Source organism: Clytia hemisphaerica, unplaced genomic scaffold (assembly GCF_902728285.1).
Source record: "Clytia hemisphaerica strain Z4C2 unplaced genomic scaffold, Clytia hemisphaerica genome assembly, whole genome shotgun sequence".
In the NCBI taxonomy this organism is placed as follows: domain Eukaryota; kingdom Metazoa; phylum Cnidaria; class Hydrozoa; order Leptothecata; family Clytiidae; genus Clytia; species Clytia hemisphaerica.
Genome location: NW_027103890.1, coordinates 1,862,168 through 1,930,919, shown reverse-complemented (window position 1 = coordinate 1,930,919; position 68,752 = coordinate 1,862,168). Strand labels below are relative to the sequence as shown.

The following is a 68,752-nucleotide window of genomic DNA, read 5'->3' as shown; positions in this document are numbered from 1 at the left end:
TTCTTTTCTTCAAAGATATGATTGCGATGTTTTTAAGGTCTTCACTTTTTTGATGAAATTGTCTTTTATTTGACTGAAATTCATCATGATCGAATTTCGTGTCAAATAAAGTAAAAGGTATAGAGTCGTACGGCAGGTATGCTAAAAATCAAGGGAAAATCCCATTTTTCTCTTTTGCTAAATCCTTAAACTTTAGCTGCCGCAGTTTTTAAATGTCGCGCATCCTAGCTTTGTTTTGAAAAATAAATAAACATTGCTACTGCCTGAAGAAAATTCTTTCTTGACACCATTTCCTGCACTCCCCACGAGCAATGAAGTCCATGTTGAGATGACATATCATCCCGATGATTAAGGATCTATCGAAAATTGCACCTCTGTCTCAATAACTGGGTTAAAGATTTTTAAAGGGCGAAATTATATGCAAAATCTACTGTTTCTACTTTAAAAGTAGAGATGGAGATTCATCCCCAAAAGTTTAGTTTTTCCTTCTGGAGATAAATCTCATGAACTACTTCATTGGAATTTCAGCATATCTTTCTTAGCGGGGACGATTTTACGGCAACTATTTTCAATGAGTAGGGTGGTCCCACCAGATCGTGACTCAGGGATGTACCTCTCTCTCTCTCATGAAAGATTTATATCTCGTTTTATTCAGTGCAGTGACAATTCATATTACCTCATCGGTCCTTTTTACGCCACTGCCCATTTTTGGGCCTACGCCAATAAGGGCAGCAAATAACACCAAAACCTGCAAAAACTGCTATTTAATTTAGGCTTCAAAACAGAAAATTATGACAGAATATTTAATCAAAATGCCATCTGTGAGTAGGAAAATGCGTAAAATTTTTATCGTCGAAATTCACTTATTTACATTAAGTTTTGGATGGCAAGAATTTCGGTAATTTCCACCTTGAATTTGTTCAGAAAGCCACTTCGATTGCGAAAAAATGGTTCAAAAAAAAAGAAACACCGCTTTTAGGTTTAAAATGTATAATTTTGGCTCTTTTTACGTCGGCCTTTTTAACGCCGGTCCGTTAGGCCACGAGCTCTAAAATAACGCCAATAAGAGCCGGCGTAAAAAGGGTCGATAGTTTGAACATCAACTTCCCCATCCCTTGATTCAGTGGCAGAGATCTCTGACCTAGAACCAGTCTTTCATTGAGGGGAAGAACAGGAAACGGGAGGTTTTATTAGGCTGCTATTAAAAGTAGTGCACTGATTACTCTAGGAATTTTTCCTGAATAGAGAATACCGAACGTTGGTCCCGTGTAGAATAATAAAGGAGACCAAGTGAGGTAATAACTAAAGGCTTGCTATTATAAACATTATCTACAAAATCAATTTTGTTTTCTGGTGATTCTTTCTCACTTTTTCAATATTCCTGGATTAATTACGACGTCTTATCGAGCTGATAAAAAAAGAAGAAATGTTTAAAGACGTTTATCAACCTTGATTCAACCTCAAGAGTGAAGAAAGCGATTGAGATCTGTTTTACTCAAAGAACCAGGTCCCCTCATATTGCAATACGAGATAGGTATATCAATATAATCCATAAGATAAAAAACTAGGCTTCAACCACTATCAAGAAAAAATATACAAGATTAAATGCGATATTGGTCTAAAACGACTGCTCGTTTGTTCTCATCTACAAATCCTACGCAGACTATAGATTAGTAATATATACGACAGTCAAAAGCAGCCGACGAGGCGATCTTTTTTAGGAGGTGTTCTGAACACATGTAGGAGCTAGAAAACTTGATGTGTTCTGAGATGCAATGAGACAGGGGTATCGAAAAATTATGAAAAATTGGTGTGTTCTTGTTGCCTGGTAACCCTAGAAAGCTATAGAAAGCTAAAGAAAGCTTCACACATCTTTCAAGGAAATAATTAGACATTTATAGGCAAAAGGTTTCTCCTTAATTTCAGAACACATCCTCCATAGAATAATGATAAATTTTGGGAGACATAGCTACAGGTTTCCTAGACTGCTTCTAGACAGTCCTGGCAGTGACACGATCACTATACGCTCATATCATAACTCCACATAAAGATCTTGAAGATCTTTTTAAGTATTTGTTCCTCGTGTCAAAGTTTGTTTGTTCATTCGCTAACTGAAGATGATCCAGCAAAGTAATTTTTATTTTCTTTGGAGCTAACGTAAAATAATTCCCATGGATTAAGTGTCGTCGACGGAAAACATGTTTCTGGTCTTTTTCAAAAAAGGAAAATCAGTATGGAAAAGTTTGCAAAATTTCATCCATTTAACCCTGTCCAGTCTACAGGCTGCCCACGCAAAGCCTCGTTTTCACAAGAAACTCGTCTCCGACTCTCTGGACACCCAAATATAAATATTTTTAAAAAACTGGATGTTTAGATTTTCGGATATTCACTAACGCAGCAAATATGCGAAATTTCAGTCAAATCAGAACATTTTCGAAGTCTACGTGTGCCCTAAAGTTTCAGCCTCGTTTTGACGAAAAAATCGTTCCCAGACCCTAAAAACCTAAAATTTAAAAAAATAAAAACTTAAATCTGCAGATATTCACCCAAGAGCCAAGTGTGCAAAGTTTCAGCAAAATCTGACCATTGTTGAAGTCTACAGGGCGCCCCAAAGTTTCAGCCTCGTTTTGACGGAAAACTCGTCCCCAGACCCCAAAAATCAAAATTTCCAAAAAAATGAAAACTTAAATCTGCAGATATTCACCCAAGGGCCAAGTGTGCAAAATTTCAGCCAAATCAGACAATTTTTGAAGTCTACAGACTCATTCGGAGGTTTTCAGTTGACATTGGAGGTTTTCAGTTGACATTCGATGTTTTATCGATGATTTTATCGATTTTAGCCGTTTTTCCTACATTTTCATCGCTTGAATTAATTGTTAGTGTAATATTTTGATGACTATTAGTATTTACAAGCAAAATACGTCATAGAAGTGAAAACTCATGACCTAGAAGCTGTTAAGTTCATGAAAATCGATTAAAATCGATTAACTCGATAAAAGTCAACTTTTAAGTCGATTTTCTCGACACTTGCACTAGAAAATCGCGGAAACTTTTCGATTTTGTAATCTACACATACTAATTCGCGAGTTTCCACCTAAAAAAGTGGAATCTAAGAGGTGTATCACCAGCTCGCTGGTATCACGAAAATCATTTTCTAGCCACTTTTTTCAACCTCAGCCGCGCGACTATTATCAAAATAGCGAGTATTAACTGTATTTCGGTCCGATACCCTCGAGTGGCTTCTTAATCATCAATTAAAACCTTTTATAAAGTGAACACTTTTTATAGGATCATCAATTAAAACCTTTTATAAAGTGAACACTTTTTATAGGAACATTTTCTTACAACTTTTTGACGTGATGTGCTAATGTTTAACTGTTTCTAAATATTAACGCAATTTTAACAAGTTTTACTTTTTCAGATTCGTATTTTCACGAGGACACGATATGGTTTAAAAAACGCAACTTAAAAAATCTTCTGGAATTTTAAAATTCAAAAAAACAAAAGTAGTCCAACGGATTAGAATAGGTGGATTAACTTCTCTCGTTGCTCCCAAGAGAGATCCATTGTCTTCTCATTGTTACAAGAAAAATCTGTAAATGACTCTGCGCACTCCTCGTTTAGTTTTTTCATTGTTTTTATAGAACACAATTTTCCAATTTATACAGTTTCGAAAACGAATTTGTCCTATGATTTGATCAATTTTGATGATTTTGCAAATATTTTAAATCCTGCACTTAAGTTTTAGCATCAACAAACGCTAGACCAGTTTTAATGTAAATTTTTAATCTTTTGTCAATGGCAATCTTCAGATAAGTGAAAATTAACGTATGGTCTATAACTAAGAAACTATCGATGGGTCACGAATGGGTTGCATACTGGTGAAAGAAGACTGTATTTAGAATTAGGAAAATAAATTTCAAATTATTTGGCTAATTTCTGCATTTACTCTAGGGGCCGAGTTAGGTCCCGTATGCGCATCGGCGTATAGTCATTTTTTCTTTTGATCATGAAAGTATAGTCCTTGAAGAGTCAGAAAACGTGTGTGGCGTTATTTGGATCAGGCTCAAATTTCCATAATGGCGGATTTTAGATTTCAACCCTTTTTAGCCCTCTTGCTTGAAAAATAAATTTTTTTTTGAGTTTAAACATAGACATATTGTATACCAATCCATCACAAATTTTATGCTGATTAAGAAAAAGGTCAGAATCATGGTCTGAAAATTTCTTTATCTAGAGATATGAAGCACTTTCGATTTCGATTTTTTGAAATGACTACTTTTGGTTCCAGATTTGCGTGGCTGTAACATTTGATTGACTTACTTAATTTACTTGAAATTTTCGGAGGGTCTTGCCTACCGTTCAAATAATAGAATTCAGGAAAAGTTTTTTTTCTACATGAATTTCGAAATCCATCATGGCGGATTCAAAAATTTTCTTTCGTCACATGGGCTCTTAGGCTCTGCTAGGAAAAGAAAAATATTTTTTGAGCTTAAAACCCTGCATATTATACACCAATCGATCAGAAATTTTATACTGATTAAGAAAAAGGTCAGAATCATGGTCTGAAAATTTCGTTATTAAGAGATACGAAGTACTTACGTTTTCTAAGTTTTGAAAACGAAAGTACTTCATAGCTCGAGATAGAAAAATTTTCAGACCATGATTCTGACCTTTTTCTTAATCAGCATAAAATTTCTGATCGATTGGTATATGATATGCAGGGTTTTAAGCTCAAAAAATATTTTTCTTAGGCAAGCAGAGCCTAAGAGCCCATGTGACGAAAGAAAATTTTGAATCCGCCATTATGGATTTCGAAATTCATGTAGAAAAAAAACTTTTCCTGAATTTTATTATTTGAACGGTAGGCAAGACCCTCCGAAAATTTCAAGTAAATTAAGTAAGTCAATCAAATGTTACAGCCACGCAAATCTGGAACCAAAAGTAGTCATTTCAAAAAATCGAAATCGAAAGTGCTTCATATCTCCAGATAACGAAATTTTCAGACCATGATTCTGACCTTTTTCTTAATCAGCATAAAATTTGTGATCGATTGGTATACAATATGTCTATGTTTAAACTCAAAAAAAAATTTATTTTTCAAGCAAGAGGGCTAAAAAAGGGTTGAAATCTAAAATCTGCCATTATGGAAATTTGAGCCTGATCCAAATAACGCCACACACGTTTTCTGACTCTTCAAGGACTATACTTTCATGATCAAAAGAAAAAATGACTATACACCGATGCGCATACGGGACCTAACTCAGCCCCTAGAGTAATTGGATAGAAAGGGCTAAAAAAGTGCATTTTCTTATTTAAAATGTACCACGTGATACGTAATGATCAATGAAAATGTTGAAAGTAATGATTTTTTACAACTTTTTTACAACTTATCAAGTTTTAATTGCTAGCAAACTCGTAAAAAAGTTTGATAACCTAACGAGGAGTGTTTTCTATGAGTTCTTAATCCACCTATTCTAATCCGTTGAGTAGTCAAACCGGTTTTTCTTTTGATATCTCGAGTTAATTGATCGTTAAGACATTAAGAACATATCTCAATAACTGAAAATCTTGAATGCTCAGCGTAAATATATTTTGTTTAAAAGTAAATGTTATATTTTCGGAAAGAAAAATTAAAATCCTCTGATAAAAGCACTTTCTCGACGGATTTGTGCAATTTTTTAAATGTCATCTTGGGTATTTTACAGACCAGAATGAAAACGCCCTAAAAATAGCTCATTCGTCAATATCTACTCGAAAAATTAATTGTTTTCACCGAAATTTTGACTGAACATAGGCTAGGGTAATAGGTATCTTTCCCATCCATCAAAAACTTGTTTCCATGATAAGTGTGTATTTTACAGTCTATTTTAAGGTTTCTGGTCTGTAAAATGTCTCAGAATAATTATTCGGACTCAATTTTTTGGATATAGCTTTTATATACTTACTAAAGTCTATTTACTGGTAAAATTTGAAGTCGGTCGGGCAATTGGTTCATGATTTATCCCGTTTTTTGTAATTTACAGACCAGAAATTTGAGAATTTGATTGTTCTCAGATCTTGTTTAGTCTATCTATCTTAAACCCGGGTGGGCACTCGATTTCGAAACGACGGTATGTGCCGCGCAAAATCTGCCTTTCAAAATCGCACCCTTTCAGTGCAGTTCAATATGGCTGAAAAGGTACCCTTTCAGTGCAGCATTTTCTCTTGATTTCCCCAGCCCTTATAGTGCACTATAATAGCTTGGAAAATTTTCTATTTCAAAGAAAACTGAGAGAATTATTTTTGTCAGCTGTAATTATCAGACAAATGTAAAAACCTTTTCTTTCATCAATTATTTTGAATTTGTTTTAAAATTCGACCCTTTTAGTGCAATCTCACAGAAACACACCCTTACAGTCTATTTTGGGATGCTGAAAACCCCACCCTTAAGCGCGGCACATGAATCCCCCCCCGGATCTTAAATTGACCCAGGAATGGCTTTAGTAGGTTGCTGAGGCATTTATTTGACTGATCAGTGACATTTGCTTTGAATAACCAAAAAGATTAGGTAGTCATTTTAATAGAGTTTTATTTTGGTTATTTTACAGACCAGAATGAAAACGCCCTAAAAATCACTTATTTTCCAATATCTGCTCGAAAAATTGATATTTTTCATTGAAATTTGGACTGGATATAGCTCTCATCCATAACTGTCTTTTAAGTATTTCAAACAAAAAAATAACCCAAAAGTGGTTATTTTACAGACCAAGTTTTCCGGTTCGTAAATTATCTCAAATATGTTTTATCCCTCGATTTTTCATCTTCATGTTTCGCTCTCCAGCGCTCTCTAGATTCTATGTACTTCTAAAATTTAAAGTCAGCCGGGCAACTGGTTCATTAGTTTTCTCTGTTTTGTAATTTACAGACCACAATTTTGATGGGTGACTCTAGAGTGGTAGAAGATGCTTACTCAATATACAAGACCTGATCTAAGACTTCATCTTCTTTTTTTTGTTTCTTGTGTTATTAGTCGTTATACCTCTAAATGTTTTGATCGTTTCTTTTAATTTTTATTCCTCCCGGGGGGGGGGCACTCGATCTGAAAACGACCATACGTTCGGCCCAAAATTTGGCTTCTAAAATCGGACCCTTACAGTGCAGTGAATTTCCATGAAAAATGATACCCTTACAGTGCACTTTTTCAAAATTTCTCGCCCGAAAGGGCGAAAATTTTTGCAATTTTCCAAGAAATGTGGAATTTTTCCTCCAAAATTGACCAATTTTGTGCCAATTTTGCCAAAAAATTGGCCTTTTATCACAATTTCCTACCCTTACAGTGCAGTTCAGTGCAGTTTTGTAATTTCCTACCCTTACAGTGCACTAGCTGAACTATGAAAAACCTACCCTTAAGGGCTGAACGTCTGGTAGGTCATTTACCTTGAGTGCCCCCCCCCCGGGTTATTCCTGTATTGTTCTTTTCTCTATGTGAAATTGGTTTCGTATTACAAATTGTGGTAGTGTTGCTAGTACGGAACGAAAATTTTTCAACTACGATTTCTTTACGTGAAGCTAAGAGGCCCCCCCCTCGTGCCGGGGGGCAATTCGATTTTTTTGCACTCTCCATCTCAAAATTCACGCGCTAGAATGACTCTAAATGAAAGAGGAAGTTTGTGACTTTTTATAGAGCTCTAGATCATTCTGAGTGACTGAAAATAAAGCCTTACTGGGACTTTTCTTTCAGAAATCTTCTCCTTTGAAATCTAATATATCGTTATCCGATCCTGAACTAAAATTTCTCAATTTTTCCCAGAAGCCTTTCTTTGTTTCGTGCTATGACCCGGCCAGGGATCGAACCCATGACCTTGCGCACCGTAGCCGAATACTCTACCTTTACACTACGGTTTGCTTAAACTTAGATTAAATAGTATTTAATGATGAGCCCTTCTTAAAAACCTATCGGTCCAGATATGCCGGATCGGCCATATTTGGGGAAATGAATCCATATTTGGGGAAATGAATACTGTTCAAGATTTTGTACTCTTTTTTGTGTGATCACCATCACCATCGCTGACTAAACTCTGTAAACTCTGCTGTTTTTCAGTATTTTCATTCATTCTGACGATTCCAGTTATCCTTATTGGTGTAAACAAATTGAATTGCAAAGAGCCGACGGCCGTCATTTACGGATGGGGCCCAAATTACCAAGCCTTGATACGGTAAGGTTTATGCTCACTAGAGCTACTAATTATTATGAATTTAAAAGCCAGTATATCCTGGTATATCTATCCATGAGTCTGTTTGCTTATTCTGCAAAAAACATTGCACAGCTCCATTAAAAACACAGACAATTTATTCCAGTTCTTTTTCGATATCTTGTCAAAACGTTGTAAACTCTATGGTTTTGTGAGCAACTTTTAGACGTCAGAAGTTCCAGGGACCCGTTTGGAGATCTTACAGCGCCCCAAGTGGAACTTATTTGGCGTGCATCTCTGTTTAAACAAAAAATGAGTCGCATCGGCGTGGCATTTGCATCGTTTCCAGACTGGTGTCACTAAAATGTTATATTAATATGAAGACATTGAAGTGCTCAATCGAACAATTGAGTTACGTCACGCACTATCGTTTGTTTTGATGATTATGGTTGAACAAATGCAATCTTTATGCAAGCTCAGCGTTTTTGAAGCAGTGATTCAGACCTCGAAAAAACATAATAATGTCAATCTGGCTCAAAGAGAATTTAAAACAGCCTTTTGTTCATCTATAGTTGTCAATTCGGGATGATTAGCTAAAATTTCGCACCAATTTGGCATCTCGAATGTTATAGAGTTTAGTTTTTGATAACCAAAGCTTTCCCACTCAGGCTTTTGGACCCAAAAATTGAACCCAAATAGGAAGCTTATGTTGATTTTTATCTTTTTTACCGCATAGGATGATTTGGAAACGCAGTTCCACAATAACCAACCTTCCTTCATGTTTCTCGCTGAAACTTCGTCGCAAAGTTCAGATTCAGTTTCCTGGTGTAGGATTTGCCTTTGGTAGGAAACATTCTTATTTACTTGCTTTCCTGTTAAGCTTTACCTTCATGTGATTTCACCAGAACGGTGGATTTGTTTACTTTTTAGTTTGAACTGTTGTTATAATTATTAAGCCTGACTATTTTTGAAGTAAATTTCCAACTTGCTACCTATTTATGTCGACAAACCACTCAGGGGCGGATCCAGGATAAAAATGCACTAGACTATGTATATCTAAGACAAATCACTATCTAAGAAATAAGCCCCCAACCAAAGCCGAAATAATTACTAACAGGTTTTGCTTCCGAAGCGAGTTTACAGCCGGTAGAGTTTGACGGTCTTGGACTATACGAATTCGGCGCGCAGTCAAACAGCGGTCAAAGCAGTTTTTTATGTGAGACGGAAAATAATTTTTAATAGAGATATTTTTGTATGTGATACCTGCAGGCCCCACCATGGTTGGGGCCAGGGCCAGAAAATTTTCAGATTTTTAACCCCTTAGATTGGCTAGAAAGGCACTAAACTTTTTTAATTAAGACAACTCAAAATGTTCTTAAAATGCCGATCATACAGTGAAAATACCGTTGATATATCAAAAAACGTTGAAAAATAAACATAGACCTGCCATAAACACAGTTTTAATACGATATATCTTTCTGATAGAATTATTCTTATTTATTGGCCCTGTTTTACTTTATTCTGTCTTCAAGTGAATCGATTTGAAGTTTAACCACTGGACACCTTTCCATCAGTTCAGTCAGGTCCGCGCAGCTTTAATTCCCCTAACGTACCCCCCGCCTTGGCCGCCGCCCACCACGCCCTTCCTAAATCGGGCGGCGCCGAAGGCGCCCAAAAGAATGGGGAGACTAAGCTATCCAACGAGCTATATACGAGCTTCTAATTCATTCTAGATCAGGAGATATAAGCCCTTAAAGTTTGAACTAGCGATTTTTAAAAAAAAACTTAGAAAAAGAGGACCCTGGCACTCAAAGGGTTAAGAATATCTACCTTCAAAACTTCCAGCAGATTTTCTTTTTTAAAGCCATTGTATCTATTCATGAGTCTGTTTGCTTATAGCCAAGGTTCTAAGCTGAAAGTATAAAGTTTAACGACATATACTATCAGCTTAGTTGCAAACAAACTCGGTAAAAACATGCTCGTCTTTGCCGAATACTTTTCGTATTCCCAAGGCAATAAAAATGTTCTGTTATCAAAGTCCAAAATAATTACATCTACGTTATTCCCAAGAGCAATAAAAATGACAAACTTCAAATCTAAAGGCCCAGGCCCCCGCAAAAAGTACCACACCCTCTGGCACGCAGATAAAGAAAGAAACAGTAAAATACTTAAAAATGACAAATTTTCTCTCTTTGTTTGAAACGCGTTATTTTATCAAAACAATCAGAAACGTAGACTGGAGTCGTTTATAATGCGTGTAATATACTAATAATAGTAATAATAATAATAACAACACGGGATTTTTTTGTATAATTTTTTTATCGGTGGGTCATTAGCCGTTTTACTCGTTCTGGTGTTACCGAGATGGTTTTTTAAATATAAACCTTATTGGAAGAAGTGGTGCGCTTTAAATCAGGACTTTGCCGAAGACTTTTCTTATTCCCAAGGTAAGAAAAATGTTCTGTTATCAAAAAGTGCAAAATAATTCCATCTACGTTATTCCCAAGAGCAATAAAAATGACAAATTTTTTGTGTATGTTTAAAACGTGTTATTTTATCAAAATAATCAGAAACGACAAATTGTCGTTTTGATTGACAGGAAAATACTAGAACCTGATTGGATGCGGTAAAACGAGCCGCAAGTAGATTTGTTTGCAATCAGGCGTTATGTAGTGTAGTGAAAACTCCATCCAAATTTATGAAAGAGTCTATCATCATACTGTTTGAAAAAAGTTCCCTTTATTTCCCCTGATAAGTTCAAAAATCAAAAATTACCATTGTGAGGTCGAGCAAACCAGAGCAAACACTGTAGAAAAAATCAAACCACTGTAATATTCATCTAGGTATATTAAAATTATATCCTTAAGTTTAAATTTTTCTAACCTGAAAGTTTTTGAGACTTTGAAAAGAGATGAACAATCAAATTTCCATTGTAAGACATTTCTGGAAATTATGCTAATGGTGAAAATGCCAATTGATTCAAAACCCTCTAAAAATCCAAGGAAAAAATGGTGTAAAAACCTGAGCTGATGAATAAAGAATAAAAGTTAAAAGGGTAATTTTTCAAAAACATTCCCTAAAAAAATCTATATCCACACATCTATGATCATTTAATATTTAATTATTTGTTATCAAAAGTTTCATCTCCAACAAACAATCCAATTAAAGTTATATACAATAAAATATAATTCCAAGTTGTCGTTATTTAACTTTTCCAGGATATATAATAATGTAAAAAATTCCAAGTCTTAATCTCAAATTTTTCCAGCACACGTAGTGTAAAATAATCTCAAATCTGTCCAGGATGTTGTGTAAAATATTCCACTCATAATCTCAAATCTTTCCAGGATGTTGTGTAAAATATTTCAGGTCATAATCTCAAATCTTTCCAGAACGTAGTGTAAAATATCCCAAGTCATATAATCTCAAATGTTTCCAGTATGTTGTGTAAATATTCCACTCATAATGTCAAATCTTTCCAGAATGTTGTGTAAAATATTTCAGGTCATAAGCTCAAATCTTTCCAGAACGTAGTGTAAAATATTCCAAGTCATTATAATCTCAAATCTTTCCAGGACGTCGTGTAAAATATTCCACGATAATCTCAAATCTTTTCAGAGCGTAGTGTAAAATATTCCAAGTCACATAATCTCAAATGTTTCCAGAACATTGTATAAAATATTCCAGACTGTCTGAACTTCAACTTGAAAGAAATTTCTGTAGAACTTTATTCAAAACACACGATTTTTCATTACCTAAGTCTAAAGGTTTTCCAAAATGCATGTACCTCGCCAAAGCAAAATGAACGCACAATCTTTTCGAATTCGCTTGATGATCCCTGAAAAACTTTTGCCCGCCTGGGTACTCAGATTTCGACCTCATAAACCTGCAATGTTGACTATCTTTGTGTTTAACGTGTAACGGAAATTATTTTCACCTAAGAGATTGACATCTTTTTCCGCGGCGTATAATTCATAGAATTCGTTAAGGTTTAGGTAATGATGAGGCCTCAAAATTCTCAGAAAAGCAAACTTTGGGCCTCAAGAGATAAGTCGAAAAAATCGTAGCACGCCCGCCCTTTCTTCTAAAGGGCGTAATAAGACACCCGTGCGTGTGGAAAAATTGAAATACGGCGCGGTTCCTTCTTACCATGTTACCACGGCCACCACGGAAGTTGGATTTCGACAATCAGGGAATAGCGACCGATAAATTTATAAGGGAATATTTTAGAGCTTTCTTTTCATATTATCTACTATACATCAAACCCTGAATACACATTAATTTAGAATCTCGTGATTTTTCAAGGTTCGCAGATGAGAACCTTGAGAAACTCCAGAGCCGCCTCTGCCACTCTTGACGAAAATGATTGTTGTTAGTTGTGGTTTGTACCCAAAAATATATTAGTGCGATCGAAGTTTCCTCTCAGAATTTTATCCACTCTACGCTCTACAACAAACATATTATTAGTAGCAAAATGAAAAATAGCTGGTCATCCTTTTAACCATTCTCCTGATCATTTACAGTAGTGGCGATGAGAAATTGATAGCACCGTGCAAATGTGCTGGATCGTCACGTTACGTGCACGCTTCATGTCTGGTCACGTGGTTCAAGACGAGTGTCAAACATCAATGTGAACTATGCATGTCAGATGTCAAAATACGGAAAATCAACCGTCCGATACTACTAGTAAGAGAGTGTTATTTTTAAATATTTCCTCTTCAGAGAAATATTTGTTAAAACGGGCATTTTTCTTTTCCAAGTTCAAAATGGTCAATTTCGTGACTTTTGTACATGAACCGTGTGTGTTTCTATGGAAACATGAGTAGACACTTTGAGACATGGCTATGACATTATCATTATTATGTTATATTTATTGAATAAAAGAACTCTCATGTCAAATGTCGTTTAAGAATATAAAAATAAAAAGAAACATTTTATTTCTCTTATTCTTTTTATATGCATTAAACAAACAAAACTTTATAAAAATATACTGAATAACTTTTCTATATAATAATAATTAGATGTATTGATACGCATGCGTACTACAAAAATCATTATTTTAGAGTCAAAATTGGATTTTGAAACGTCGGTCTTGAAAGTTTACAAAGGAAATCGATGACGCTCTATCAAATGCGACTAAAATCAAAGTATAGTCGATATTTCAACTGAAGTAGCCAAGTAAAAATGTCCGATTTAAGCGTTATTTTTTTGAGTTTACAAAGAGGATGTCCCCCCCCCCAGTTCAACGTTAGTTAGGTGTTAGGCGTCTATTGCTTAAAGGCATAATAACATTATATTTTTCGAGGTCTGAATCGCCGTTCAAAAAATGCTGACGTTGTAATTATAATGCATCTTTTCAAACCAATCATCAAAACAAAGAAGCGCGCGTTACGTCATTTAATTGTTCGATTTGATATCAGAATGAGTGTTTTTTTATATTAGATTTTAACGACCCGAAAGTTTGCAATGTTTTGACTTCAAAAATGTTAAATGAGAATTGGAATAAATTGTCTGTGTTTTAATGCGTTTTTGCAGTGTAAGCAAACAGAGTGGTGAATAGACAAACTGCCTTTAATTCTAGCTAACGTTTTCAAGATTTATGAAGACTTTTCATTTTTAAGTTTGAGCTAATTAGCCAGTTCTGCTCGATATGGCTGTATCGAGAGGGGAGCTGCGCTGGTCAAACAAAGAGATTTATGATTGATGAATACACTGGTTTATTACAGTTCTTTGTAATCTATATATAATCTATATAAGACGCTAATTGATTTTGCTTAAGGCTTCTCATTGGTTGATTTTTTATTAACATTTTCTACTTTGCCTGTAATTGGTTGAAATTGATATTCATACATCATTTGAAATCCGTAAACATATTTGTTGTAATGGTTGTACTCAATAACTGAATTCGTTTTACCATGGATTTAATATAGAGACCCTCTATATTAAATCCATGGTTTTACACATCAACATTCTCAGCTATTTTCTCTTCTGAATTATCAAACAATAATAGACACATAGTTGCATAGTTTATTGGATAGATCTTGCAGTGAACACGCCTTTAGTAATAAAATATATATTAGAAATACATTAAATATTACAGTGATCATTTGTGTATATTTTGACATCACGCTAGATGAAAATGAACAAGAAAGCCTGGAAGCATAGAATTATTTAATCTTTTAATAATTCTATGCTGGAAGGCGTGAAGGCCCAGCAAACGTATAAGGCTGTATAGAGGTTGTTCATAGAATTATCAACTTCGTTAATAACTTTTTTTTGCATATTTTAACTCGTAATGTTTAGACATGGTTGCCAACTTGGTGAATATTTCGCCATTTTCGGTTAAAACTTTCGGCTTTTTTGTGAGATCTTAACCCTATTCAAGCTAGGCTTTTAGGGGCGGTTCAGACCTAGGGGGGGGGGCTTTTCCTGTACCACCCCTTAACTTTTGATGTAGTTGGTCTTTTTGGATGAAATTTGGCACACACGATCCTTGTCACATAAGGTAACTTTTTACAAAAAAAATGTTTGATGACGTCACTCATCATGCCCAAAGTGAGCAAAATCCGAGCAAAATCCGAAAATTTCCTTTGTTCTTATAAATAGCTATTGTATTCTAACAAAGGCTTTATAAAAAAGTTGCCTGAGTTTAAAAAGCTTTTAATTTATCCTAAATATTCAATAAATTACGGTTTAAAAGATATACTTGACATCAAAAATAAATTTGTATTGGAAAAGTGTCAATTTTTGTGACACCGTACTGACAGAAATGTCACCATGCTCAAGGTGTGAAAATTTTTAGGTGTCAATTTTTTTTATTTTGTAGCTAAATAAAAGTTAGGAATTTCCAGAAATTTTCATGGCAAAAGCTCAATTATTTCAGGAGCTACTAACAATAGTTTGACCTTCGAACAGAAAGACCTCCCCCCCCCCCTAGGCGTAAAGATAAAAAAAACGAATCTTTTGCCGATCAAGAAGCCTAACGGCATAAAGCCCAGCAAAAGTAACCGAAAATGAAAATAAGTGAGAGAGGTGGACGGAAACGCAGTCATGTGACAATTATGATATATTAAAGACTTTTTTAGTTTGAATGATCAGGGGCATCAGGGAAATCAAGTTATGAAGTTAAGCATGAAGTTCTAAATTTTATTGGTTGGTATCTTATTATAACAGTCAAAGAAGTATTGAACCTTTAACTATTTAAAAAATGTATAATAAACGTAAAAAACAAAACAATACCAACAAAGAAGATACTATTTTAAAGTAGTATAATAAAAATATCAAAAATACATTTTTGCTATACATCAATATAATTGAAATTCAGAGTTATGGTTTTTTTTTCAAGGGCTGGTCCTGATTTTTTATATATTCATTTATTTATTCATTTCAATTTTTGTTTTCCTTTTTTGATATTTTTCATTTTTCTAAATTCTATTTTATTTAATTTTTTATCCACACTTTAATTTTTTTGTCATGTTCCTAGCCTTTTTGTTCCCGGTCGGGACGACCTCCTCTTCGAGTGTGTTCTTTTGATAGGAAAAAAAAAAGAAATTCAGAGTATATAATAACAATAGTAAAAAATATAAAAAGTTATAGATCTATAATTATTATGCGATAATTGCTGAGTGAAGTTTATTGACAGTATTCATACACAAAACTCATGATCAGAGGTTCTCATTCAAGCCACCCAAGCAGTGGCAATTAACTGAAAATGAGACTATTACTAGCTTTGCCAATTGGCAGTCAAACATTATGTACCACCTTTCTTCGAACAATGATTTCGGTCAGTTCTTGGAATTGAATTGGTCCAAGAAATCAACACCAAACCGTGGTTTGTAACCAGTTGGAGATAAAACACCTCTCCAAAGGAACATTATCTTAGAGCGTATGCTTGCACTTATCGCGCAATTCGTCCCTTCACTTCTCAGGAATGACATCACCAAAAAGAGCACTAGTCTCACTTGGATATGGCAGCGCATCCGAAAACATTTATTATTCTTTCGCCCAGTCCGAGGTTAACTTTCTTAAACTCTCGAACATCAAGCGTGAAAGTGATGAACGCTACGAGACATTCTTTCAAAGAATTATCGCTCACTTGGAAGATAATCTGCTCACCGTTGAGTCAGGCTTAATTCACGATGGGGCAGCACCAATATCTAACGAGGAGATGTCCCCGACATTGGAACGTTTGGCCGTATACATGTGGTTAACGCTTATTGACGAACTCTACCAGCACACATTTCAAGAGTCTACGCCCACGACCTACAATCAAAAACCCTCAAGGAGATACAACCCCAGCTAGCTGAAGCTATGGACTGCCTTCTCTCCGAATTATCCGTCCAAGATGAGATCGCTATTAACTATGCAAATTCCCGGCGTCCAAGGCAACAAAATCAACAGTTTAAACGTCGCGAACAACGTAACTTTAATCCAAAAACTTTCAACACCAACAAATCATGTATTCTCTGTAAGTCTGCTGGAAGGAACCATCAAGGTCACGACATCGCCGGATGCTATTTCTTATCTCGATTCGACAAATTGAAAATTGCCGATGCTCTAGCCGTAGACGTCTCAGATGATGCACCACCAGAAGGATTTGAAACAGAACATTTTGAAAGTGATCAATTTCGGGTCACTTGGAAGTTCAAAAGGTTCAATGCGATTCTTCACCTTACTTCCACGCATTCTATCAGCACCATCCAGCTCACATCGTGATCGATACCGGTGCAACGTCATCACTCATCTCCAGGTCTTTCGTCAAACGCTCTGGTATTGTTATTGAACCAACTAGACACTCAGCACGTTCTGTGGATAAGAGTACCCTTAAGATTCACGGAGAAGTCAAAATACAACTGAGTTTTGGAGACATCCCGTTGCCAGTTACTGCATTAGTAGTTGACACCATTGACTGTGACATACTGACTGGCGTACCATTCTGTAAGGAGAATGACATTCAAGTTCATTTAAAGAAGGAAACGATCTCAATCGGAACTTCCAATTTCGCTTACTGTACTAAACCAAATAGACAATCAGACATATTTCGTGCTGAATCGTTCATTCTTCGCAGTGACAATAGCCATGTTATTCTTCCCGGAGATTACCTCGAGTTTAGTAGTGCACCGCTCAAATCATACGAGGGCGAAATCTCAATTAAACCCCATCGCTCATCACCACTAAACGGATCGTGGCCAGAACCCGACATCTCTAGAGTCATTGACGGCAGTATCCGTATCCCCAATTCTGGGGAAGCAATCTCGATTTTCAAGTCACAACACTTCGCAATGATCCGGAGGGTAATCACGCCACCAGTTCTCCCCAAACTGTCTCAGCACCATCAACTGACCACTTCAGAACGACCTACCAGTAGCCAACCCACTCCTACGTCACTCTTCTCTGACGCTGTTTTACTCGACCCAGACAACACCAGCTCAACACCAAACAACGTCAATCGTTCCAAAGCCTCCATCAGACCTACGACTCTGTATTTAATCCTGAATTTGGTGCGTACAACGACTACAGTGGGACCATCCGCGCTAAAGTCAACATTGGCAATGTCCAACCACCACCACAAAGAGGCAAGCTCCCCTTTTACAAACAATCCAACCTACAGATTTTGCAAGACGAGGCTGACAAACTCGAACAATTGGGTGTCCTAGCCAAACCAGAAGATGTCAACGTTGACGTCGAATATGTATCACCAAGCTTTCTGACCGAAAAGCCTTCCGGAGGCTATAGACTTGTTACAGCATTTAATAATCTCGGACAGTACACAAAGATACTCCCAACTGTTTCCAATACATGCAACGACGTTTTACGAAAACTATCCAAATGGAAATACCTGATTAAAGCAGACTTAACAAAAAGTTTCTTCCAGATTCCAGTCGCTAAGTCATCAATGAAGTATCTCGGAACAGTAACACCATTCAAGGGTCTCCGAGTGTACACCCGATCTGCTATGGATATGCCCGGCTCTTCAGAACATTTACTAGAACTAATGTGTCGCATTTTTGGTGATTTGATCCAGCAAGGCATAGTTATCATACTTGCTGACGACGTCCATGTTGTTGGTAATACCATCGAGGAACTTTTAGAGAATTGGGGGAAGGTGCTTCAACGTCTCTCCCAAAACAATCTCTGCTTTTCAGCTGCAAAAACAGTGATCTGCCCAGTTGAGACAACAATCCTCGGTTGGAAATGGAAGAATGGTACACTCTCACCTTGCGCCCATAAAACTTCACCGCTAGCTTCCGTTAAACCACCACCAACGTGTACAGCAATGAGATCATTCATTGGTGCATTCAAAGCCCTTGCCCGCTGTATACCTCGCTACTCCTCGCTGGTTGCCCCACTCGAAGATTCCATCAAAGGCTTGCAGGGACAACATAAGATCGATTGGACAGACGAGCTCAAAACCCAATTTCTCCGGTGTCAAGAGGCAGTCAAATCACCTACCACCATAACTATTCCTCGAACCGACGACAAGCTTACACTAACCACAGATGCTTCTCCAGTAAACCAGGGTTTAGCTGCAACACTCTACCTGGACCGAGAGGGTAAGCGCCATATCGGTGGATTTTTCAGCTTTAAACTCAAGTCCCACCAAGTCGGTTGGTAGCCATGCGAGCATGAAGCCCTGGCAATATCTTTTCGTTTTTATTTGACGTCAACTAGATCAGACGCTTTTGCAACGCTCTTCGAAAAAATGGCTGAAAACAAATAAAAACATCAAAATTCATGAAAACAACATCAAAATGGATAAAGATCAGCCTTTCGAAGCAGCCTCACCACCTCAAGCTTGCACGCCGTCAAGATGTACTGAAGACGAAGACCTGGATCGCTTAACATGCAAAAAATGTAAAAGATCAGTTCATTATGAGTGCACACAGTTACCCCTGTATCAACTACAAATATTCGTGACATCCTACAACGATCATTACTTATGTTCAAACTGCGTACGAATAACGAAAAACCTAAGAAATAAAGTAGGGAAAAACACTCAACATATGATGCAAAATGAACTTCAAAAGAAAGACGACGTCATACAAAAACTGAACAATGAGGTCAACACCAACACAAAAACCCGTGATTCCATCAAAAATGACCTCAAAACCTTTCTGGCAGGAAAACTACAAGAGATGGAGGAAAAGACAAGAAGCATGATAAAGGAGGAAATAAAGCACACAGCAGAAATAATAAAGGAAACATCAAAGAAAACATACGCCGAGATTACCAAGAAGCAAAAAGAAGATATAAAATCTGCCGAAGAACAAAAACGGAAGGAAGAAAGTGAAAGGAGAGACATATAATCTAGAAAACTGAATATGATCGTTCACGGGTTTCTCGAATATTCAGGCCCAGATAAGGAAAAAGAAGAAAATGGGAAAAAATATGACATATTTCGGTTCCGAGAACTCCTAGATGACATCAATGTTCCAGAAATCAATGTTACTCACCACAGATTAGGAGACAGAAAAACTAAGAATGGCCGTCCTCTGAAAGTCACCCTGCAAAGTCAACATGACAAAGATCTTATCATGAAGAATTTACACACGCTAAAAGAAACTTGCTTCTTTCAGGTAAGTATAACGGAAGATTTCACAATCAACGAACGGAAAAAGATCAAGGAGATGCACGAACAAGCAAAGAAACTCAACAAAAGCAATAACCATAAAGGATTCAACTGGCGCGTAAGAGGAAGCCCAAGAACAAAACTACGCCTCGTTAAAAAATTACAAAACCAAACAAAAATATTTTCAAATTACAAACCAAAATGCTCTACAGAAGAAATCGTCAGCGATTGGGCATTAACAGATGATGATGAATGATTCATTTTGTAAAATAGGCAGTCGAACTCTATTAGCTTTAAAGCTAGTACAGATTTGTACACATTTTACGACTTTAAAGAATATATACATTAACATTACATTAACATTAACTGCTGTTCATTACTTCGCACCATACATAAGATACTCCTACCATTCCACCCAAGTGTTAACCGATAACGAACCATGTGTTGATGCTGATCGCCGGCTGCGTCAAGGAAAGTTTTCCACTTCAAGCCGAGTATCCACGTTCCTTGCCACACTTAGTGAATTCAACTTAGAAGTTTGCCATATTAGCGGTTCGTCTAACCCTTCAAGCGATTTCGGTTCTCGAAACCCAACCGAATGCCAAGACAAGTCGTGCCAGATCTGCAAGTTTGTACAAGAGACAGTAGATTCCGTTGTGCGAAATTTATCAGTTGACGATATTCTATCCGGCTCCGCCCGAATGCCATTTTCGAATTACAACGCTTGGCATGCCGCCCAACAAGAATGTCCTTCCCTACGACGTACCTTTGCCCGACGTACCTTGCAACATGGAACACGTCCAGCAAGGAAGACCAGACACATTCAAGATGTTCGAAAGTACCTACGTATCGCCACTATTTCCGATAACAATTTACTTGTTGTCAAGAAGAATGATCCATATGTTCGCCAAAGACAGCTAATCATCGTACCTTCTGCAATTCTTCCAGGGCTCGTCACCGCTCTCCACATTCAACTGAATCATCCGACGCGCACACAACTTCAAAAAGTCTTCGATCGACATTTCTATGCAATCGACAGCACCTCGACAATCGAGCAGATTGCGCACAATTGCCATACTTGCCAATCTTTGATGAAAATACCCAATGAAGTCTTCGAGCAGAACTCTACATCTCTGCCACAGCACCCCGGAAAGATGTTTTCTACCGATGTCCTACGACGCACAAATCAAAAGTTGCTAGTTTCCCGTGACGTTTTCTCAAGCTACACCACCGCCGTATTCATCCCAGACGAAAAGACCGACAGTCTTCGTTCAGGACTCATTTCTACGACGAACCACCTCCGAACGCCTTCTGCTATCGTTCGTGTCGACGCCGCTCCCGGCTTCCAAAGCCTCAAAGAAGACAAAATCTTATCATCACACGGCATTGTTCTTGACTACGGTCGGATCAAGAATAAGAACAGTAACGCAACGATCGATAAGGGCATTCAAGAGCTTGAAAAAGAACTGATTCGTATCGAACGAGAGGGGAAGCCATTAACCCTACCCGTTCTTGAGCAAGCCCTTCAAACTCTCAACACTCGTATTCGTTCCCGTGGCCTGTCAGCAAAAGAAATCATTCTCCGACGAGATCAATCCACTGGCAATGAGATCAACGTGAAAGACGACACACTCCTTCATCAACACACGAGCATCCGCCAACGGAACCACCAACCTAGTGCCCTATCCAAGGGCAGAGGAGGAGATATCGCCCAGGACGCTAAAGTCCAAGTCGGTGACTTAGTATTTGTCAAGAACGAAGGCTCCAAACATAAGCCAAGAGAGCAATACATCATCACAAACACTACTGGCCGCATGGCCACACTACAGAAATTCGACAATTCACGCTTCATGTCACGTAAATAACGAAATACCGTTGACGCGTATATACCCCGCAACCTCCCAATCAAGACCACACTTCCACGATTGAGATGACCATTCCACTGATCTGCCTTCATCTGACGATGAGCCAGCTCCTAACACTGACGACACTGCACCTACCAGCGATGCCGAACCTGACGAAGGTACAAATAATCGTGCAAGACGCAATGTGAGGCGCCCACGTTATCTTGAAGATTACGTTGTAAATATTGATGGGTGATGTGCTAGTAACCTCTCCCCTTATTTGTGTTAGTATTATTTGTTCAAAATGGAGGACAGAAAGTAATTGCGTAATTGCGCCATTTGGTTTACTTATGTAATGAAAGAGTGTAATGAAAAAACAAAAGGAATAAAATATCATTATTTGTCCGGTGGGACCTCTTTGAAATTTTTCAAAAGAAGAAAAAAGAAAAATTTCAAAGAGGTCCCACCGGACAAATAATGAAATTTTATTCCTTTTGTTTTTTCATTACACTCGATAATTAGTCTTTTACCACACGCGATAATTTTAATAGGCACGCATCATTTTATCATTTTTGACACTTTTATCAATTTTTTCTAATTTTTAATTTCTGTAGATAAAAAAGAGTATGTTTTTTAATTTTCATTTACGTCTGATGATTGTTGTGTAAGCAGCATGAAACTATTAGTAATGTAGCCTGGATATCCAAGCTCAAAATTTTAGAAAAAATAAGTTTTACCTCAGCCAGACAAAGTTCTAAAATTTAGAGCTTGGTTCACCTAGAAATCAAGTGAACCCCTGTTGACAGATTTTCCTGCATGAAACCCAGGGCTGCAAATAAATGTATGCACATAGCTTCAAGATGGTACCCCAGAAATGGCAGTCTTGACCATAAATATAGACAGTGTGGTGGAAAGTCTTAGACAGAAAATTTGCAAAGTGAATTTTGGAAACAAAAATAAATTCAAAATCCAAGATTTTTAAAACAAAACTTCCAAGCCAAAACAGCAATATAAAATTGGGAAAAAGAAAAGAAGAAGAATTGAAGCAAAATAAAAATATACCTTTAGTTCTGCATGCCATTAAGAAAATTAAAACTAAGCAAGCATTGAAAAGAAAACAACCAGAACATCATAAAAAATTTCCATGTTTTGATATTCCCACTTCTTCTGTACCATTATTGTTATATCTTTATTTGGATGCGTGGTCAAACACCCAAGGGAGATAATTAGCGATTCTATTGTTATTTGTTTCGAAGAAGAAAAGTCAGGGAGATTCGTAAAGCAGCGTACGCCCGTACGCCTCGCTGATCGCCCGCGGAAAACTTGCATAAATTAATTTTACGCGCTCCACCATTCAGATCTGATTCGCTTGGAGTCAACCAATCAGAATATCCGAATAATCATCCTCAGATCAGAATGCAGCAGATCTAGGTAAACCAGGCCGTAAACATAAGAAATATCAAAATAAAAAAAAAAGTTTACGGGCTGGATATCCAGGCTAGTAGTAATGTAAAGAAATTTTTAACTTGTCAAAGAAATATATTTGATTTATCGTTCATACTATATCTATATTCTATTGTTTCATTTAGAGTTTACATGACAGAGGTTTAAAATATAATATAACATTTGTATCACAATCCTGAAGTCCCTGTTGAATTCTGGCGGTATAAAAATCGCAATGTAAAAATTTTTACCTGAGTTTTAAAAAATCTAAAACTAAAATTATAAAAGTTGTCAAACCGGTTTTCTTTTGATAAGTCAAATTAATTGATCGTTAAGTTGTTAAGAACATATTATTTGTTAAAAACTTGATTTTTAAGTTTCAGAAATCTTTTTTAAGTAAAATTTTTTAAAGGGGAAGATTTCCTTTCTAACGGTATAAAATTTATGAAAAATTAATTTTTCTATCAAAGGCTATACCACTTCAAAGACGGAATGCTAATTTCCTATGGACGCACTGTAATATAAAAAAACACTCATTCTGATATCAAATCGAACAATTAAACGGCGTAACGGGCGCTTCTTTGTTTTGAATGATTGGTTTGAAAAGATGCATTATAATTAAAACGTCAGCATTTTTGTACGGCGATTCAGACCTTGAAAAAAGTAATGTTTAAAATCACGACAAGGAACGGAAATTTAACAGGCTATAGTGAGTTTCAACCAATCAACCATTTCGTATCTTTACTAGCCTATTACATTTTTTGTCCGTCGTCGTGATTATCCTGGCTGGTATGCTTAACCTCAGTAATATCTCAATCTAAATGACACAAATTCATGTTATTCTATCTACCCAAGGTGTAGGAAGTGCTTGGCCTTGGACCTTACATTCAAATTTCTCAATTTTTCACAGCTTAGTCTTTCCCGGAGGAGTTGTTTACCCTAGGAAGGGGAATCATTACGCTTTCAGACATTGTTAATTCTGTGTTCGCGACACACTTGAGCCGTTGGGTGTATTAACGATACTGAATGGAATAAGTACCCTGTAATAATTCAGAGACCGAATTTAGACCTAACTAAATGATTTGGGCCCGGGACCCACTCAAATTTCCCCTTTTTTACCCAATTTTTGAGCCAATTTATGATGACGTCATCAGGAAAATTTTGGCTTAGAGGTCATCCCAGAAAATGTGGTCATATTATATACCGTTGAATCGGAAATTCAACAGAGATTCCAATAAAAAGGATTATCTCATACCATGAAAATCAAGCCAATAAAAGTTATTCATTCCCAAAGTGAGTGATGACGTCATCAACTTTTTTGGCTTAGAGGACATCTCTGCAAATGTAGTCATATTGTATACTGTTGGATCGGAAATTTAACGTAGATTCCAAAAAAGGATTATCTCATACCATGAAAATCAAGCCAATAAAAGTTATTCATTCCCAAAGTGAGTGATGACGTCAACAACTTTTTTGGCTTTGAGAACATCTCTGCAAATATAGTCATATTGTATACTGTTGGATCGGAAATTCAACGTAGATTCTAAAAAGGATTATCTCATACCATGAAAATCAAGCCAATAAAAGTTTTTTATTCCCAAAGTGAGTGATGGTCATCAACTGTTTTGGCTTAGAGGACATCTCTGCAAATATAGTCATATTGTATACTGTTGGATCGGAAATTCAACGTAGATTCTAAAAAGGATTATCTCATACCATGAAAATCAAGCAAATAAAAGTTTTTCATTCCCAAAGTGAGTGATGGTCATCAACTTTTTTGGCTTAGAGGACATCTCTGCAAATATAGTCATATTGTATACTGTTGGATCGGAAATTCAACGTAGATTCTAAAAGGATTATCCTCATACCATGAAAATCAAGCAAATAAAAGTTTTTCATTCCCAAAGTGAGTGATGGTCATCAACTTTTTTGGCTTAGAGGACATCTCTGCAAATATAGTCATATTGTATACTGTTGGATCGGAAATTCAACGTAGATTCTAAAAAGGATTATCTCATACCATGAAAATCAAGCAAATAAAAGTTTTTCATTCCCAAAGTGAGTGATGGTCATCAACTTTTTTGGCTTAGAGGACATCTCTGCAAAATATAGTCATATGTATACTGTTGGATCGGAAATTCAACGTAGATTCCAAAAAAGGAACATCTCATACCATGAAAATCAAGCCAATAAAAGTTATTCATTCCCAAAGTGAGTGATGACGTCATCAACTTTTTTGGCTTAGAGGACATCTCTGCAAATATAGTCATATTGTATACTGTTGGATCGGAAATTCAACGTAGATTCCAAAAAAGGAACATCTCATACCATGAAAATCAAGCCAATAAAAGTTATTCATTCCCAAAGTGAGTGATGACGTCATCAACTTTTTTGGCTTAGAGGACATCTCTGCAAATATAGTCATATTGTATACTGTTGGATCGGAAATTCAACGTAGATTCCAAAAAAGGAACATCTCATACCATGAAAATCAAGCCAATAAAAGTTATTCATTCCCAAAGTGAGTGATGACGTCATCAACTTTTTTGGCTTAGAGGACATCTATATACATACCTTCTTAATTGCGGAGACTTTTGAAAATACGTAGAAAGTATTTAGAAAAGAGCAACAAGCCTAGTAAAGTTAACAAAATATAAATCTAGATATTTGTTGAGTTCATCACGTTCACATTCTCCTTTGCATTTGCAAAGCTGGGTACATAAGAACCCTGAACTGACACACTTGCAACGTCCTTTACAGCCTTTCTGAGGATCGCGTCCACATTTAATCAACTGTCTTAAAGCCAAGGTGGCATCTGGAAGGTCAGACCATTTAGGTGCGTAGCAACTATTTGCCATTTTGAAGCATTGTTCTGGATCAGGAAGACTTGGGTTGGTGACAATCGCTTGATCCCAATTATAACCGGAAATGTACGAGGAACGAAAGGCATGTTGCAAACAAAGCTCCACTTGTTGGTGGAATGGAATCAATTGATCGGCCTTTGCAGAATAATTCTTTTCGGCATTCGTTGGTTGATAGACTGTAGTGCTGTATAGAAGCACTGTGAAACGTTCCAGTATGGGCAACGCTTCTTCAACATCACGATAGGTTGGTTTATGACTAAGCTTCTCAAAAATTGGGGTTATTTCATCCAATGAGTCCCAGATCTTCCAAGCAGAACTTTTAGAGACTTGCGATATGTAAGACACCTGATCACATCCTGTGAAGGCATGAAAAAACGGAATTCCTAAAGCTTTTTGATTGTCCGAGATCTCTCACAATCAAATGGATCGGGAGAAACTGTCGATGTTTGCCAGTACCAAAATCGATCCACAATTCTTCTAGTTGACCATGCAAACGAGCAAATATGGATATAGCTATAACTAAGACGTCGGTGTCCACGGTGCGAATGGTTATCCTTGACATGTCGTTGACGTGCAAAAACACTCTTGTGTCTGCCTCTTCGTGGTTGCATGGTGAAATAAATGATGCTGCCATCTGACCACTACTGGTGACGCAAGTCGTAGCATAGGCACACGTAAGCACTGTTTCATCGTCGGTACACGACATTAGCTCTTTGGAAAGATAGGCAAACAGCTCGGTTTTATTTTGGTTAAGTAAGACGAAGGAATCCATCCCAGTTTGTTGGTGCGATGGAATCATCTAGAACCTTCCGACGAATTCCTTTTCCTCGTTTCGGTCGTGTTGCTGCTTTAAGACTAAGACTCTGATACGTGTCAAAAACGACATCCACACGTTGAGACTTGTATTCATTTTGAAGCTTCTTGACCTGAGGATAGAAGGATTGTCTGCAATAATCTTGAAATCTTTGATTCTTCTTTGGTTTAATCATATTGACGATGACTGATCCTTCAAGCACTGATCCATCAACTTCAGGAGGAGAGCGCGGAGGAGAGGATACAACTTCTGCTGGTTGAACACAGGTCAGGTCAGCTTTATTTCCCGAACGCATTTCTCCACCTTTTGATAATGCTGGCGGATAGGGAAGGGTCTCGTGTCGAATCCTCTGATTTGTGTAGCGTAGGAATTAGATTGTCCTTTATGGTCAAGCAAAAAAAAATTCAAAAGTGAGTCTTTCCAGTGAGACTTTAAGCAAAAAAGTCAAAAAAATGCAAAAAATTGACAAAAATTCACTTTTTTGAGATTTTGACCGTTTTTTGACTATTTTTGGTCAACGAGTGACCCAAGAGCCTCCAAATTTGGCCCTGTTTTACTTTATTCTGTCTTCTAGTGAATTGATTTGAAGTTTTACCACTGGGCACCTTTCCATCAGTTCAGTCAGGTCCGCGCAGCTTTAATTCCCTAACCTACCCCCCCCCCCGCCTTGGCCGCCGCCCACCACGCCCTTCCTAAATCGGGCGGCGCCGAAGGCGCCCAAAAGAAAGAGGAGACTTTAAGCTATCCAACGAGCTATATACGAGCTTCTATCTAATTCCTTCTAGATCAGGAGATATAAGCCCTCAAAAATTGAACTAGCGATTTAAAAAAAAAACTTAGAAAAAAGGACCCTGGCACTCAAAGGGTTAAGGACTGTAGTATCCTCAAATTCTGGGACTGCTCGAGCCTCAATACACTTGATTTTAGTGATATAGGATTATCCTTTTTTCCAATCTAGATCGAATTTCTGATCCAAAGGTATATAATATGATACATCGTATATCGTAATATGATATATTTTCACCAAAAGACACCTCTAACCCAAAAAAAAAGTCGATGACGTCTTCACTCACTTTGGGGATGAATAACTTTCACTGGCTTGGTTTTCATGGGACAACCTAATCTTTTTTTTTGAAATCTACGCTGAATTTCCAATCCAACGGTATATAATATCACCACATTTTTGGGATGACCTCAGCCAAAATTTTCCTGATGACCTCATCATAAATTGGCCCATAATTGGGTAAAAAAGGGGAAATCCGAGTGGGTCCCGGGCTAAAATCGTTTAGTAAGGTCCAAACTCGGTCTGTGCCAAACTTCATGCTTTTAGCTAAATGTGCACAATTCCATCAAAATTATGCACCATTGGTGTTTACTATGGCCTACGCGTTATAAATAGATATTCATCCAAATTAAATTTTCTCGTTTTCATTTAACAGTGGCGGAGACCGGAAGACGGGCCTGTTCCGATCCTATTGTTAATCGTCAACTTAATGATTCTATCCCTAATGATTGTGGCAATTTCCGGGTACGCTAGTGACGGTTGTGAATCAACATGGTGTCTAGTTTTTTACGTTATCGGTGGGTCATTAGCCGTTTTACTCGTTCTGGTGTTACCGAGATGGTTTTTTAAATATAAACCTTATTGGAAGAAGTGGCGCGCTTTAAATCAGGACTGGTTTATCGATGGCGAAGAGGCTGAGAGATATCCCGTTTGAATTGACGTCATAATTCACCAGTCTAAACGTTCCAGTAACAGTGTGATAGTGCTCATTGAAGGTTTCAGCAATATCTAAATCCCGAAATAAAATGTTGTCACCATCAATCAGTAGAATTCTTTCCCCAGCACAATTGACCTTATTCGAGAAAAGAGGTTTTGATTCCATCGTTTTTACATTTTGCTGACTCTGATTCCCCGTAATTTTCTTGTTCTGGTTTTTGTTTTGTTTTTGGACCTACCCCGGTGGAGGTCCTATAAATTAACCTTTGTCCGTTCGTCCGTTCGTCCGTTCGTTCGTTAGTTATTAGCTTTCCTCATGATTGGCTCGTTAGTTTTTTCTGATTTTTTGCACAAAGATGCATAACTATAAACCCTCGAATGTGACGGAGCCCGATTTTCAAAAAAAAAATTTTTTGGGCAAATTTGGGCCAAAAAACGGCTAAAAAACGGGTTTTTTGGACTTTGTGAAAAATTAGGTCATTAATTTTTTCTGATTTTTTGCATGAAAGTAGGGTACCATCGTAGGTAAAAATTGGCTTAAGCAGATTTTTGCAAAAAAATTTTGTTGGCTCAAAAAACGCATGTTTATCTATAAGAATCACTATTAATAAGCATACATCGATGTTCTTAGTCAAATAACTCAATTTTTTTATGAGATAGATGTGTTTTTTTTCTCAGGAGGGCTTACTTTTAAAGAATATGTGTGTTTCGACATGAAATTTTGGTTGCTTGGCGTGTTTTTATAGAAAAACTGGCCAAATTCGATATTTTATTATAAGCACATTATCAATTACTTAGGTATTAGCTTTTCTCGAGATTGGCTCTTTCATTCTTTACGATTTTTTGCACAAAGATGCATAACTATAAACCCTCGAATGTGACGGAGCCCGATTTTTGGAAAATAATTTTTGGGCAAATTTGGGCCAAAAAACGGCTAAAAAAAGTGTTTTTGGACTTTGTGAAAAATTGGATCATTAATTTTTTCTGATTTTTTGCAGGAAAGTAAGGTACCATCATAGGTAAAAGATGGTTCAAACAGATTTTTGCAAAAAAAATTTGTTGGCTCAAAAAACGCATGTTTATCTATAAGAATCACTATTAATAAGCATACATCAATGTTCTTAAAATTACTGAATTTTTTGATGAGATATGTTTTTTTGCTCTCGAACTCTTGAATATGAAAGAATATTTCAAGAGCATGAAATTTTGGTTTCTAAACGTGTTTTTTATAAGAAACAAACAACTAATTTTAATAGATCGTCACTATTTGTGTTCTGAATGATTGTTTAATGGTCACGCTTATGTAGATATCAATTATATATGTGTTAAATGCATAACCAGGTAGGTCCATAAAAGTATCACTTGTTTTGTTTTTTTTTTCGAGTTGCTTGGCGATTCCCTCGCTGATGATCTCAGCCGGCCTCTTATTTTGACACTTTGATGATTCCCATGCTAGACTGTTATCTCACTCTCTTTATCTCCTTACCGTTTGGGCGGCCTTACAGTCTTATAGTAAACATAGTATATATTTTGTTCCGAAAACAGAAAAAAACTTTTTTTAAATGTACATAAAAGGAAAGAGCTTTATACTTAGTTTTAGTTATTTATATACCACTAGCCGTCCCGGCGTCGTCCGAGACGACTTCTTACTCCTTTTAATACGCTCGCTTCGCTCGCTTTTCTATTTTTCAGAAACTTGTAGGGATTTGTATACAAATGTACTTATTTTGCGAGAAGAAATGTTCTTAAATTTAGGCCTTTTTCGTAAAAATTGATGTTTAAAATTTTTAAGGGGACACTAAAATTAATGCACATTAAAAAATATGGTGAAAGTATTTTTAGTTGAATTTTGATTTTTCTTCTCCTTATTAAATTGTATAAATTTGTCATAATTTCTTTTGTTGAAAACCTTCAAACAATAATGTTCTTGACTCGCTAAAAATAATGCTCATGCAAATATTGGTGAAAATTGAGTTAAAAATTTCTCGCGAGAAATCGGTCATACTTTAAACGTGCTTTTTTTGGGTTTTTGGGAGAGGAAAGACTATTATTTTCCTCACGCAAGGATGAAGATAAAAAACAAATAGAAATTCAAATTCAGTATTAGAGGTACTTGGCAACACCGATCACTCCAAAGACCACAGTGCTTTACGGTGGAATATAAAGAGTGCCTTTTTTCAATACCTCTTAACAGAGTCAACAATTATTTAACAATTAAACTCAATGCGTAAGTAAAAGCGTTTTCATTTTGCTATCTCAAAAGAACAAAAAATAGCAAACATTGATTAAAAAATTTCATAATTGAATTGGGAATAAGTCATCAACTTTTCTCATATGTCAAGTCCATTAAATTGAAATGTTTTTATCAGAGTATCAAATAGAAGGGAAATGTCATCGGAGCTTTATTAATCTCAAGGGTAATCATAAATATGATGTCTTTTTGAAAACTCAAATTTTATCTTCGACGTATTCCCATGTGAATCAAAATTATTTCATAACCGACATGAACTTTTTTTTTAAAAACTATAAATTATGCTGATAGTGCTATTGCACAGTCAGTTGTGTTTCTCCATCAAGGAGAAATGTGCTCCCTTGAATGGAAGTGCACTTGGCGAATAGAATTGAATATACAATCAAAAAGGCGCGAAAAAAATTGCCGTGTATTTAAAAATCGCTAGCGAAAAAGCCTCGTGCGAGAATGGGAGAGTTCCGATTTAAGCGTATTATAATATAGATTGATTTTCTTGGTGATGAAATAGATGTTATAGTCCAGTACACGCTTTTTTTATAAGAATACCTTCTATAAGAATATCAGGGTGAAAATGGGCCAAATCGTAAGAATACCCTAAGAATACCTCCAGGATGAGTTTCACGGATTTTGATAAGAATATAGTCATTTTCTATTTGGTAACAAAAATGATTGGGTTTTTTGTTCGACTTAAATCGGAACTTTAAAGTAGAAATATAATTTTATCTTCAAATGTGCACGAATTAACAAAAAACTCTCAAGTAGGTCATTTCTTATGTTTGTATAAAGGTTAAGTCTGAAAAAGTAAGAATACATTAAGAATATTTCACCCTAAATTTCGGCAATTTCTTAAGAATACTTTACCCTCAGCCAAAGTACACTATTCTTATAAAAAAAGCGTGTATTAATAAAAATAAATACTTGAAAACGATTTTATGATCTTTTGAAGAATCTTTTATACTCTTTTGTCAATGTATGCTTTGATTCTGCCTTTGATTTTTTTTTATTTTGACCTTGATTTTTTTGATTTTCTTGATTTTGACTTTGATTTTTTTCCTGATTTTCTTGATTTTGACTTTGATTTTAACTTTGATTTCTTTTATTTTTCTGATTTTGACTTTGAATTTATTGATTTTTTTTATTTTTAATTGATTTTTTTGATTTTTCGAAAAAGTTTACGTGATTTTCCCGAGTGTTTACCCCTCGCTTGAAAAAGGCGCGATACACGATCTTTTGATCGCAAAACTCCATGCTTATGGTATGGATTATGGAAGCCTAGCCTTCATCCTCAGCTGTCTGAATAGCCCCCTAGTGGAAGTTTATAAAAGCGTCAATAATATCGGCAATAAACTTGGCCGGAATCAATTTGAAATCATCGAAGTCAAAAACACTGATAATGAGGATGAGGACCAGAACGAAAATTCTCGAAAAGGTCTTAAACTTAGGAGAGGCGCTCAAATCAAACTTTCAAAAAACTCAGTTTGCTTAAGCTCTTTTAACGCTTTGAGTGCCGATGTCGTATATATACGACATGGGCTATATAGGAGGGCGAAGCCCTCCTGTAATGCCCAGATTGAGTTAGAAATCGTTATTTTTGGTCGAACTCGTAGGAATTAGATTGTCCTTTATGGTCAAGCAAAAAAAAATTCAAAAGTGAGTCTTTCCAGCGAGATTTTAAGCCAAAAAGTCAAAAAAATGCAAAAAATTGACAAAAATCCACTTTTTTGAGATTCTGACCGTTTTTTGACTATTATCCAAGATGCTCCAAATTTGGCCCTCTTTCTGCCTCTTTTACTTTATTCTGTCTTCTAGTGAATTGATTTGAAGTTTTACCACTGGGCACCTTTCCATCAGTTCAGTCAGGTCCGAGCAGGAGAGACCTTGGCACTCAAAGGGTTAATTTTCAAGCAGTGCAAGCATGGAATACAATCAAAGTCATAATAAATGAGAAAAAAGGGAAATTCCCTAGGAAGTTTTGAAACCACAATCGAATTATAAGTGCTCTAAAGTAGGTTGAAACAGTAGAGTTTTAACTCTGAGTTTTAACGCTAGACTTAAGACTTATGACCTTAGGATCTGAGGATCCAAAAGTTCAAAAATAGTCCAATAAGGCTCAGAATATAGCCTGGAAGTCTGCCAACCCCTCCCAAATTGAAATATTCAATTAAGTTAAGGAGATAGCCCAAAATCGACTTTCTCGCCTGAACTTCAAATTTAGAAAAAACGAGGAAGTAACCAAAATTCTCAATATATTTTGACTCAAAAAGCCCAAAAATTTGAAAAACAACCCTTTTCCGACCGTTTTGAAGCATTTTCACTTAGTCAAAATCAGTTTTTCGCGAAATTTTTCACTTTTGAAAAGGTACTATTTAAGGAAATCCAAAAATGCCAATATTTCAGAAAATTTTGAATTTTTTTTGAGTTTTTGCCTGTTAATTCGAAGAAAGGGATATTTTCATGCGAAAAATATGCCTTAGTCTAGAAATTAGACCCCCCGCAGAGCAGAATTTGGCATTTTTCATTTTCAGAGACAGTCTTTGAAAATTAAAAATGCCGATTTCTGCTCTGCGGGGGGTCTAAAATTACGAGAAAAGCCCAAAAATTTGAAAAACAACCCTTTTCCGACCGTTTTGAAGCATTTTCACTTAGTCAAAATCAGTTTTTCGCGAAATTTTTCACTTTTTGAAAAGGTACTATTTAAGGAAATCCAAAAATGCCAATATTTCAGAAAATTTTGAATTTTTTTTGAGTTTTTGCCTGTTAATTCGAAGAAAGGGATATTTTCATGCGAAAAATATGCCTTAGTCTAGAAATTAGACCCCCCGCAGAGCAGAATTTGGCATTTTTCATTTTCAGAGACAGTCTTTGAAAATTAAAAATGCCGATTTCTGCTCTGCGGGGGGTCTAAAATTACGAGAAAAGCCCAAAAATTTGAAAAACAACCCTGAAAAATGCCAAATTCTGCTCTGCGGGGGGTCTAATTTCTAGACTAAGGCATATTTTTCGGATAAAAATATCCCTTTCTTCGAATTAACAGGCAAAAACTCAAAAAAAATTCAAAATTTTCTGAAATATTGGCATTTTTGGATTTCCGTAAAAAGTACCTTTTCAAAAAGTGAAAAATTTCGCGAAAAACTGATTTTGACTAAGTGAAAATGCTTCAAAACGGTCGGAAAAGGGTTGTTTTTCAAATTTTTGGGCTTTTCTCGTAATTTTAGACCCCCCGCAGAGCAGAAATTCTCTGAAAATGAAAAATGCCAAATTCTTTTCTGCGGGGGGTCTAATTTCTAGACTAAGGCATATTTTTCGGATAAAAATATCCCTTTCTTCGAATTAACAGGCAAAAACTCAAAAGAAATTCAAAATTTTCTGAAATATTGGCATTTTTGGATTTCCGTAAATATAATAGTACCTTTTCAAAAAGTGAAAAATTTCGCGAAAAACTGATTTTGACTAAGTGAAAATGCTTCAAAACGGTCGGAAAAGGGTTGTTTTTCAAATTTTTGGGCTTTTTTCGTAATTTTAGACCCCCCCGCAGAGCAGAAATCGGCATTTTTAATTTTCAAAGACAATCAAAGTCATAATAAATGAGAAAAAAGGGAAATTCCCCGGGAAGTTTTGAAACCACAATCGAATTATAAGTGCTCTAAAGTAGGTTGAAACAGTAGAGTTTTAACTCTGAGTTTTAACGCTATAGACTTGAGACTTATGACCTGAGGACCCAAAAGTTCAAAAATAGTCCAATAAGGCTCAGAATATAGCCTGGAAGTCTGCTAACCCTTCCCAAATTGAAATATTCAATTAAATTAAGGAGATAGCCCAAAATCGACTTTCTCGCCTGAACTTCAAATTTAGAAAAACGAGGAAATAACTAAAATTCTCAATATATTTTGACTCTGATTGTCTCAGAAAATGAAAAATGCCAAATTCTGCTCTGCGGGGGGTCTAATTTCTAGACTAAGGCATATTTATCGGATGAAAATATCCCTTTCTTCGAATTAACAGGCAAAAACTCAAAAAAAATTCAAAATTTTCTGAAATATTGGCATTTTTGGATTTCCTTAAATAGTACCTTTTCAAAAAGTGAAAAATTTCGCGAAAAAATGATTTTGACTAAGTGGCAAAAATGCTTCAAAACGGTCGGAAAAGGGTGTGTTTTTCAAATTTTTGGGCTTTTCTCGTAATTTATGACCCCCCGCAAGCAGAAATCGGCATTTTTAATTTTCAAAGACTGTCTCTGAAAATGACAAATGCCAAATTCTGCTTGCGGGGGGTTAATTTCTAGACTAAGGCATATTTTTCGGATAAAAAATATCCCTTTCTTCGAATTAACAGGCAAAAACTCCAAAAAAATTCAAAATTTTCTGAAATATTGGCATTTTGGATTTCCGTAAATAGTACCTTTTCAAAAAGTGAAAAATTTCGCGAAAAACTGATTTTGACTAAGTGAAAATGCTTCAAAACGGTCGGAAAAGGGTTGTTTTTCAAATTTTTGGGCTTTTCTCGTAATTTTAGAACCCCCGCAGAGCAGAAATTCTCTGAAAATGAAAAATGCCAAATTTTGCTCTGCGGGGGGTCTAATTTCTAGACTAAGACATATTTTTCGGATAAAAATATCCCTTTCTTCGAATTAACAGGCAAAAACTCAAAAAAGAATTCAAAATTTTCTAAAATATTGGCATTTTTGGATTTCCGTAAATAGTACCTTTTCAAAAAGTGAAAAATTTCGCGAAAAACTGATTTTGACTAAGTGAAAATGCTTCAAAACGGTCGGAAAGGTTTGTTTTTCAAATTTTGGGCTTTTCTCGTAATTTTAGACCCCCCGCAGAGCAGAAATTCTCTGAAAATGAAAAATGCCAAATTCTTCTCTGCGGGGGGTCTAATTTCTAGACTAAGGCATATTTTTCGGATAAAAATATCCCTTTCTTCGAATTAACAGGCAAGAACTCAAAAAAAATTCAAAATTTTCTGAAATATTGGCATTTTTGGATTTCCGTAAATAGTACCTTTTCAAAAAGTGAAAAATTTCGCGAAAAACTGATTTTGACTAAGTGAAAATGCTTCAAAACGGTCGGGAAAGGGTTGTTTTTCAAATTTTTGGGCTTTTCTCGTAATTTTAGACCCCCCGCAGAGCAGAAATCGGCATTTTTAATTTTCAAAGACTGTCTCTGAAAATGGAAAATGCCAAATTCTGCTCTGCGGGGGGTCTAATTTCTAGACTAAGGCATATTTTTCGGATAAAAATATCCCTTTCTTCGAATTAACAGGCAAAAACTCAAAAAAAATTCAAAATTTTCTGAAATATTGGCATTTTTGGATTTCCGTAAAAAGTACCTTTTCAAAAAGTGAAAAATTTCGCGAAAAACTGATTTTGACTAAGTGAAAATGCTTCAAAACGGTCGGAAAAGGGTTGTTTTTCAAATTTTTGGGCTTTTCTCGTAATTTTAGACCCTCCGCAGAGCAGAAATTCTCAGAAAATGAAAAATGCCAAATTCTTCTCTGCGGGGGGTCTAATTTCTAGACTAAGGCATATTTTTCGGATAAAAATATCCCTTTCTTCGAATTAACAGGCAAAAACTCAAAAAAAATTCAAAATTTTCTGAAATATTGGCATTTTTGGATTTCCGTAAATAGTACCTTTTCAAAAAGTGAAAAATTTCGCGAAAAACTGATTTTGACTAAGTGAAAATGCTTCAAAACGGTCGGAAAAGGGTTGTTTTTCAAATTTTTGGGCTTTTCTCGTAATTTTAGACCCCCCTCAGAGCAGAAATTCTCTGAAAATGAAAAATGCCAAATTCTTTTCTGCGGGGGGTCTAATTTCTAGACTAAGGCATATTTTTCGGATAAAAATATCCCTTTCTTCGAATTAACAGGCAAAAACTCAAAAGATATTCAAAATTTTCTGAAATATTGGCATTTTTGGATTTCCGTAAATAGTACCTTTTCAAAAAGTGAAAAATTTCGCGAAAAAACTGATTTTGACTAAGTGAAAATGCTTCAAAACGGTCGGAAAAGGGTTGTTTTTCAAATTTTTGGGCTTTTCTCGTAATTTTAGACCCCCCCCGCAGAGCAGAAATCGGCATTTTTAATTTTCAAAGACAATCAAAGTCATAATAAATGAGAAAAAAGGGAAATTCCCCGGGAAGTTTTGAAACCACAATCGAATTATAAGTGCTCTAAAGTAGGTTGAAACAGTAGAGTTTTAACTCTGAGTTTTAACGCTATAGACTTGAGACTTATGACCTGAGGACCCAAAAGTTCAAAAATAGTCCAATAAGGCTCAGAATATAGCCTGGAAGTCTGCTAACCCCTCCCAAATTGAAATATTCAATTAAATTAAGGAGATAGCCCAAAATCGACTTTCTCGCCTGAACTTCAAATTTAGAAAAACGAGGAAATAACTAAAATTCTCAATATATTTTGACTCTGATTGTCTCTGAAAATGAAAAATGCCAAATTCTGCTCTGCGGGGGGGGGTCTAATTTCTAGACTAAGGCATATTTTTCGGATAAAGATATCCCTTTCTTCGAATTAACAGTCAAAAACTCAAAAAAAATTCAAAATTTTCTGAAATATTGGCATTTTTGGATTTCCGTAAATAGTACCTTTTCAAAAAGTGAAAAATTTCGCGAAAAACTGATTTTGACTAAGTGAAAATGCTTCAAAACGGTCGGAAAAGGGTTGTTTTTCAAATTTTTGGGCTTTTCTCGTAATTTTAGACCCCCCGCAGAGCAGAAATTCTCTGAAAATGAAAAATGCCAAATTCTTCTCTGCGGGGGGTCTAATTTCTAGACTAAGGCATATTTTTCGGATAAAAATATCCCTTTCTTCGAATTAACAGGCAAAAACTCAAAAGAAATTCAAAATTTTCTGAAATATTGGCATTTTTGGATTTCCGTAAATAGTACCTTTTCAAAAAGTGAAAAATTTCGCGAAAAACTGATTTTGACTAAGTGAAAATGCTTCAAAACGGTCGGAAAAGGGTTGTTTTTCAAATTTTTGGGCTTTTCTCGTAATTTTAGACCCCCCCGCAGAGCAGAAATCGGCATTTTTAATTTTCAAAGACAATCACAGTCATAATAAATGAGAAAAAAGGGAAATTCCCCGGGAAGTTTTGAAACCACAATCGAATTATAAGTGCTCTAAAGTAGGTTGAAACAGTAGAGTTTTAACTCTGAGTTTTAACGCTATAGACTTGAGACTTATGACCTGAGGATCCAAAAGTTCAAAAATAGTCCAATAAGGCTCAGAATATAGCCTGGAAGTCTGCTAACCCCTCCCAAATTGAAATATTCAATTAAATTAAGGAGATAGCCCAAAATCGACTTTCTCGCCTGAACTTCAAATTTAGAAAAACGAGGAAATAACTAAAATTCTCAATATATTTTGACTCTGATTGTCTCTGAAAATGAAAAATGCCAAATTCTGCTCTGCGGGGGGTCTAGTTTCTAGACTAAGGCATATTTTTCGGATAAAAATATCCCTTTCTTCGAACTAACTTTTAATAAAGAATTGCCTTTATAAATTGCTTTTTAATCAAACCCCTTAAGTGATAATTAAGAACTTAATTGCAAAAATGACGTTATGAACTTTAAAAAGACGTTAATAATATGTTGCATCACCTTCTTTTATAAGAAGTGCTAAGTTTTAATGGGTAATTAACCTTTTTTTTTCAAACTTTTTCAAACTGTCCGCAAAGAATTGAACTATTTAAAATTTTGCGGAAAATTTTTCTAAAACGATGTGTCAAAAGTTATGACTGTTTTTTAAAGCAAAATCCAGATGAAAAATTGATGAAACCACTTTTTTGAAGATTTCGAGACAAAGAAGCTTTTACAAAAATTTTCCGCAAAAATTTTTATTGTTCGGTAAAAGATACACCATCTACTGCGAAAAATTTTTCAAAATATATTTTCTTCGCCGAAACTAAGCTCTTCAATACTCTTCCTCGCGAAAGTCTTCATTTTCTTCTTCATCAAAATTTTTCAATGCAATTTTTGAATTTTCAGATTCAGGAATAGTTTGTCTAACAGAAAATGTATAACTAGTTTTGTTGGTTAAATCAGTCAGAAAACACATTTTAAACACGGCAATTATGAAAAATTCACTATGGTCAGAGCCCTTAAGATAAAACCATGGTTATGCATGATGAGTGATCCAGAGCCAGGGCCAGAGCCACTGGGGCCAGGAGGCGGCCATGACTTCACCACGTTTTTGCAAATAAAAAGAAACTTATTTCAAAGAAATTTTTACCCATAATGTAGACTTTCGATAACCTGATTTCTTGGCAACATTAGTCTGAAATGGAGTCGTATTTAAGCACATCAGAGGGTTAAAATAGAAATATTCTCCTGTCGGCGCAAAACATGGTTGCGCCTCCTTAGTCACTATGTTTTCGGCCCCTCCACGCTAGGAAATTAATTCGCCCTGATAAAAACCCTTCTTTTTATTTTTTTTGATCGCTTCGCTCGCAACAAATGTTTATTCTTTTACCTCATTTTACAAGCTATAAAGCGATCGTACCTTGCCTCTAACGAATTTAGACTACATTCTTTTTCAATTGTGTTAAAGAGAGCATTTTTAGCCAAACACGACTGACAGAAATGCAAAACTTTCCTCTCTGCGTAAACCATGGTTGCGCCTCCTTACCCCTGAGCTAAGCATCATGGTGTCATACTCGAGTTTGTTTGACCTATTTTTGATGATGTTTTGTACAAAAATTCGCCTGCGGCGCAAATCTTTTTACTTACTATCGCGATACGTTAACTGCAGAAGCTTCATCTTTTCAAATCGATCGTGACGAGTTAGAAGAATCAAATATCTTGCGTGATGGCATGTGATTAAAGTTGAAAAATTACGTAACGCTTTCTATTTGGGGGCGTCTTATGACGCTACCAAACACGGTGTTTTATAGTCAGGTCTACAGGAAAAAATCACTACTGAGTTAAGTTGTTCTCAAGTGCATGACCAGATCCGTTCGAATAATATCTCGAGTACAGCTTTGTCATACTTTTTTATGCAAATCGAACGTTTTACTCCATAATGGCGGAAATTACGTAAATTACGTAACTTAGCGAGATGTGCAAGACCTCTATTTTTGACATTTTCCCCGATTTTTTCCGAAAATTTCCCCGATTTCCCAAAAAATTGGGTTTACGTGAATTTCGAGAAAAACTTGTGTGAATGCGTGAATTGAGAAAAAATTTAGCGTGAATGCGTGAAATTTGGGTCCGCTGGGGGGGCCTCTTAGTAACCATGAAGAAATTTTATTCTAACTGAAAACTTTTTGCAGAAACACGTATAAAGATTGTTAAATTTTTTTAGATAATTTTCAGTAACCTTTGATACAAATAAATTATATCTACAGTATGCCACCAGTTCAAAGTTACTTGCTTTTTAAATTTCAAATCAAATGACTGAAATTGTATTCAATTTCATTTTGGAATTCACCTTTAATCTGTATTATGTATTCTTTATGGGAGTGAAGCACTTTCAGTTTCACAGTATATACACATCTTATGATTGGGTTTTCAAAAGTGATTTTTATCTGGTGATTGAAGAAAATTAACTTTGATATCATTCTAGTTCTTAACATGTTGCGAAACCTGTAATGGTATTTTAATTTAGGTCACTTTGTATCATCAGAAAGTGTAGATTTAACAGTTTTTTTTTTTAGATTGATACTTTCGTTATGTATGGATCTTACTGAGAACATTTTAACCGCATCGGCTCGTGTTTTAACTTTAAACAGCTCTAGTAACATTGAGCACTTTTTATGAAGACTCATTTCACCAATTTATAGTCTGGTTATGATTCCCTTGCTCTCTTCATGGCTAAGTTCCTCTGGGCTAATATCTGCTATCGGCGGGGCATTCAAAGCGACAGCTACTTGCTAGTATAAACAGAGAGGGAGAAAATTTCAGCGGGTGATTTCTGGACCATACTGTAACCGGTTATATCTCGTTCACCTACTGTTGGAACGAAGACAGACTCTGAATAATATGAATTGGGTTCAGGCGCCGCACTCATCAAAACGATTGCCTCGCATATTGTGAATTTTTTGTTTTTAATGTTCAACTCTCCGGTAACAGCTAACCTAGCTTTCTGTTTGCCTAAATATGATGATTTTTGGGTACCTACTAAAAAGTAGGTGCTATCCATAATTAGCCGTCCTTTATCTCAAACTTTCTCTATTTAGAACAAATTTTTGGACCCTTGAAGGTTCACGATTCTACTAATCACTAATTGGAAATTTCGTATTTCCGCCTTTCGGTAGTTTCAATGTCATATATTGAAATCATAACAGTATCCATGTTCCCACTTTTTTACATTTTCAATGTACGATATTGAAAATTGGATTTCAATGTCGCATATTGAAACTATAATAGTAATCCCGCCTTGATAATTTTTCAATGCTGTACATTGAAATTACGGGGAATTAGCTTTCAATGTAGTATATTGAAAATAGGTCCGAGGATGGTCTGAGAAAACATGCACTACTAGGACTAATAGACGGGATCGCTGACTCTTTTGAAAAAAATGAATTCACTATTGGTGTCTTCATTGACCTATCAAAGGCCTTTGATACTGTTGACCATAACATACTGACTGCTAAACTTGAACGATACGGAGTAACTGACAAAAACTTAGACTGGTTCAAAAACTATTTGACAGAACGTAAACAATGTGTATCATACGGAGACTTGACTACAACACCAAAAGCAGTTGAGTGTGGTGTCCCACAGGGATCCATACTAGGACCACTACTTTTTCTCATCTACGTAAACGACCTCCACAATGCATCTAACATACTTGACTTTATACTGTTTGCTGACGACACAAACTTATTTTGCTCAAACAAAAATCTAAAAACACTTTTCGAAATCGTAAATAATGAATTAACCCTTATAAACGAGTGGTTTATTGCCAATAAACTATCCTTAAATGTTAAAAAGACCAAATATATATTATTTTGCAAACGAAATAAAGTGGATGACCTACCCCTAAGGTTACCATCTCTTTATATAAATAATACTCAAATTAAACGTGTGTATGATACAACTTTTCTTGGAGTAATAATTGATGAGTCTCTAAACTGGAATAAACATATATCAAGCACCGAAAATAAAATCTCTAAAAATATAGGTATCTTATATAAAGCTAAACAGGTACTAGACATAGATTCCTTAAAAAAACTATACTTTGCTTTCATTCATAGCTACCTTAACTATTGCAACATAATATGGGGTAGTACTTTTAAAACTAGTCTTAAAAAACTCTATAGTAAACAAAAACATGCATTGCGCATTATGTTTGGTGTAAACAAATTTGCTCCGATTAGTCATCGTTTCAAAGAATTGGGCGCACTTAATATTTATCAATTAAATATCTTGCAAACAATTTCTTTTATGGGTAGTGTCAAAACCAAGACTTGCCCAAAAGCGTTTTTAACCCAATTCCCGACAATATCACACAAATATCAAACTAGATATTCAAAGAATGCTTTTAAAATACAGGACGCAAAATTAGCCGTAAAAAGGTTTGCAATCAAATACCGGGGTCCATTCATGTGGAATAATGTTCTTGGCAAAGAACTCAAAAAATCCTGCACAGAAAAATCTAAATTATGTTTCAATAAATCAACTAAAAAATATATAATGAATCTTGACATTGAGAAATATTTTTAATACTATCGTAAAAACTCGAAATGTCTCTTTGTTAATAATTTTATCTTCTACTTCTTTCTCTCTTTATTATTATATAAACTATATTACATTTATACTTTTTTTCACTACTTAGTCTGTAAATAAACAAACTTCGCTTCAAGGGGTTAGGTGAAAAGACCGTAATGTCTTCTTTTTACTCCTGCGAATTTTTTTTAGTTTAGGAAAGATTTTTACTTTATCATCAATATTTTTCGGATAAAAATATCCCTTTCTTCGAATTAACAGGCAAAAACTCAAAAGAAATTCAAAATTTTCTGAAATATTGGCATTTTTGGATTTCCGTAAATAGTATACCTTTTCAAAAAGTGAAAAATTTCGCGAAAAACTGATTTTGACTAAGTGAAAATGCTTCAAAACGGTCGGAAAAGGGTTGTTTTTCAAATTTTTGGGCTTTTCTCGTAATTTTAGACCCTCCGCAGAGCAGAAATTCTCTGAAAATGAAAAATGCCAAATTCTTCTCTGCGGGGGGTCTAATTTCTAGACTAAGGCATATTTTTCGGATAAAAATATCCCTTTCTTCGAATTAACAGGCAAAAACTCAAAAGAAATTCAAAATTTTCTGAAATATTGGCATTTTTGGATTTCCGTAAATAGTACCTTTTCAAAAAGTGAAAAATTTCGCGAAAAACTGATTTTGACTAAGTGAAAATGCTTCAAAACGGTCGGAAAAGGGTTGTTTTTCAAATTTTTGAGCTTTTCTCGTAATTTTAGACCCTCCGCAGAGCAGAAATTCTCTGAAAATGAAAAATGCCAAATTCTTCTCTGCGGGGGGTCTAATTTCTAGACTAAGGCATATTTTTCGGATAAAAATATCCCTTTCTTCGAATTAACAGGCAAAAACTCAAAAAAAATTCAAAATTTTCTGAAATATTGGTATTTTTGGATTTCCGTAAATAGTACCTTTTCAAAAAGTGAAAAATTTCGCGAAAAACTGATTTTGACTTAGTGAAAATGCTTCAAAACGGTCGGAAAAGGGTTGTTTTTCAAATTTTTGGGCTTTTCTCGTAATTTTAGACCCCCCGCAGAGCAGAAATTCTCTGAAAATGAAAAATGCCAAATTCTGCTCTGTGGGGGGTCTAATTTCTAGACTAAGGCATATTTTTCGGATAAAAATATCCCAAGTCATAATAAATGAGAAAAAAGGGAAATTCCCCAGGAAGTTTTGAAACCACAATCGAATTATAAGTGCTATAAAGTAGGTTGAAACAGTAGAGTTTTAACTCTGAGTTTTAACGCTAGACTTAAGGCTTATGACCTTAGGATCTGAGGATCCAAAAATTCAAAAATAGTCCAATAAGGCTCAGAATATAGCCTGGAAGTCTGCCAACCCCTCCCAAATTGAAATGTTCTATTAAATTAAGGAGATAGCCCAAAATCGACTTTCTCACCTGAACTTCAAATTTAGAAAAACGAAGAAATAACCAAAATTCTCAATATATTTGAAAATTAAAAATGCCGATTTCTGCTCTGCGGGGGGTCTAAAATTACGAGAAAAGCCCAAAAATTTGAAAAACAACCCTTTTCCGACCGTTTTGAAGCATTTTCACTTAGTCAAAATCAGTTTTTCGCGAAATTTTTCACTTTTTGAAAAGGTACTATTTACGGAAATCCAAAAATGCCAATATTTCAGAAAATTTTGAATTTCTTTTGAGTTTTTGCCTGTTAATTCGAAGAAAGGGATATTTTTATCCAAAAATATGCCTTAGTCTAGAAATTAGACCCCCCGCAGAGCAGAATTTGGCATTTTTCATTTTCAGAGAATTTTTGCTCTGCGGGGGGTCTAAAATTACGAGAAAAGCCCAAAAATTTGAAAAACAGCCCTTTTCCGACCGTTTTGAAGCATTTTCACTTAGTCAAAATCAGTTTTTCGCGAAATTTTTCACTTTTTGAAAAGGTACTATTTACGGAAATCCAAAAATGCCAATATTTCAGAAAATTTTGAATTTTTTTTTGAGTTTTTGCCTGTTAATTCGAAGAAAGGGATATTTTTATCCGAAAAATATGCCTTAGTCTAGAAATTAGACCCCCCGCAGAGAAGAATTTGGCATTTTTCATTTTCAGAGAATTTCTGCTCTGCGGAGGGTCTAAAATTACGAGAAAAGCCCAAAAATTTGAAAAACAACCCTTTTCCGACCGTTTTGAAGCATTTTCACTTAGTCAAAATCAGTTTTTCGCGAAATTTTTCACTTTTTGAAAAGGTACTATTTACGGAAATCCAAAAATGCCAATATTTCAGAAAATTTTGAATTTTTTTTGAGTTTTTGCCTGTTAATTCGAAGAAAGGGATATTTTTATCCGAAAAATATGCCTTAGTCTAGAAATTAGACCCCCTGCAGAGCAGAATTTGGCATTTTTTATTTTCAGAGACAATCAAAGTCATAATAAATGAGAAAAAAGGGAAATTCCTTAGGAAGTTTTGAAACCACAATCGAATTATAAGTGCTCTAAAGTAGGTTGAAACAGTAGAGTTTTAACTCTGAGTTTTAACGCTAGACTTAAGACTTATGACCTTAGGATCTGAGGATCCAAAAGTTCAAAAATAGTCCAATAAGGCCCAGAATATAGCCTGGAAGTCTGCCAACCCCTCCCAAATTGAAATATTCAATTAAATTAAGGAGATAGCCCAAAATCGACTTTCTCGCCTGAACTTCAAATTTAGAAAAACGAGGAAATAACCAAAATTCTCAATGTATTTTGACTCTGATTGTAGGGCAAACATGACCATCAAAGCAATCACTACAAAACACCTGGCCACGTTTGAACGAGAGATATTGCTTCCAGTGGCAAAGATGCCTTTCTTGTGTTGTTATGTTACAGACTTGACGTTTAACCTGTTGAAAAAATTAAAAAAATCACAATAAACTTTTGTTAAAAAAATATGTTTACATAATATTAAAATATGTAAGATAATTTAACAGGGGTCAACATTCAATTTAAGTGGCGGGCAGTATTTATCGGTTTCGTGATATATCCGCGCTGAGGAAACTGAGACATTAAATTGCGACCTTAATCAATTCATTTAAAAGTTATGCATTATTTTGTTTCCATCTTCAATAATTTTGAGAAAGACCATAAGTAGATAGTCTTTTATTTCAGACTATACATTCATGAAAATGATGACAACCCGGGAAAGATTTAGTATCCTATGAAATTCTCTTTCTTACCCGCTCTTCAGGTTTTTCTACTTTTTCGACGTCCATAGAAGAGATATTTTCCGTTCCTGAATATCAATAAAATTAAAATCACTAAATAGTTTTCAAAAAGATTTCTTTTTCATGGAATGTTTTCCATGCGATTTTAATATTTTTAGACTCTGATTGGTCTAACAGAAAATATGAAATTTAAGGTTTTTCTCTTTTAACCCTTTGAGTTCCGATGTCGTATATATATATACGACATGGGCTATATAGGAGGGCGAAGCCCTCCTGTAATGCCCAGCTTGAGTTAGAAATCGTGATTTTTGGTCGAACTCGTAGGAATTAGATTGTTCTTTATGGTCAAGCAAAAAAAAATTCAAAAGTGAGTCTTTCCAGCGAGATTTTAAGCCAAAAAGTCAAAAAAATGCAAAAATTTGACAAAAATTCACTTTTTTGAGATTTTGACCGTTTTTTGACTATTTTTGGTCAACGAGTGATCCAAGAATCTCCAAATTTGGCCCTGTTTTACTTTATTCTGTCTTCTAGTGAATTGATATGAAGTTTTACCACTGGGCACCTTTCCATCAGTTCAGTCAGGTCCGCGCAGCCAATCCAACGAGCTATATACGAGCTTCTAATTCCTTCTAGATCAGGAGATATGAGCCCTTAAAGTTTGAACTAGCGACTTTTAAAATAAAACTTAGAAAAAAAGGACCCTGGCACTCAAAGGGTTAATAAAAGTACACGTGTATTTTGTGAACAGAAAATTCCTTGCACTCTCTATAGAAAGCACAAATTGAGATTGAGTGCATGCCAAATTAAAAACAAATTCACTATGGTCAGAGCTCTAGGTAGTTAAGTTTAGGGCTACTTGCTGTATGTTCAAGAGAAAACTCATGAATAGACAAACAGAATGAAAGAACGAAAACCAATCGAGGGACTGAGAAGGCTGTCTCAGCCCGGGCTACCATTCGACGTTAATGATATCAAAAAAGTGAATTTGACGCCTTCATCAAGAAAGCAAGAGCGAAAAGCTCACCTGGAAACGATGGAGTGAGTTACAAAGACTATAAGTATTGTCCAAGATTGAGATTGAAGCTATTTTTTCTAGAAAGAGAAATGTGGAGGAAAACGGACGTAGCCATGAGATTGTGCATAGCAGAAGGAATTTATCTCCCCAAACAAGAAAAATGCACAAGGGATTGGACAATTTAGACTGAAATGAATGAAATGACTGAACATTGATGGCAAAATAATTTTCGGGATTGTGGCAAACAGAATCATAGACTTCGTCCAGAAAAATGACTTTGTCAACGAATCGATCCAAAAAGCAGGAATACCAGGAATTCCAGGTTGTATAGAACATGCATACGGAATTTGGGACGACCTGCAAGAGGCAAAGAGAATGAAGGAGAATTGTGCAGTGGTGTGGCTCGATTTGGCTAACGCATACGGGTCGGTACCGCATGACATGGTACAGAAAGGGATAGAATTCTTTTGGATACCAGAACCCATACATCAGTTTGTGATGAAATATTATAGTCTTTTTAAGATGCGTTTCACAACCACAGAGTTCACAACAACATGGCAGAGGCTCGAAATTGGGATTGCGGCAGGATGTACGATATCAGTCGTTTTGTTCGTGCTAGTCATGGAATTGTTACTGCGAGCATCGAACACCAACAGCGCAAGTACCCCAAAACTGAGAGCATTTATGGATGATATAGCAGTGAAGACAACAAACCAGGAAATAATGCGAGAAGTACTACGCAGACTCGACGAGCTTATTAACTGGTCTGATGTGAAATTCAAAGCTAAGAAATCCCGAAGTATAATTTTGATCAAAGGAAAGCAGTCTGAAGTGAAATACATCATTGGTGGTGAAAACATACCAACAAGTCAGAGAAGAACCAGTCAAAAGCTTAGGTAGACGGTACAAAGGTGGATTGAGAAATAGGGAACAAGGAAAGCCGTTGAAAAAAAGCGTCGAAGAAGGGCTTAAAGCTATCGACAAGACAGAACTACCAGCGAAATTCAAAAGCTGGTGCCTCCAGTACGGATTATACCCAAGGATGCGGTGGCCATTAAAGATGTACGAAATATCGTTAACAACAGTAGAAATAATAGAGCAAAGATGTGGTGTGTTCATTTAGAAAATGGTTGGGTCTCCCCAAACAACTGAACAATTCAGCGTTATACGGCAAGATGAACCAGTTACAGCTACCAATCAGCTCTATAGTAGACGAGTATAAGTTGACAAAGGTACAGACGGTTATGATGCTAAGGTTTTCGAATGACAAAGAAATAAAAGAGAACCCCCCCCCCCCACTAGTGAAGACTGGGAGAAAATGGAAGGCGGAAGAAGCAACTTGCCAAGCAATATCAAATCTTAACCATGCGGATATTGTAGGCGCGGTGCAGGAAGCTAAAGAGGGAGTAGACCTGATAAATTTCCGACCATTTAGAGAGCCGGGTAGGAAACAGAAGGGACAGGCAGTGTTAAAGAGTAAAGAGACAAGAACAGGAAAAATGGTATCTTCACCTTGTACAATGCCCCATCAAGGCCAATGTGAAAGATGGGAAGAGAACGTAGTAGAACGCAAGAATGGTTGGAAGGAGATTTAGAGCTGGGAGCGGTCCCGAACCTCATTCCTAATTAAGTCCACTTATGATGTTATGTAGTTGGCCGAAACTGGATGAAGTGGTTCCTCCTCCAAAGTCGAAGATGGCTGCTTTCAACACTCGTAAGTGTTAATTATGCTTACTCTAAAAACAAAATAAACCTACCTTTTTCGGAGGAGAAAGATAGCTCAGCCTCAATAGTGATTATTCAGTGAATTGATTGTCCTCATCCTAACACAAAGAAAAACACAAGAGGACAATTGTTATAATAATCATTCAATCAATTATATATTTCATTCGACTCGATCCTTTAATTAGGGACACCCACTAATACAGGGTGTCCCTAATAAAAGGATCGAGTCGAAACACAGTTATGAGTAGAAAGTCTTATGTGTGTATTCATTATTCATTGTTAGCGATAACACACACAAACTTTTCTACTCAATAGCATGTTCAAACTCGATCCTTTAATTAGGGACACCCTGTACAATAATAAAAAACAATTTTCTACCTTTGGAGTGTTTTCTTTGACATCACTGGATTCTTTGACATCACTGGTTTCTCTCTGAAATTCATCAACCCCTGTGAAAAAAAGTAGTACAAGGCTGGAAAGTTTTGATCCTTTAATTTTGATAATTTATTATAATTTATTCTAGATTCGGGCAACCCGCCCACTCCGGTAGGTAGGTAGGTTAGAGCTCTCTTTCTGTCAGCAAGTCACAAATCACATTAAATTTCTTCATTAAAAATCGAGTTAAAATATTGAAATGTTTACCTAGATGTTTGAAAGATTTCAGGTTACTGATTTTGATGATGCAGTGTATCAAAAACTTTGTTTGTAACCCCTCTGTATCATTTCGGAACTGGTATTTAAGTTGCTTCAAAGTTGTGTGCATCGGGAAATTACAAGATTTTAAGCTACGTAGTTTAGTCTTCATTCGTCTTTCTTCGTCTTGGTCCACGGATATTAAACAACACCTTCGAACTATACGGTGCAGTGCAAGGAAATCGTTCTTCAGTGTGTTGTTCCAAGCCTCCATGAACAGTTTTTCATCGTCTGAAAGCAAGCAAGTTGTTTTTCTTTATCTATTGATCCAATTTGGGATACCTATTGTGCAAGGCAATAATGCAAAGTAATAGATTAAAAACATGAAACAGAAAAGGCAATAAAACTATAAACGTAATTGACGGACTATTTTAAAAAAGTTGTTCTGCCATACACACAAAATCTTTCTACTGATAGTCGTGGTCTGACACATGTTTTTTTTCAGGACACCCTGTATTGTTTAATCTCTTTTAAAGTAATAACATAGAAGAAACATATACAGATTTATAAACCGGGCACACTCGCAACGTCTATTAAGACTAGGGATTTAGGTATAAAATATTACTGTTACCTTCATTACTTGATTTCGATTTTTCTTCGACGAAATTCCAAAATATATCATCTAGTGTCTGAAAAATATGAATTTAATAAGTACCTGTTACACCGCATTTACCAACTTCATGAAAAAATACTTTAATCGGATCGAATTTTTGCCGGTTTTGCGAAATTAAAACTCGCGAAATTGCTTGGCATCGCTTATTTGCGAAAATTAATCAACCTTGGTTTGTTTGGACGAAGATGTCTATTTTTCTGCATTGACGGTGAAGAAAACTATTAATTTACGGCGGAGAGGGGTTAATTGTTTTTCTAGTGAAGTTTGTTAAAGGAGTACTTGAAAATGTCCAAAAGAAGAAAGAAATCGTTTTTCCTTAAAAATCATACTTACCCGAAACTAAATTCGCGCGAAATTTTTGTGACCGAATAATTCGCAAAATTAAATCCACGTGAAAGTGCTCATTCGCGAAATTAAATCCCAAAAATTAAATCCGATTAAAATGGTTTTATTGACGTTTTCACTTTAACCTTACTTGATTCTGATATAAGCTTGTTAATACACGAGAAAATTAGTGTTAAATTTTTGTGAAAAGGTCACAAACTATTTTCGCGAACTTATATTTGTCAATACGTAAAATATTACCCGTATCTTTCACCGTACTTTGACTGAGGGCAATATTTCACACCATCTATTTGATAAACCAATTATCATTGTATTACATCCCTCGCAAACCGTTCTTTATTGTATTCAGAGTTGAAAGGTCTATAATATTTACCGCTCTTGAATCATCCAGTGCCTCTGCTTCCACTTTTCCAACTATAAAATTTAAGAAAACATTATTGTAAGTAAGCCAATTTATCGAAGTACAGTGGACTTTCGTTAATTCAAACTTGGATGGGAAATCTCAAGATTACATAGAAATTTGAAATTCTTGCGGAATTATATTTCGTAATTAAGCCAAAAATTCGCCAGTTTCGCTGAATTTAATTTCGCAATCAAAGGCAATCGTGTATGCATGATGTATTGGTCTTAAAATCCAAATTGTAGGGATAAATTTTGAAACAAGATTGTAATTCTTGACCTCGAAATAATTTTTGTCGGATCGAAATAAAAATGCATGCTCTCCATCTCAGATGTGTTTAAAGATTATTTAATCATCTTTACAAAACTAAATGTTTGGTATTGCTGAAATAAAATTTTGCAGTTTGCCTCTACTCGTTGTAATTTGCTTAAAGCACATGGCAAGATACCTTAAACTGTAGCCTATTCTCCTGTGCACGCGGGTCATTTTTTTTAATTGAAAAATATTGCCGTGTGTCGAGTTGATTTTCTTGTATTTTCTCAAATTAGGTGCCAAAATCCAATTAACAAATTTGGAATTTTCAAAAATCCCGGTTGAAAAAAGCCAAAATCCAAATTTAACAACTTTGGAATTCTTAAAAATCCAGCTTGAAATAAAGCCAAAATCCAAACTAAGCAAGTTTGGAATCTTAGGGATTTCGGGTCGGAATAAGCCAAAGTTACACTGATCAAGGTTGGAGATTTTGAAAATCCAGATTGGAAAGGCAAAAATCCAAACTAAACAAGGTTGGAATTTTGAAAAATCCAAGTTGGAAAAATCCAAATATATAATGTGGAAAAAGACAAGGTTTTTGTTTTTTGAACAGTCACTCGCTTGCCTAGGCTCGATGGCTCCCGGTCAATCTCTCGTTATTGTTCGCACAGATACGTGGTTGATCTTAGATCACTCACACTGCTAAGCTGGGTAACATTGGGTCCATGGAAACCATGGAAACGACTATGCCACAGTTTACCCTGAGTGCCTCACTGTGCGAACTCACTACGATTGACCGAGGCCGCTCCGAAGAGACGCCTCGCCTGACGGAAACTTACAGCTTGACTGTTCACATAATAGCCTAATATCTATAGTTAGCTATACAACAAGACACTTTTGTACAAAAAATCGCTTCTGGTTTACTCAAAGGACATGCGCAGAAAATGTTCAGAAGAAGATAATTTCCACATGGATTTTTAACGTTTTCCAAACTGTTAGGAGAAACACAAGTTTCCAACCCAAAAAGTCTAGCTCTGCAAGCTGAAGTTTCAATCTAGACTAGTCATAGCTTTCACTAAATGCCCCCACTGAAAGGTCATGTCATGCACTCATAAAGCTTTTAATGCTTTAAAGATTGAAACATAAAAAATAATCGGGAATAATTATTGATTGATTGATTCTCTATTGCTACTTTGCCTAATAAAAAATAGTCAAGAGGATACTGCCGATAAAATTTCTCAAAAAGTTCTGCGCCATCTTAAATAGGGCGAAATAGACACCAATCCTAGCTAAGGCCCGGACTCCACCCGCCTACGCTGTGATTGCACTTCTCAAGCAAAATCTTTTATGTTGTTGGTCAAAAGAAAAATAAAGGAATGCCATTGTGGTCCATTCAGACGTACAGTCGAGAAAAGTTGAAATGCGCCTAATTTCTTTTAAAATGCATAGTACTTTTTCATGATGCAATCTTTTCTCCAAGCTGAAAGGATTGAATCCATTAAGATGATCGCAGCGCAGACAATGAAGAGACGTGCCTTCAGAAAGCTAGACTTTTTGAGTTTATAGCTATATACTTTCACTTTATGGTGTTTCTGTATGACTGTCTGTGTGCCTAGTCTAACCACCGTTAAATGCCTTCGGGAAGGTCCCTCCTAACTTGGAAAGCCAGAATTGGAGCTATTTCACCAAACTACTGGAGCGCAAGTTATTACCGTGAGATTGGGTAACTTGCATCAGTGGAGGCTAACATGCATAGCCCTCAAATGAAAGACCTGACTGGTCATTAAAATACAAAATTAAATCAAAACAAAAATGGTATAGAGTAGAGCTGCGAGATTTGTATTTTAATGACCAGCCAGGTCTTTCATTTGAGGGCTATGCATGTTAGCCTCCACTGATGCAAGTTACCCAATCTCACGGTACGTAGGCTATCACAACTGCAAAAGTTGAATGTGCGCCTATACAAACTTTTTTCCAAATAGATTTACCACACTGAACAAACAGTGAAAACACTCTAAGTGAGGTAAATCTATTTTGAAGACCAAAAAAATTGATTGACATTGATTCACATTCAATTTTGGATTCATATGCATACATTCTACTTTTTTGTACTTTGCCGGTATCTTATTTTACCAAGTTAAGAAAGACATTCCTGAGTTACAACCATATAATGGTCTTTAAAGCTCAAGAAGATCTATAAACAATAAAGGTAGTTATTAATAAAATAACAGACAAAGATAAATTACAGTTTGAACAAAAATGTATACAAATGTACATTTGAAAACTTGAGCAAACTTCTTTAAAGATTCCAGAAAAAGAATTGAAATCATTGCTGAAATGAACTTCTGACTAAATTACAGTATTTATTCAGTTTTAAAGACAAGAAACAAAATTAGCCATATACAAAACACTTTTTCCAGTCAAAGACGAAAGAATCAGCTCATCATCATAACCAGTCTGCCATTTTGTTTGTTTTGATTTGCAAAAGTAATATTGTAATTCGTGTTATGGTGTAATTATATACTTTTTCTATAATTTGCATTTATAACACTCGCTTCAGCTTTTCAATGCTAAATCAAAACTAATGAAATGTAATATATAATAATGGTAATAGCCTATAACGTAATATGAAAATGTGTATAACATTTACCGCTGTATAATTTACCGCCTTATTTTTGCGGAACACTTAATTGGCCGGAAATCAAATTACAAACAAACACAAACGCAAAGATTCGAGATTCCAGTCCAATATCTATGCGTGAAGCTATGAGTGCCTCCTCGTCGCTGCGCTCCTGCGGGGGCAAAGAATATAATTTCCACATGGATTTTTAATGTTTTCCAAACTGCTTCGAAAAGCACAAATTTACAACCCAAAAAGTCTATTTTTTCCAAGATGAACTTTCAATCTAGAAAAATATGATTTCCACATGGATTTTTAACGTTTTCCAAACTGTTTCGAAAAGCACAAATTTCCTACGCAAAAAGACTAGTTTTTCAGCCCAAAGTCTCAATCTAAAAAAAATTCTTTTTTTCCACATTGATTTTCAACTTTTTTTCAATTTTCAAAGTGTTTGGAAAAATGAAATTTCCAACTCAAAAAGTCATGCTTTCCAACCAGCATTGGAAAATTGTTAATTCTACATTTGGTTTTATTTTATTGATTTTTTGAGGGCATTGGTTTATGTCACAAAACCTATTGGCAATTTACGTTTTCCCAATCAGCTATGAGGTAACTGTTCAAATTTCCAACCTAACCAAAATTTCCAACCCGAAAAGATGGAATTTCCAACCTTGGATTTTAATAATTTTTTCCTGTGATAAGTACATAGTGCAACTCTTATCACTCCGGGAAATTGACCTCTCAAATTCGCTGAGAAGATTTGGATCCTGTCAAATCAAAATTTTAAAACTTCGACCCAAAAATAGCCTCAATGGTAAGAGAAAAAGGAGGCGTTTGATCGAGCAAACGCGGGGCGAGGTAGCGAGGGGCCCGCAATCTGTCGTGTGATTATTATACATAGACTAGTAAACTATTGTCGTTGTATTTCGCTGCAGCTTCGCCTCCCCGCGCACTGGGTGTACTGAATACAAAAAGAATACAAGTGGTTTTCAAAACCACTCTCTCCCGCGGCAATTTATTTTTTTTAAAGAATTCTCTTGCGCGTTTCAATTTATACGCACTGTTCCCACTTCCTGTGTCAACGGAAAAACCAGACGCTTGCAAGTCTATCGTGTGATGAATGGGTGTGTAAAGTCAAACTCAAAAATTACTTTTTAGAAAATTTGGGCTTATCGAGAAAAAATATCTTTAGTTGTAATTATGCATGCAATGCAATGTTAAATGACAAAAATTGTCAAGTCCTTGGCGGCTAAAATGCAACTTTTGCGCGCGCTCGATCGATTAACTCGAGGGAAAAAGTTTTATTTAACGTATTACTGTTATGCCCCGGGGAGGGGGTACTAGAGTTACGAGTTGGCTGACGGGTATGTGCCGCGCGGTCTTTGGTGGATATGGACCCTTAGAGGGACTAAGACCAGCCCTTAGATCGACTGAAATCGAGGAAAAATCCGATTTTTCGTGAATTCAGGGTCAAGCGAAGAATCTTTGAAGATCTTTGAAAGATTTTTGACCAGGGATGATATATGTGATATCTGTGGCTTTTGATTCCGTTATGTTGATATCTTGAAAAGGTTTTTTTTGAATTTTAAACATATTTTTACCTCATATTCTGGAAAACGGATGATTTCACGGATTCGAATTTTAGCTGGACAATTGACTTTCTTCGTGTCTTGGACGAGCGTACGTGTTTTCTTCGACTCTCCTTGTTCCTCCTGGTAGGGAAAATTAATTATAGATTTGTATTTTGCTGTGTATTTTTGAAGGAAAGTTAATTAATATTTAGTGCATTGTAGACAAAAACTATTCTGTGTATTTTCGAAGGAAATAATACAATTTTATAAAGAATCCCCTCGATGTATTTTTAATGAAAAATGTTTTTGCGTATTTTTATAGACGAGGTTTGGGAATGGGTTTGTTTGTCTTGAAATGGGGGATGGAAAGTATGGAATCATGAGGGCAAGGTTATTGACATCCTTCTCTTTTTCGAATACACAGAGCAGCGCAGCTTGATATAAAAAGTAAAATATAAAATACCTCAGCTTGTTTTGCTAATCGTTTTTCTTTGTGAGATTTATTGAAATCCTGTCCATGAGCGCAATATAACCTTTGGGATCCAACAATCAAAAATGGAACTCCAGTGTACGGTATTTGTTCAGTCTCCCAGTAAACTTCAACATGAAATCAACGGCAGTTTTAACATATTATGTAAATTGCAATTCTTTAAGCGTTTTAACATATAATGTTAAATTCGTTCTTTGTCGAATTAACATAATACGTTGATTCCAAGAGCGCACACCTAAAGCTTTGCTTACCGTAGGGCGGTGGTGGGTGGTAGTGTCGATAAAACGCCCAATTTAATCATAATGGTAGACGAAGCTCCGTGCACGTCCTCCTTTTGCTCTTTAATCAACTGGTTGGCAAACGATATCATCCACCAGGATGCATCCTCTCTTATTTTCCACCTATTTTCTACTTTCCTATCTTCTATCCTGATTTTCTGACTTTCTCTAGTGTTTCTAATTGTTTTCTAAGTATTTTTCTGAAATTTGCCCGTACCGGTCTCCGACCCCGGCTCGAACCACCAAATACAAGCAACCTTGGTTTACAAACCCAATGCCTAACCGCTAGCGCCAACGAGACACGGCAGAATGCTGTCATTCACAAATACTTATAGTGTGTAATTTACAGACCTTTATTAAGAAAGCTCCCAACCCTACCGGTGCCCCTACAAGGATCCCTACGGGATCCTAAGTTAGGTCACAGGGTACGGATGCCCCTAAGAAGGCCTTCGGCCTTATATTGTGACTCTCGAGCTCCAACCCTAACCCTAACCCTAACTGATAATAACCGAACCCCCGTCTAGGTCCGTAGATTGAAAAATTTCACTTGCATCCTGGTGGATGATATCGTCTGCCAACCTAATCAACTGATCAATACTAAACATTATACAGTTTGAAATAGATTTATACAATGGCTGATAATATGAACAATAATCAAGGTACGTATGTATTGTTTTTCTGGATCCTGGATTTTGTCTAGAACCTAAATTGTTTACAAGATAGCATCAAATTGTCAGACTAGGTATCTATATAAAATTGATAATATAAAATATGTAGACACACCTATGCTCTATAAACTGAACAGATACTTAAAAACCATCATTTGCACAAGTAACAGTATTTTGACAAATTCGTAGTATAAATATGGATTATCATTAATTTCAAATGTTTATCCTATTTGTGAGTTGGTTTGTTTTATAATCTGATAATCCAGACGATGTCAATCGAACGAATCGAAAGCCAAATCAATTGAACACAATCGAATAATTGCAATTCGATTGACGAACGCAATCGAATTGTAATAGAATATTACCCATGACTTGCCGTTCGATTGCTTCAATTACGTTCGATTGTATTCGATTGCGTTCGATTGTATTCGATTTATGTTCGACTGATTCAATGGTACTAGATTTTATTCACTTTCGTACGGGACTTTAGCGCTCGGCCGCCCACGCTATAAAAAGCTCTAACGGGGTAATCCAATTTAATTTTATCGCAATCAAACTCATCGAACATAATCGTAACCGAACGAAATCGAATGTAATTGACCTCGTGATTGACAATCAATCGAACCAATTGAATACACGTTTTTTTTATAAGGAACACGTTTATAAGGAACTCGAGGCTGAAAATGGTTCAAAAAATAAGGAATTGTTAAGGAACTGCTCAGGCTGAGAATAAGTGGATTTGAAAATAATGTACCTTATTGGGACTAATTTGACCAAATTTTGATCTTTCAAGGGGCAATTAAAGTTCAAAATTTCCTATGTAGTATAGTAAGGAACTCGATAAGGAACTTTGAGACTGAAATTCTCTGTAAAAATAAGGAAATCCAGGCTCAGAGCAAAGTTAAGGTTCCTTATAAAAAAAAATGTGTATAGTCAACTATCAATCAAACCAATCTAACCTTACTCGAACGCAATCAAACACAATCGAATATTACCCAGGATTCGGCCGTTCGATTAAGATTCGATTACGTTCGACAATCAGTTACATCAAAATGCCTCGAAAATGTCAATATGAAAATTGCGTAATCAGAGAACGTATGTCTCGCTCATTATAAAAAGGCCGACACAAACTTTCAATAATTGGATTGTAACATCGAGTTAAGTCTCTTTTGTTAAGTCATCAGGGGGTAAATAAAACAGACCTTGATACATTTATCATTCGTTTCAACTTGACCATTTGTTTAAAACTCAGCCTCCTAAATATTTGGGGTAGGTAAAATATGTACAAAGAAATTCATACTTTTCCAACCCGGCCAATCTTTAAAAAAGAAGCGAACAATAAAATGTAATTACCCTTTCCAAATAAACCTCTTCGGTGGCGAGCGTAGTCTACTCTGACGTAATTGTAAAATTTATGTAATGGGAGTTTGACATAGTAATGTAATGTTGTTTGGGGAATTATGAAGTTCTCTGGGATTTCGATTGCATTTATTCAGGTTGATTTTTTATGACTTCTAATGGTACTTTTTCTAACGAGTTTGATTACTCTGTTCTCACACTTATGTCTTTTTTTTTTGCGTCCTTTTCCGTGATTACTTTTATTTATATTTTTAAAGACAGGTAAGAAGGCATATTGATGTAACTGACAATCGAATTGCAATTATTCAATCGCGTTCGATTACGTTCGATTGGTTCGATTGCGATTTTTGTTCGAAGTTGTTTGATTGACACCATCTGGGATAATCCATCATACTATAAACACTTACTGGGAATACTACTCCAGATGGTCGCCACTCTTCTCGATGCGATACAATTGATGAAAGAATTTTCTAATCCATACATAGTTAATTGATAATGGACAAGATGTCAATAGACCTTTTCGCCTTTCCATCCACCATCTTGAATTGTATGCAAAGATACAGGAGCGAAAAAGCCGTGGTTGGATTTAGTTGGAAAATATGCAAAATATATGCAATTTTACACAAAGATTAAAAAGACAACAAAGCATCTTATAAATAAATTTTATAATCATTAGATTAGAACAATAAAAGATCGAATTTCTTAATCCAAAAAGAAATATTTACCGAACAACATTTTGGCGGAACGCTAGTGTGACTAACTGCCAGCCAATTGAACAGTTGATCATCGATTGGCTTTTTAGAAAGGATTGATATCGATCAATTGTAGTCTATTTCTATTTCTATTGGCTGAGTTAGGAGGCTTTTAAGGCCTTCTTTTTTAGACTTTCCCAACTATCATTAACGGAAATCCTTGCATTTGCACAGGATTCGACATGCGGCAAATGCAACGGGGTCAAAAACGAAAGTGGCAAAAAAACCCAGTGCAAATACACTCGATCACTGCGATCACCGTTGCATTTACACAGAGTGGAAAAATGTTTCACTTGATTATAAAAAAATGCACAGATCAAAATTTTAACCCGTTGACAAAAATTTTTTAAAAAAGGCTAGAGAATCGTCTAAAGATAACTATATCTTATTCTTCCTTTGTTCTCTAGTTAAAACATTTTATTGATTCAAAATTTTAATGAAATCGCATTTTGCTTAACTATAGACACTATCAGCTTGATACCGTTTTCAACTTTCCCCAACTTGCACTCCTCAAAAATAAAGAAGAAGTAATCAGCAGCCACACACAATGGAGCGCATGATGTTACTCGCTTTGTTTATAAATTGGGTGGGTGTGCATTATCTAATTCTCCAATCAGCATTGGCCATTTTGAATGAAAAAATCAAATTAAAAAGGGCACGCTAACAGAGAAAGTTTTTTGTCGTGGACGACCCTGCTGATGTTAAGATCAAATAATTTTCAACACCGGACAATGCACGCACAGGACATCTAAGACAAGCTAAGATCATGGAATCAAAAATAGTGCTGTGTACTGTACTGAAAATAATTATCTCCTCTCACCTCTTAGAACTTCAAAAACCCATAACATTAGACATAAACTCAAGCTGAAAAAAACAATTGTATAACCCTTATTCGGCTGACAGCAAATTATTCTCCTGGGAATAGCGCAGCAAAATGACGCCATGTTTCAAATCAAAATATTGATCTGAACCCCCTGATTAATAGAGACAAAAATACTTGTTTTTACTAATGTATTAAAACCAGGGGATTACTTTCTTGCACCAGAAAGAAAGGATGACGTCATAATTATCTGCTTTCAATTTGTGTGATTTGAAAGTGTGGTGTGTGTACCCCGTCTTTGTGGAATTTTTTAATGGAATCAAAACAGAATATATGATACTGTACGTAAAATACTGTACTCAACTTGAATAAAACAAAAAGCTCATGTTAAATTAAAAAGATTGTTGAAATGTTTAATCAATTTCTGGCAAATGCAATTTTAACACTATACTGTACAGATTCGGAACGCTATCACCAGTCGTGCTATCAGTTATTTTACACATTGGCTCGTACACTATCCACAGTTGTGCTATTATTAATTTTACACACTGACTTGGATGCTTTCCACAGTCCTGCTCTCAGATATTTACACACTGGCTCGGACACTTCCACAGTCCTGCTATTGGATATTTTACACACTGGCTGTGATTCCTACTCCTTATCTATCTATCTAGCTATCTTTAAACAAACAGGGTCGTTCTTTTATTAATTTTAGTGCACCTATATATAAGAAAATGTTGATAAACTTTGGGCCAAGATAAGGCTTATTACATAGCCCATATGCCGATTTTATTTTTCTTAAGCAAAACGAAAACATCATATGTTTGTATGGGTTAAAAAATATTTTGAAATGAATTTATTGAATTGATAAAAATACACGACTTGCTGTATGGCAATCTAATTGTATTTATGGATATTTTGACTTTTTTACTGTCTAATCTGTTAATCCTGTTAACCTTTTAGAATTTAAGAGACACCAAGACAAAGCAACTGAACTGACACAATGACTTTGATATTTGACGATGGCCAAAAGTTTTCCATTTAATAAGACGGATACTGACTGACGACAAACTGAAAAGAAAACATCACAGGTTATCGCTACAATATGTGAAAAGTATTAGATCTTTTTTTAAATGAACAATATGACTGACTGACTGACTGACTGACTGACTGACTGACTGACTGACTGACTGACTGACTGACTGACTGACTGACTGACTGACTGACTGACTGACTGACTGACTGACTGACTGACTGACTGACTGACTGACTGACTGACTGACTGACTGACTGACTGACTGACTGACTGACTGACTGACTGACTGACTGACTGACTGACTGACTGACTGACTGACTGACTGACTGACTGACTGACTGACTGACTGACTGACTGACTGACTGACTGACTGACTGACTGACTGACTGATGTATAGTATGTTTTAATTTGGATTCCTCTATGTTTTAGAAGCAAGCGAAAAACCAAGTGATGGTCCTTCAAATAAAAGACCATTTGACTGCCCCACAAGTGAAAGCCAAAGTGGTGGTCCAGAGGTGTCCTACCAACCTAGTAAGAGCTTGTGTCGTGAATTTTGTACCTATTACAGTGTGCATAAGAGTCTCTTACTCTACCTTTAAAAACTCTACCCTCCTTTTTATCGCCCTCCCCTCCTAGGATACAGTTCATGATAATTCTTTTAGAAATTGAATCGTTTAAACTCTTCAACTGGGTTGATTATACCTATTATCAAATCTTTGTAAATAAGTTCATCATTCCATTATTTTCTAGATTGTTCAGATATCTATATTTAAATTATTTAAATTCTATTTAGTGCTACCGAAAAGAAAGAAGAGACTAATGAAAACCCCGTATGGTGCAAGATCTAAGGTAACTTTTAACGAATCTTTAGAGAGTGGTCAGAAGGGGTGGAGGATTTTTGAGGGGAAAGGGAAGGGTTGAAATTTTTTCAAGAGGAAAGGGGGTGTGAAAATATTAAACAAAATTATAGTTGGGGTGTGGAAATGGTTTTTGTATATGTAATTTTCTTAAATTATCATAGAAATGTAATAACTGCGATGAAATGGCTCCAGTCGCAAAAGTGAAATGCCCCAAATGCCAGACAACCTTTGAAAGGAAAGGCAAAAGAATCGAGGATTACATCCCACCCGGGTCTGTAAATCTCACCCGTGCACGGTACGAAGCAAAAGGGAAGGTTCGTTGTTTTTCAGATTTCTTTTCTTTTTTTTTTTTTCTTTTTTTTTTGCTGGCAAAGACTACCCCTTTATTTGGTGTTGTTTGACTTAAAGATTGAAAATCCTGTAGGTTGTGCTCGGGACGAATGGAAGGTGAACTTATATTTCACTGGCTTTTAAAAAACTCGAGGAAGAACATTTGATTTCAAAAAGACCGCGATGGAAGAAATTGTAAAAACGCCAAATCTCTGAAGAAATGCGAACTTTCCGAATTCTTTAGGACAATTTTAGAGATCTTCAAATTAACATTTTATTTTGTAAACTTCGTTTTTACTTCAGTTAATTGGAATCGCTTCAAAGGAGCACCAACACCATGTGGTCCTACTTGATATTGGTCCGACAACAGCTGATGGTTGGGGAAACTCGCCGTTGGCATTGGAGTTTCTGAATTCAAAACAAGGGCGTCTCTTCTTGCCGACCTTTAAAAAATGGTTAAAAGGTATTTGAAATTGATTAAAAGGTTGTTTTCTGAAGTATGAAGAAGTAGTGTTTAATCCAAAATTTTCTTTTTTCACTCTGTTATTGTACCACAAGATCGCGATAATTCGCTTTCTGGAAGCAGCAGTTAGAAAGTATTTCTTCTTTTTAGACAAGCAAAGAACTTTAAATACAACACCAGCAGATGCACCAGCAGAGGCAGAGGCAACAGCAACCAACCAGCCGATGTACAAAGCCAGTGGTAAGTGATTTACAATTTTTATTAACTTGGTTCTTTTTTGGACCTACCTGGAGGTCCTATAAATTAACCTGTGTTCGTCCGTCCGTCCGTCCGTCTGTTACCAACTTTTCTCGGGATTGAATCATAGGAATCTTTTGATTTTTGGTACAAAGGTGCAAAATGGTGGTGGGCAAAATGTGACGGAGCCCGATTTTCTAAAAAAAATCTTTTTGGGCAAATTTGGGCCAAAAAACGGCTAAAAAACGGGGTTTTTTGGACTTTGTGAAAAATTGGATGATTAATTTTTTCTGTTTTTTTGCATGAAAGTAGGGTACCATCATAGGTAAAAGATGGCTGAAGCAGATTTTTGCAAAAAAAATTTTGTTGGCTCAAAAAACGCATGTTTATCTATAAGAATCACTTGTAATAAGCATACATCAATGTTCTTAGTCAAATTACTCAATTTTTATATGAGAAAGATGTTTTTTTTTGCTCATGAGGCCTTACTGTTGGAGAATATGTGTGTTTAGACAGGAAATTTGGGTTGCCTGGCGTGTTTTCATAAAAAAACTGGCCAAATTCGATATTTTTTTATAAGCACATTATCAATTACTTAGGTATTAGCTTTTCTCGAGATTGGCTCTTTCATTCTTTATGATTTATTGCACAAACATGCATAACTATAAACCCTCGAATGTAACGGAGCCCGATTTTCGAAAGAAAATGTTTTTGGGCAAATTTGGGCCAAAAAACGGCTAAAAAAAGGGTTTTTTGGACTTTGTGAAAAATTGGATCATTAATTTTTCTGATTTTTTGCATGAAAGTAGGTAAAAGATGGCTGAAGCAGATTTTTGTAAAAGAAGAATTTTTCAGCTAAAAAAACGCATCTTTATCTATAAGAATCACTATTAATAAACATACATCAATGTTCTTAGCCAAATTACTCAATTTTTTGATGAGATAGATGTTTTTTTTGCTCATAAAGTCTTGGATATGAAAGAATATTTCAAGAGTATGAAATTTTGGTTTCTAAACGTTTTTTTATAAGAAACAAACGACTAATTTTAATAGATCGTCACTATTTGTGTTCTGAATGATTGTTTAATGGTCACGTCACGTAGATATCAATTATAAATGTGTTAAATGCATAACCAGGTAGGTCCATAAAAGTATCACTTGTTTTTTTAAAACAAAATCTTTTCTTTCGCACTTTATCAGTTAAAAACTCTGTATCATTGAGGAAATGTGAATTTTTGCTTCACCATGCAAATTCATTTTGATCAAATAGAATTTCATCTTTAATGCCTTAGGAAGTCAAGAAAGCTCGTCATCAGCTGCCAGTCCTGCTAATCTTGCCAGTCCTGCCAATCCTGCCAGTCCTGCTAATCTTGCCAGTCCTGCCAATCCTGCCAGTCCTGCTAATCCTGCCAGTCCTGCCAATCCTGCCAGTCGTGCCAGTCCTGCTAATCCTGCCAGTCGTGCCAATCCTGCCAGTCGTGTCAGTCCTGCCAGTCCTGCCAATCCTGCCAGTCCTGCTAATCCTGCCAGTCGTGCCAATCCTGCCAATCCTGCCAGTCCTGCTAATCCTGCCAGTCGTGCCAATCCTGCCAATCCTGCCAGTCCTGCTAATCCTGCCAGTCGTGCCAATCCTGCCAGTCGTGCCAGTCCTGCTAATCCTACCAGTCCTGCTAATCCTGCCAATCCTGCCAGTCGTGCCAATCCTGCTAATCCTGCCAGTCGTGCCAATCCTGCCAGTCGTGTCAGTCCTGCCAATCCTGCCAGTCGTGCCAGTCAGTCACCCACACAATCGGCAAATCTTGGCACCCCTGTGGACGCTAACAATAATGGTAATAAAAGTCGGTGTTTTTTTTCAAAAACAAAATCTTTTCTTTCGCACTTTATCAGTTAAAAACTCTGTATCATTGAGGGAATTTGAATTTTTGCTTCACCATGCATATTCATTTTGATCAAATAGAATTTCATCTTTAATGCCTTAGAAAATCAAGAAGGCTCGTCATCAGCAGCTACTCCTGCCAGTCTTGACGCATCTGACGACGCTAGCAACAATGGCAATAAAAGTAGGTGTTTTGAAACGTTAACGTTTAACTGAGATAAAGTAAAGCAAGAGTGAATTTAATGCAACTCATTGCCAACAGGAAAAGAAGCCTTATTGTCAAGATTTAGCTCTAACAGAATCTAAAGTTCTAATATCCTTCCAGACATGACGTATGACTAATATCTATGTTTCTACTTTCATTTTCAGGAATGTATCAATTGAGCGGAAGACCACAGAGAGGAAAATTTGTTGCCCTTTATACCGTCGACCATGATAAATACTGGGTTATCAAGGTTTCCAAAACGGCACGTGGTATGGTATGGGGATCGTGGGTAGAGAACTTTGAAAATTGCTGGCATATCACGGATCAGCTCAAGGAACCAGTTTCCTTTGATAATGTAATTCGGAGGGGCGACATGACCTCGTTTATTTCATTTAAGATGAAAGAATTGCCATCTGGGGGGTTCATAGTCCCGCCAGATGTCCACGATGCCCTTTTAAAGGAAATAAAGAAATTAGATTAAACCAAATTTTATACTCTTGTTTTTGTTTGTTGTATTTTACCAATATACCCTTAGTACCCCTAAGGGTACACCTATTTAAGAAAATTAAGTTTTCTTTAAATTCTGCTACTGTTGTTGTGTCAGCGCACCTCCGTATTTTTCTTTTTCTTTTTCTTTGATTATTTTTAACTATTAACTTAAACCCTGATTGCATTTTTTTCACCTTTTCTGATACTGAAGAAATCATAAACCTTCATGTGGTTTATTTATTTAATATTTTTTTTTCATAAACAGTTATGTATACAGTGAATGCATACTATGTATATGAATTTCTTTTCATTTCAGATTGTTAATGATAAAAAATATAAAAAAATATGCAGAGGTCTGGAAAATACAAGCAAGGTGGTCTATTGGTGAGTACATTTATTAGTAAATTGTCAACAATTTAATTGTCAGTAGAATTTCAAGTGCTGAAAGCTTTCGATAGAGTTCGAATTATAGCCAGTCTACTTATCGGTTATGGTTTTTTATTAGTCTCTAAAAGATTGATTTCCAGGATCCTCTACCTTGATTTTCTTAGTGCTAAATAAAACTTAATAAAGTAGCTAGTTTGAAGGTTTCATACCTCTTCTAAACCTATCGCTGCAGAATTGACTTTTTTACAGATAAAATGGAAAATGTTTTGATTTTTTTGTTATTCTTTTGCAGATTCGTAGGACCAACCAAAGTGGAAAATGCCGTGTCAAAGGGTGTAGATTTTATCATAAATTTCTCAAGAATTTAAAACGGCATGTTGAGCACAGTCATAAGATGACGTTGGCAGAACATAGAAAATTGCCCCCGTCACTGCTCGCTGTATCCGTAAAGAAAAATGAGAGTAAAGGTTATATGAGATATAGAGTAACAGAACCTTGTCAGATTAAAAGATGCAAAAGGTTCATGCAGCCTTTTAATGATCTTACTCGACACTTAAGGGTTTCGCATAACATGACTAGGAAAAGCTATGATATCAAAAGGTAATTCTCAATAAGAACCTGTGAACTAAGCTTTATTTTCGAGATTTTCATGCTCAAATGTTCTTAAACTTTTATTAAAGTCCAAAAATAATTCAAACTAAGTTGAAAAGATTTAACAAGTCTTTCTACCGATTTCAGTTCTTTGTCATATATTTCATATTCTTTCTTTAATATATGTTTTTCTTTTCAGGAAAGATGACATTTCAAAAGAACACGAAGTAATCAGCGCTTTATCACTAGGTGATTTTTCTATATACTTATTTGTAAATACATGATAGGAGCCGTTACAACCTTACAGTGAAAAGGGGTCTATATATAGACTGTGCATGAAATAGAATCGTCAAAAGCACTTTACATCTACATTATTTAAATTGAATACATTGCAATGTTCTACATTCTATAACATTTTTAACTTTAGAGGTCTCACTTTCCATCTTGATACATAATAGGCAAGAAGTTTGTCCAATACACCTAACAACCTCGAAACTACGAAAGGATTTGGTGGGAGTATAAGGGTGACGGTTATCGTAAATTTTTAAAGTCTGCAGGCCTTTTTCACATTACTTTTGGCGTCAGTCGTCACCCCGAAGCTCGCACCTAATCTTCTTGTATTGAAGAACCTTCCTAAAATATTCAACATTATTTTAGCAACGCGTAACTTGCAGTTTATTCTTCATGTCAAATTTTTAAAGGTGTAAGGTATGTTTGAAATGGTTCAAAATTTATTTACTTTCAGACAAGCGTGAAACAGTCAAATCAGAACCTATGACAAATGTCGAAGTAAACCTTGAACCGTCAGAACCAGACGAAACCTCGGAACCCGAATCAGATGAACGAAGTGTCCTAGATTCAGATGTTCCTCCATCTTCTCCATTCAACCCTGATGATTTTTTTTCACTGAATAAATGAAATATATAACACTTTTGTATAATGAAATAATTTCGTTTTCTATATTTTGAAAATTCACAAGATGAAACTTATGTCCTACTCCGTTTATCCCGTTAATATGGATTAATTTGTTACATATAAACTCGTCAAATAAGGGTACCATACCATAAGAGTATCTATGCTAAAGTCGACATTGTGATCCGATTTCCGTTCGAATAGCCCATATTACATTTAACAGAAGGGTTGAACAAACATAAATCCAAAATTTGCATAAGCCCCCCTGGAAAGAAATCATAACACCTTGCAAAGTTTCTCATTATTCATTGAAACAATGAACTATAGACGAATTTAAGATAAATTTTACCACCCGGAAACTACTTTAATTGGATAAAATCTCGCGAGATCAAATTTCGCGAGCGAAAAAAATCGCGAAATTTTCTGGATTTAATTTTGCGAATCAGGGTTTTGAAAAATTTCGCCTGGATTTAATTTCGCGAATAAGCCTGAAAACAGCTGAAAAATAGCCATTTTTTTGCCAAAAATGGAGACTTTAGATTGGTTTCTCCGCCGAAAATGCGATTTAAAAATTTCTATGTGGATTTAATTTCGCGAGTCAGGAATCTCACGCGTTTTCGCGAAATCGCGAAAGTTAATCCGATTAAAGTATATCAGAAGAGGCTTCCTCCAGAAATTATAAATACGATAGGGATGTCCCTGCTTGAAATTCGAAAAAATGGCCTGGAAAATTAAGACTAGATACAGAAGTTCAAATCAGAGGGACTTGGAAAAAAACATACATCAAAACCTTCAGGAAAACCCCAAAACCCCAAATATCCCCTCTAAAGATTCGGCCGAATGAAAACGCGTTCCCAATTTTTTGTTTTGAGTATAGAAACACGTCAAATAAAGGCTCCTATAAGAATATCTATGCTATAGTCGATATCATGGTTTGATTTCGACCAAATGAAAACGCATTTCCAATTTTTTGTTTTGAGTATAGAAACACGTCAAATAAGGGCTCCCATAGGAGTATCTATGCTATAGTCGATATCATGGTTCGATTTCGACCAAATGAAAACGCATTTCCAATTTTTTGTTTTGAGTATAGAAACACGTCAAATAAGGGCTCCCATAAGAGTATCTATGCTATAGTCGATATCATGGTTCGATTTCGACCAAATGAAAACGCATTTCCAATTTTTTGTTTTGAGTATAGAAACACGTCAAATAAGGGCTCCCATAGGAGTATCTATGCTATAGTCGATATCATGGTTCGATTTCGACCAAATGAAAACGCATTTCCAATTTTTTGTTTTGAGTATAGAAACACGTCAAATAAGGGCTCCCATAAGAGTATCTATGCTATAGTCGATATCATGGTTCGATTTCGACCAAATGAAAACGCATTTCCAATTTTTTGTTTTGAGTATAGAAACACGTCAAATAAGGGCTCCCATAGGAGTATCTATGCTATAGTCGATATCATGGTTCGATTTCGACCAAATGAAAACGCATTTCCAATTTTTTGTTTTGAGTATAGAAACACGTCAAATAAGGGCTCCCATAAGAGTATCTATGCTATAGTCGATATCATGGTTCGATTTCGACCAAATGAAAACGCATTTCCAATTTTTTGTTTTGAGTATAGAAACACGTCAAATAAGGGCTCTCATAAGAGTATCTATGCTATAGTCGATATCATGGTTCGATTTCGACCAAATGAAAACGCATTTCCAATTTTTTGTTTTGAGTATAGAAACACGTCAAATAAGGGCTCCCATAGGAGTATCTATGCTATAGTCGATATCATGGTTCGATTTCGACCAAATGAAAACGCATTTCCAATTTTTTGTTTTGAGTATAGAAACACGTCAAATAAGGGCTCCCATTAGAGTATCTATGCTATAGTCGATATCATGGTTCGATTTCGACCAAATGAAAACGCATTTCCAATTTTTTGTTTTGAGTATAGAAACACGTCAAATAAGGGCTCCCGTAAGAGTATCTATGCTATAGTCGATGTCATGGTTCGATTTCGACCAAATGAAAACGCATTTCCAATTTTTTGTTTTGAGTATAGAAACACGTCAAATAAGGGCTCCCATCAGAGTATCTATGCTATAGTCGATATCATGGTTCGATTTCGACCAAATGAAAACGCATTTCCAATTTTTTGTTTTGAGTATAGAAACACGTCAAATAAGGGCTCCCATAGGAGTATCTATG

General features: G+C 35.8%; 2 protein-coding genes across 6 annotated transcripts; both read left to right on the top strand.

The window, feature by feature from the left end:
• The first annotated feature begins 8,083 nt into the window (after positions 1-8,083).
• On the top strand, positions 8,084-30,152 carry LOC136808639 (E3 ubiquitin-protein ligase MARCHF2-like). The gene is made up of 4 exons (XM_067065188.1): positions 8,084-8,198; positions 8,911-9,017; positions 12,698-12,860; positions 28,148-30,152. The coding sequence occupies exons 1-4, from the start codon at positions 8,169-8,171 to the stop codon at positions 28,424-28,426; spliced, it is 579 nt and encodes a 192-aa protein (XP_066921289.1). The 5' UTR covers positions 8,084-8,168; the 3' UTR covers positions 28,427-30,152.
• Positions 30,153-55,634: 25,482 nt separating this feature from the next.
• Positions 55,635-66,618, top strand: LOC136808638 (neurofilament heavy polypeptide-like). 5 transcript variants are annotated; one of them, XM_067065185.1, is made up of 13 exons: positions 55,635-56,215; positions 60,621-60,722; positions 60,985-61,040; positions 61,213-61,365; positions 61,685-61,844; positions 61,995-62,084; positions 63,374-63,910; positions 64,061-64,141; positions 64,327-64,517; positions 64,968-65,035; positions 65,331-65,505; positions 65,829-65,878; positions 66,375-66,618. In XM_067065185.1, coding segments are annotated over exons 1-11 (1,467 nt in total). In that variant the 5' UTR covers positions 55,635-56,187; the 3' UTR covers positions 65,332-65,505; positions 65,829-65,878; positions 66,375-66,618. The 5 variants fall into 5 exon arrangements, with proteins under 5 accessions (XP_066921286.1, XP_066921285.1, XP_066921284.1 ...); XM_067065184.1 differs by having other exon boundaries at positions 65,331-65,638; XM_067065186.1 differs by lacking the exons at positions 64,968-65,035; positions 65,331-65,505; positions 65,829-65,878; positions 66,375-66,618 and adding an exon at positions 60,119-60,246 and having other exon boundaries at positions 56,144-56,215; positions 64,327-64,649.
• Positions 66,619-68,752: the final 2,134 nt, after the last annotated feature.

What these genes read in the sequence shown, in the direction of transcription:
- LOC136808639 (XM_067065188.1), top strand. Translation starts at nt 8,169, where the DNA reads ATGGGGCCCAAATTACCAAGCCTTGATACG. An exon ending in AATTACCAAGCCTTGATACG is followed by an intron (nt 8,199 to 8,910) that starts GTAAGGTTTATG and finishes TTTACCGCATAG; the next exon opens with GATGATTTGGAAACGCAGTT. An exon ending in TGGTGTAGGATTTGCCTTTG is followed by an intron (nt 9,018 to 12,697) that starts GTAGGAAACATT and finishes GATCATTTACAG; the next exon opens with TAGTGGCGATGAGAAATTGA.
- LOC136808638 (XM_067065183.1), top strand. Translation starts at nt 56,188, where the DNA reads ATGGCTGATAATATGAACAATAATCAAG. An exon ending in GGTACGAAGCAAAAGGGAAG is followed by an intron (nt 61,366 to 61,684) that starts GTTCGTTGTTTT and finishes TTTTTACTTCAG; the next exon opens with TTAATTGGAATCGCTTCAAA. An exon ending in TGTGGACGCTAACAATAATG is followed by an intron (nt 63,911 to 64,060) that starts GTAATAAAAGTC and finishes TTAATGCCTTAG; the next exon opens with AAAATCAAGAAGGCTCGTCA.